Source organism: Melozone crissalis, unplaced genomic scaffold (assembly GCF_028551555.1).
Source record: "Melozone crissalis strain CALT ecotype California unplaced genomic scaffold, PUWL_Pcris_2 ptg000139l_1, whole genome shotgun sequence".
In the NCBI taxonomy this organism is placed as follows: domain Eukaryota; kingdom Metazoa; phylum Chordata; class Aves; order Passeriformes; family Passerellidae; genus Melozone; species Melozone crissalis.
Genome location: NW_026535912.1, coordinates 673348 through 744730, shown reverse-complemented (window position 1 = coordinate 744730; position 71383 = coordinate 673348).

Sequence of the window (71383 nt, the reverse complement as noted above, 5' to 3'; positions counted from 1 at the left end):
CAAGGGTGGAACAGGTCGTGGAGATCATCAATCCAACCTGTGCCCTGACACCGCCTTGTCTCCCCTGAGCCTCCTCTCCTCCAGGATAAACAACCCCAGTTCCCTCCGCCACTCCTCACAGGACTTGTGCTCCAGACCCCTCCCCAGCCTTGTTGCCCTGCTCTGGACACGCTCCAGCCCCTCCATGTCCTTCCTAAATTGGGGGCCCCAGAACTGCAAACAGCACTTGAGGCGCTGCCCAAGCAGTGCTGAGCACAGGGGAAGAATCCCTGCCCTGCTCCTGCTGGCCACACCATTCCTGAGCCAGGCCAGGAGCCATTGGCCTGCTTGGCCACCTGGCCACACTGCTGCCTCATGTCCAGCCTGCTGTCCATCAGTGCCCCTAGGTCCCTTTCTGCCTGGCTGCTCTCCAGCCACTCTGTCCCCAGCCTGTAGAGCTGCAGGGGTTGTTGTGGCCAGAGTGCAGGACCCGGCACTTGGACTTGTTAAATCTCACCTTGTTGGATTTGAGCCCTGGATCCAGCCTGTCCAGGTCCCTGTGCAGAGCCCTCCTACCCTCCAGCAGATCCACACTCACACTCAGCTTGGTGTCATCTGCAAATTTGCTGATGCTGGACTCAGTGCCCTCATGCAGATCATCAGTGCAGACATTGAAATCCACACTGGCTGGCTCTGACCCCTCGGCCATCCTGTGGGTGCCCTGTGATGGCACTCAGAGTGATCTGTTCCATAACCTTGCCGGGCACCCAGGTCAGGCTGACAGGCCTGGAGTTCCCCAGATCCTCCTTCCAGCCCTTCTTGAGGATGGGCTCACATTGGCACCTCCAGTGCTCTGGGACCTCCCTGCTGAGCCAACACTGATGGTAAATGATGGAGAGCAGCTTGGGAAGCTCATCCACAGCTCCCTCATCCCCCTGGGATGGATCCCATCCAATCCCATACACCTGTGAGAATCTGAGAGGCTCAGCAGGTCACCAACTGATTCCTCCTGCATTACAGGGGCTGTTCTGCTTCCTGTGCCCCTCTACCAGCTCAGGAGAACAATTGTCCTGAGGACAGCCTGTCCTAATATCAAAAATTGAGAGAAACAAGATGTTAAGTAGCTCTGCCTTCTCCTTATCTTTAGTTACTATTCCCCACTGCATCCAATAAAGAGTAGAGGTTCTCCTTATCCCATATTGTGCTATTAATTTAATTGTGGAAACATTGTCTATTTTTTTTCATGGAAGTGGTCAGGTTAAACTCTAATTGAGCTTTCACCTCTTAACTTTTTTTCTGCGCGACTTTACAACATCCTTAAACATTTCCTAAGCTGCTTGACCTTCTGTCCAAAGTTGATGCACCTCTTGTTACCCTTGAGTTCCCACAAAATCTCTGTGCCCAGCCAGGCCAGTCATTTTCCTCACTAGCTCATCTTTTGCCACACTGGGACAGGCTGCTCCTTCCCCCTTACGATTACTTTCTTGAAATGTGTCCATCCTTTCTGGACCCCTTTGTTTTTAAGGGCTGTGTCTCTTAAAAAAATCAGGACCCAATTTTGTACTCCCCAAATCAGCATCCTGTATAGGCCAAAGTCTGCCCTTCCTAATTCCAGTGCAGAAGTTTTGTTGCTGCCCCTCCTTCTTTCAGAGAGCATTGAAAACTTGATTATTTCATGGTCACTGTGCCCCAGGCAGCCTCCAGGCCCCACATCTGCCACCAGACCTTCTTTGTTTGTGAACAGCAGGAGACAGAGCTTTCCCTGGCAGTGAGAGTGTTACCAAAAATTCAGTAAAATAGAAAACTCCTTAACACCAATGCAGCATTAGAAACAGCATTATTTATTCAGGGGGATGCACGGGGGACAGCTCCTCCCAAAGCTCTGCAGGCTGAGTAAAGGAAAGTTTCTGTTTATATTCTGTATTTTGCATACATATTCATTAATTGTCCCAGACTAAATATACATCTGATAATCATTTTCCCCAAATCATTAATGTATTTCCCCTCCCCTGTTCTCCTCGGTGTCTCTCTGGTGGTCCTTGGTGGTCGTGGACCCCGATGTTCCAGTGGCCCTGGCTGAGCTGGCAGGACACTGAGGCTGCTGAACTTCCAGTTCCCCTTCTCACACAATGGGCACTGTGTGGTTTCCACAGGCCTGGGGTGGTGGAGAACAAGCTCCAGGTGTCAGCTCAGCTGGTGGAGACAATTGATCATCTGATAACATGAGGTCACAGAGTGGGCTGTGACATCACAGAGCAGACTGTGACATCCCAGAGGGGCTGTGTGACATTAGATAATGGTCTGTGACATCACAGAGAAGGTTGCGACATCACAGGGCAGAGGTCTGACATCACAGTGCAGACAATGACATCACAGACTCTGGTATGACATCAGAGAGCAGCTCTGTGACATCAGAGAGGGGTCGGTGACATCACAGAGCAGGCTGTAACGTCACAGAGGGGCTGTGTGACATCCAAGCAGGGCTGTGTCCGGTCACTGGGTTGGTCACTCCGCCCCAGCTCCCCCTCACAGTTTCTCCCAACAAGTCCAATGCTGTCCATGTCCAGCAGGGTCCCTGTCCCCCAGGGATCCCCCCGGCCCATCTGGAGCCACAGCCTCCACCAAAGGATGTTCCACAGGATCCACCCCAGAGCCTGACAGGGGACAAGGGGCCAGGGCTGTGTGACCAGGACTTCAAGGACATGGATTATCCAGGTCACTGTGGCCTGGTTTTGGTTTCCCAGGGCAGGAAAGATGTCTGGCAGCTGGAGCAGGGTCTGGGAAGGGCCTCCAAGGTGGGGCTGAGCCCTTGGGCTGTGAGCAGAGGCTGAGGGAGCTGGGCTTGTCCAGCCCGGAGCAGGGGAGTGTGAGGGGCTCCTCATCCCAGCCTGGCAGTGCCAGCAAGGAGGGGATGGAGAACACAGAGCCAGGCTCTTCACCGGGGGCTGGGGGGAGACAAAAGCCAATGGGTGAAAGGGGAAAGAGAGGAGATCAGCCAGGACAGGAGGAGGTGAAATGAGTCAGGCTGGTTTCAGCATTTCCTCAACATCCAAAGCAGCCTGACCTCCCTTCTTCATCTACCACTGACAGCTTTGCAAATCAGGAATTGTTGGAGCTGTTTTGCACCCACTCCAGGACGAGCATCCTGATACAAGGACTTAATTGTGTTTATATCTATCACAAAACCACGTTTGTCTAAAATTAATTTTAGCACGGAAATCTCCTGTGGATGGTGGACTCATCAGACACTGATGGGACATTGCACATAGCTCAGGGAGCAGTGTGATTGGTATGAAATTGTGTCCTGTTCAACCATGGTCCTTGGGCCATGAAGAGAAACTTTCTGTGCCTCTGAGTCTCACCAGTTCCTGACCCCAAAGGACACAAATCTGATGAATTGTGGTTCTCACACCAGTGGTCACACCTGCACCTCTCTCCATAGCCAGAGCAGAGCTGCCTTGTTCCAAAAATTCCCCGGCAATGCAGGGATAAAGGAAATTGGACAGGCCGTGGGGATCAGGGGCAGGGCACAGCCAGGGATTTGGAGTGGTTGTGAGCCCAGGGCAGGACCTGGCCCTTGGCCTTGGTGAACCTCATCCAATTGTCCTGGGCCCACGGATGGCTCCAGCCTGTCCAGGTCCCTCTGCAGAGCTTCCTGACCTCCAGCACAGCCACACTGCCACCCAGCTTGGGCTCACCTGGGAACTGACTGAGGGTGCCCTCGATGGCCTCATCCAGATCAGCAATAAAGAGATTGAACTGTCCTGGCCCCAAATTTGAGCCCTGGGAACACCCCTGGATTTGACTCTATTCCTCAGCTGCTCTGAGTGCCAGGGGTTGGATGACGGAAATGGTGGTGTGATAAATAAATATGATTCGTGCTAACAATTGTAAACATACTGGAATTTTAGAAAAAAGCAATAGAGGAAAAAGATGTGTAATTAGTGTCACAAAACAGATGTTTTCAGATGTTCATGAAAAAATAGGATACAGGATGTAGTTTGAGATAAGTAAAATCTCAAAACAGAATAGGCATCGAGATAATTAGAGAATCGGCCTTGAAATGGACAAAATTTAAATGATTCCAGGTATTTTTGAAATAATAAGGCTTTTTTTTTTTGAAATGTAATTCTGGCTGATATAATACAAGAATTGTGTTATAGAAGGGGCACATGTGCAACCTGTGGGGTTTTTCAAAGGACAATGACAGTGAGGAGAAGCCTTTGTTGGATGTGATCACCAAAGAGCCAAAGGACCCCTTAGCAACAAGCGGAGCATATGCTGAGAAGTATAGTGATGTAGATTTCAAGAATCAAAAATAGGAGGAGATTTATGGGAAAATATTTATAAATATGTCTAGCATCCTGTATATAAGTTGTGTTTGGATTCCTGTGTTTTTTCTACAGGAGACAAGGTGAGAAAAACCCTCCCATTTCCTCGATCGATCAGTTTTGCACATGCTTTATCTGAACCACTGCCAAATTTTTTGTATCTGCTTGATTATATTTGATATTATTTTATATAAAATTACTACGCAATTTAAATACATGCTAAATTCAATTTTGTTGTTGATTGAATTAAACATATAGAACTTCATTCATAACAGTGGGGAAGGGGTAGAGGCAAAGTGTTATTGATAGTCAGCCATAAGTGTCTTGATTTTCATACCTATTCAGACTGCATGAGAAGGTGATTGTGGTCAATATCAATTGGACATTGCTGATATCACTCTATAAACAGGAAAAGAAAACTTAACAGGAGAAAACAATTCTCTCTTCATTGTTTTAAATACAGTATATTCACTTTGAATGCACTTCTGAAATGTGCCTAATTAACCACAGAATAATGGAAAACCTGAATTATTCCCAGGGGCTTTTCTTGTTACAGTGATTTGAACAAATGTTTATGAGCTTTCCTCACTGAATTCGTGAACTGAAGAGCTCAAGAAAGAAGAGGCCTCTGGAGTAGGAAAATTCATCAGCAACCCCCAAGTGGCTGAGGATCCATCCCCATCAGGGCAGCAATGAACAGAAATGGGCACAGCTTTGTGCCTGTCCCAGCTTTGGGATGGGCCCTGGGCCTGGAGCAGGAGCAGCTCTTGAGGGCCCCAAGGCCGGGGCTCTTGTGCTGCCCTGGGCAGATGGGATGGCAGCAGGGGCTGCAGAGCCCTCAGCACCTGAGCCCGAGGGGAGCAGGGCACACAGGGAGCCTCCTTTGGCCTTGGCCAAGCACCTTCCCCCATGGCTGTGGCTGAGTCCTGTGGCAGCTGCAGCTGCTGCTGTGCCCTTGCCAGGGGCTGAGGCCGTGGGGCAGTGCCCAGAGCAGCCTGGCCTGAGCAGAGCTGTGGGGCCAGAGCCGGCTGGGCTGGGCTGGGGAGAGGCCCTTGGTGCTGCCCAGAGCTCAGGGCAGCTGGCTGAGCTTTCAGGGAGCTGGGCTGGGCTCCGAGAGCCTGGCCCAGAAACCATCAGTGTCCATCTCAGCCTGGCTGAGCGTGCAGGGGCAGGACTCAGGCCAGGCCTTGTGGGGCAGGGCCAGCGCCTGTGCAAGGCATTGCAAACAGGCAAGTGGCCCAGAGAGGAGGCTGCTCTGTGCCCTTGGTGGCATGGACAGAGCAGGGAGGGGGCCCAGGACATTTGTCAGTGCCAGCCTCTGTGCCCAGCCCTTGGCAGCCCTGGCTGCTGAGCCCAGCTTTGGCCTGGGCTGAGTTTGGCTGTGGCCCAGCTCCATCCTCCTGCGGGGCTCAGGGCCTGTTCCCAGCCATGGCCAGCTCTCTGGGCTGCAGGAACACTCCAGAGCCCAAAGAGCCTCCATGACTGTGCTGGAGACCAAGGCTGCCGCAGGAAAATGCAGGGCTGCTGTGGGATGGGGAGGGCATTGAATTCCAGCACACACCTCAGCTCTCTGATGATCCCGGCACCATGCTGGGCCCCGTTTCAGACTGGAGCAGAGCAGATGTTGATAGGACAGGAGCCCTGCGGGGCTGTCAGGGACCTGCAGCTTGCAAGGTGCTCTTCTCTCCCTCAGGTGCTCTCTGGAGAGATTCAATCCCAGCTGGGCACCTCAGGGCACAAGTGGCACTGGCTGTTCATGGGCACACAGCTGATGTCTGCCTGTAATAGGGCACCAGTGTTAATACCTGTTTGTTTCATAATATACAAGCAAATCTTTTTCAGCTAGGTAATTTGAGTACTTTTAAGAAATGTCAATGTTTTCCCACCAGGAACAGGAATTCCCTGGAGGTATACTGATGGCAGAAGGAGAACAAATACTGATCTTCCCATCTTCTTGTGTCACCAATATTCAGTCTATTATTTAATCTCCCTTTTCCACAGGTGTTTCCAGCCCTCCTGTTTAAATGGCCATGTCTAAGGACATCTCTTCACTAGACCATCTGGGTCTATGTACTTCCCATTCATCCCAGATTTCCTCCTCTAGATGCTCTCTGGTCATTCAAGTGCCTCTCAACTGACTATTTTCATGCTTTGAGCTTCAGCTGGTTGCCTAGTTTTCTGAAGTTGAAGTAAATAACACATTAGTCAACATCTTAATTGTGCTTATATCCATTACAGAATTACATTTTCTTTTGTTATTGTCTGTAACTGTTCCTGTCTGGAAATCCCTGGGGGATAGTGGACATGTCAAATGCTGCTGGGACATCCCAGAGAGCTGAGGGAAGAGCTGTGATGGTTATTAAACGGTTCAAATGTTCAAGTTCTATTTGTTGGCAAGAAACCTTTCGGTGCCTCTGAGTGTCACCAGGACCTGAGGCCAAAGGACACAAACCTGATGAGTTTTTGGTTCCCACTGCAGGGGTTGCACTTGGACCTTGGCTCTGCACAAGAGACCTCTTCATCCCCTTTCTCTCTTTTCCTCCCTCTGGGCATGGAGGGAGCTCCTGATTTCAACCTGTGACTCGTGTGTGCAAAGAGCAAATCTGGGCAGAATTGGGGCAGAGAGGGTCTGGGGGCCTTGGGATATGTGCTGGGCACTGAAGGTGTTTTCCATTGCTCTGAGACTGTCTGCTGTGGAAAGTGGATTTAATATCCATCAGAGGGATGACTTTTGCATTTGATGGAGCTGTGCCTTCCCTTGGCTTTGTTGGCTGAAAAGAAATGAACATCCCTCTGTGTCTCAGGCAGCTCCTTCTCCAAGGAAAGCAGGTGGGAGTTGGAGCCAAGGAGCTGAAAGCTGCAGGTGCAGCCTGGGCTGGAGAGAGCTCAGATTTGCACAAGGCTGCTCTGAGTGCCAGGGCTTGGGTGGAGGAAATGGTGGGGTGGGGGTAGGGACAGAGTCTGATTGATTGTCAGCCATGAAGGGTCTTGATTTTCATATCTATTCAAACTGCATGAGGAGGTACTTGGATTCAGTGTCAATTGGAGACTGCACATATCAATTTATGAACAGGGAAAAAACCTCAACAGGACTTAAAAATATGGTTTCTCACTGTCTTTTTAAATAGGATATATTCAGTTTGAATACACTTCTAAAATCTGTCTAATTAACCACAAAAGATTTGAACACTTAAGTCAAATGACTCCCAGAGGCTTGGCTTGTTAAGGTGTTCTGCATGTTAATGAGCCCTGGGACACTGAATTCCTGCACTGAAGAGCTGAAGGCTGAACAAGCCTCTGGAGCAGGAAAATTCAGCAGCAGCCTCCAAGGTGCTGAGGATGTCAGCAGCCCCCACTGAGGCCATCCCTGCCCAGAGACCGTGGGGGAATGGGCAGACAAGGAGAGCATCCCTGGGGCTGGGACAGCACAACTCAGAGGCACCAGCCACTCCAGCTGGGAAATGGAGTGTGGAATATGGCTGGGAAAGCCCTGCCTGGGCTGTGCCAAGCAGGACAGGCAAGCCCTGACTCCCATTCCCCAAACAACTCTCTCAATGGGACATTTACAAGGAATTACAGCTGTTTTTGTCCTCTGAGTTGGATGCACTGGAGAAACAACAGAAGAGTTCCTTAGAAGCTCAAAACATTTAAACAGCCTTTTCTGGAAACTTTAAAAAATCAGAGAAACTTTGGCAAAAGGTTTATTATGGCTTCGTAGTGGTTTTGATTTGTTAATTTAAGTTTTTTCTAATCTTGAGATTTCTTAATTGATGGATTTATGAGTGTGGTGGGTTTTAGTGTCAGTTTATTATTTATTTATTTTTTGTTGTGAGATAGGATTATGAGAAAGGTAAAGTAGGCTAAAACTTTGAAAAGGGCATAAAAGAAAATTTTTACTAAATGTAAATACAAGTACAAAGGCAGTAAGAATTAAAGTAAACGCTTTGGAACACTTTTTCTTTTCTTTGCAACTTTCTTTTTTTACTGACAATGTAAAGAAAGTGAACTTAAAATTTCTAGTTAGTTTATTATTTCTAGAATACTCTCTTTTTAGTTTACTTTGGGAGAGAAGTTTTCTTGTTAAGGTTATGGAAATTTTTTTTACAAAAGAAAAACAGGGTTTTTGGGGTTTTAATTTTGTCATGGATTACAGTTGTCTGGGGAACTTTGTTATTGTGAGGCAGGTTTTATTGCTACAAGGTTTTTGACAGCTCGCTTATGGGCCATGTCGACTTATGGGGTATTGTTTTAAAGATTAATTGTTTAAAAGTAAAAGTTTTTATTATTTACTTTTAAAATTATTTTTATCTCTGGGGATAGAGATCCTCTCTTGGGGATAGTGCATTGCTTTTTTTCTGTTTATAATTTTGAAGAAATTACAGTTATTTTACATTTGTTTAATCTAGCATGGAGGTTTTTACTTTATATTAATTTGTGTATTTTGATTTTTTTTTAGTTTTCTGTGTTATAATGGAAAACAATTTTTTCATTGTAGTTTATAGGAGGATTTTAGTGTTAAGAATAAAGTATTTTTTCTTTTTTTATTTGCAATTTCATTTCTTCTTTAGTGATTTTGATGGGTTTATGTTGTTTTTTTTGTATGCTTGTATTTAGTTTTCTAGTTTTACTTGAGGGAAGATTGAAGAATTGAAAGGGTTAACACCTGACCTGCTAGTAACTTGTGGTTGGATTGTGTTAGGACTGGTTTTATGGTGGGTTTTTGGGGTTTTTAGTGTTTAAATTTTTAGTTGTGGGGTTATTTTGTATAGGTTGTAGGTTGTAGGGGTTTTTAGTTTTAGGTTTTTTTGCGGGGAGGGGACTTAAAGGTAAGATTTTAATAGCTGTGGCTAGCTTTGTTCTGGTCGGGGTTTTGAAGCCTCTTTTGTTTTCCTCTTTGGTAGTTGTTGGGGTTTGGTTTGGTTAGAATGGGGCCGATGGATGAGGGCAGCCTGGGGAGGGGGGAAGGGGCTTGACCCATGGCAGGGTTGCTTGGTTTGGTTTGATTTGGTTTGGTTTGGTTTGGTTTGGTTTGGTTTGGTTGAGATGGGGGCTGGGGCCAGGGCCTGCTGCTTCTTTGTTGACTGGAAAAGAAAGAGGAGATTCCTGGGTTTTTTCATCTTTAACATTTGTGTTTCACAGATGTGTGTTCAGTATCTTAGTGGTTTAACAGATGGTCAGTTACACAAACAGTTTTGTATTATTTTTAAAATTCTTCTCATGTCAAACTACAACAGACATTCAACCAACAAAAAACACTTCTCAAAGCATTGACTTGGCGCTTTCAACCGCACAAACTCTAAGCCTGTTTAATTTAATGTTAATCAAAATTTGCAGGAAAACAGAAGAAGACACAGAAAGAAAGACAAAAAATATACAGAGAAGCACACACACGGCTACAAACTCCTGGATTCCAGCACTGTTCAGATGGAAATTCCAACAGGAGATAGGATGTGTGCTTGCCTTGTGGTCAGCCTTCAATACCCCTTGGTCTTCCTGGGCCCTTCCCCCAGGTGGGACTTGGACTCAGGAGCTGGGCTGGGGGCTCCAGAGGTGGCTGTGGAGCATTGCCTGTGCTGTGCCAGGGACTGGCAGATACTACTGGGCTGGGATAGAGGCTCTGGGGGTATTGGGGTTCCAGGACAGGGCAGGGCTGGGGTTCCAGGGCAGGGCAAGGCTGGACCTACCTCTTTCTCTCTCACATATGACATGTTTCTGGGCAACAATCTCCTCCAGTCTGTCACAACAGGCAATGTTGGAGGTGAAATCCCAATTGTGGCCATGGGCACCTGGCTGAGAAGGACAGTTCTTCTCCACAGGAAGGAAAGCACAGAGCCCCAGTGTTTGGAAGGCAGGTGAGAGCCGCACTAGTCCAAGGCCAGCCAGACTTGTTAGGAATGGCAGATTTTGTCTGGGAGCAGATATAGGGAATTATGGAGGTGGAAGCCCAATCTCGCCATCGGCACCTGGAGATGCAGGACAGTTCTTTCTCATAGGAAGGAAAGCACAGAGCCTTCCCCAGGGTTTTAGGGAAAGATGAGAGCTGACCCTTGTGAAACCATTGCCAGCCAGACTTGTCCTGGCAATATTCCTATGGGAAAAACCCTGGATATAAGGAAATTTGGAGGTGAAATCCCAATTCTGACCATGACTGCCTGGAGGAGAAGGAGAGTTCTTTTTAATGGCAAGAAGAGCATGGAGTCCCAGTGTTTCAGTAGCAGATGAGAAGAGATGTTTACCATGCCAAGGTCAGTTGGACCAGTCAGGTGACCCCTGGGAGGCCAAACCAGCCAGACCTGTTCTGAGTTCCCTTGGTTTTGTGGGGCCCACAGTGTCACAATGGTGCCTTGATTACAAGAAGACCTGCAGTGTCACACTGGCCCCTTGGTTTGATGGGGTACCACAGTGTCACAGTGGCCCATGGTTCCATACAGCCCTGCAGTGTCACAATGGTCCCAACAATTCCATGAGGCCTTGCAGTGTCACAATGGTCTCTGTTGTTCCCCAGGCCCCACAATGTCACGTGACTCCTCTGTTCCATGAGCCCTGCAATGTCACAATTGACCTTTGGACGGATCCTGGGGGTTTGCAGTGTCACAATGGTCTCCTTTGGCTCCACAGTGTCACAATGGACCATTGATGACTGGAGGCCCCTCTATGTCACAATGGACCTTTGGTTCCATGCAGCCCTGCAGTGTCACAAAGGCCTCTTGGTTTCATGAGGCCCCACAGTATCACAATGGTCCTCTTGGATCTGTAGGGATCCCCAGAGTCACAGTGGTTTCACTGGTTCCATGAGGCTTCACAGTGTTACAATGCTTTGTTTATTCCATGGATCGTCATAGCACCACAATGGTCTCACTGGTTCCATGAGTCCCCTCAGAGTCACAATGGTCTCCTTGGTTCCATGACACCCCAAAGTGTCACAATTGTCTCCATGGTTCCATAAGGCTCAAAAATGTCACAGTGGTCTCCCTGATTCCATGAAACCCCCAGAGTGTCACAATGGTCCCTTGGTCTCACAGGGCCCCACAGTGTCACAATGGTCCCTTGGTCTCACAGGCCCCCACAGTGTCACAATGGTCCCTTGGTTCCATGGGCCCTGTGTTTCTGCATTCCCCCCTCCCCTTCTCAGACCACCCTGCCAGCTGAGATATGCTCCTTGGGGCTCGGCCTTGGCCAACAGGAGATTTGCACAAGGGCTCAGCTCCTCTGCAGCTCATCACAAACACTGTCTGCTCCAGGCACTGCTGCTGCCCAACCAGCTCCTGGTTCCTTTAGCAGCAGCCCTGGGAACTGTTTTTGTCCCCTCAGTGGCACAACATCCCTGTTCTCACACTGCTAAAGAAAGCTGTTGGTGCCAAGTGCAGCCAGGATGAACCATTGCTGGGACTGAAGCCCCTCTCTTGGGGCCCTGCAAACAGCGCTCCAAAAGGAGTCCTTGGAGCTCTCCTGGGCCAGCGACTCCCTCTGAGTGGAGCCTCTCCCAGCTGGGAACTCTCCCGTTTGCTGCACTCGGGGATCCTGAACAACCACAGAGCCTGGGCCGATCCCCCAACTCCTCCAGCCTCAGCCCTTTGCCCTTTGCTGGGAGATGCCAAAGGATCCACAGTGAGCATTGCCTGCTCTCAGGGAAATTTCTCACAGGTGCCTTGCACTGACTCTTTGTGTGTGTGTGCACACAGGAGTGCCTGTGCTGGGGAAATGTGGCAGAAATGCTGCTCTCTGAGGGGTTGGAGTGCCTTGGATAGCTGAGTCAGTCAGGCCTGTAAGTGAAGTTTAAGTCACGAAGGTCTAAGTGAAGTTAAATGCTGCTGAGAGCTGTTATTTTGCTAAATTGTTATGTTTATTATAAGTTATAAGCTAAGTTGAATATAATTAAATGTTATTCCTCTGTTAAATAGCAAAGTCATAGATTATAAGTAAAGTTACATACTGTTAAGTGCTGTTCTTTTGCTAAATTGGGAGGTTTAAGGTATCAGTTAAGGTTAAGGTGTAAGTTCAGTCCTGTTAAGTTTTAGCTCTGTTAAGCTTTTAGGCCACATTACTTTTATCCTTGCCCTCAGTGTCCTTGTGTCACACACAGACAGGGAAAGTTCTGAGTTAATTTCTGGTTTGATAGCCTGGATTCTGTTTGGTTTTGTTGTTGCTTTGTTTCCCTGGTGTGCCTGAAGTGTCCAGTCAGGAGCAGAATGACTCTTGCCAAGGAACTTTGTGCTGCTGTCCCTTAATATTAAATCTGGTTTTTGCTGATCCCTTGCTGGGAATTTTTTCAGTGCTCTCAGCCCCTCATTCGTAACAGGGTGAAGGAGCCCTGGCCCAGGCTCTGGCCCTGGACGACACAGGGACACTGCCGGGGGGTCCCAGTCCCCCTGTGCCACCCCCAGGGCCCCGGCCCCCCGTCCCCGTGTCAGGCTCTGGGGTCGATCTCGTGGAACATCCTCTGGGGGAGGCTGCGGGGCTGGGGGCGGGGGGATCCGGGGGGACAGGGGACCCCGCTGTGCACGAGCAGGGTTGGACTGCTCTGGGGGGAACTGTGAGGGGGGCCAGGGCAGAGTGACCTCCCCAGTGACCTCACACTGCCCCTGTGATGTCACACAGCATCCTGTGATGTCACAGAAACAGGGGATGTCGTAAATCTGCACTGTGATGTCTCAGAAGACTCTGTGATGTCACAAAGTCACACTTTCATATCACTGTCTGTTCTGTGATGTCACAGCCTGCTCTGTGATGTTACACAGCCACCCAGTGATGTCGCAACCCACTCTCTGATGTCACAGAGACACCCTGTATGATGGCACAATCTGCTCTATGGCCTCACACCCTATTATATGATGTCACAGCCAGCTCTGTGATGTCATTACCCTCTCAGTGATGTCAAACCGTTCTATGATGGCATACTGCCACTCTGTGTTGTCACAGCCCAATCTGTGACCTCACACAGCCCACTCTGTGCTGTCACACAGCCCCTTGCTGACATCACCGCTGCTCTGTGCCTCTATGACACAGCCACAGAGGTGCTGCTATGACACAGCCCCCTCTGGGACATCCCACAGCCCCAGCCAGTGCTGAGCCCCTGTGAGCTCTGTCTGTGCCCTGCTGGTGTCCCTGAGGGGCCCTGGCAGTGCCCCAGCCCTGCTGGGCTGTGCACAGGAGCTGCTTCTGGCCAGAGCTGTCTCTCTGCAGCGCTGCCCTTGCCAGGAGCTGCCTCTGGGCCAGGAGCCCGGCCCAGCTCAGCAGCACAGACACAGCACAGGGACTTTAATGACCCTCTGAGGCTTTGGTGCTCTTTGGATCAGACTCAGTCCCTCACCTCTGAGTGTGCTCAAAGAACTTCACAGGGACTCAAAAAGAGGGTGAAACACTGAAATTGCTCATACTTTAAATAGATCTTTCTGAGGGACAGGACTGAGAAAGTGTCCCCAGGTTCCAGGTAGCGCAGAGCACTGGTGGCAGTGATGACAGGTGAGGACAAACAAGGGAAAGGTGTCTCTGGTGCTGAGCAAACCTGTGCCTCCATCCCTGCAGGCTGTCGGCATCCCCTGGCTGCCCCACCTGGCTGGGACCTTCCTTTGCTGACAGCTCTGCCTCCTGCCTGCCTCTGCCTGCCCACACAAAGCCTTGGGCTGCTCCAGGCTCCTTCTGGGGGATGTGCTGCACCATAGCCCTGCCCCTCCAGGGAAATTCCTTTCTCCTGGTGTTTAGTCTGGACCTTTCTAACTGCACTTGGTGCTATTATGTCTTCTTCAGGCTCATTCCTACTATGAAGAAAAGCTCCAGCCACTCTAAAACCACCCTTCCATCCCTCCATGGCTACTCCTGTTCTGTCCTCAGTCTCCACACCACTGAGCCCAGAGCCATCAGCCTCTACCAGCTGGTTTTGCGATGAGGCCTCCAAACCCCATCTTGGGAGACTTTTGTGTCTTCTCCAAGGTCTGTGAAAATGGAAAAATAGTGGTCAAAGGTATTTTCTCCCAAATGTTTCCTTGACAGAACAAGGGTCAATATCTCTAAACTAAACAAGGGTGGATTTACATTTGTTAGAAGGAGGAAATATTTTACAGCTATGAGAGTGGCACAAAACTGCAGCTCTTTTTCCAGAGAAGTGGATTCCCCATCACAGGAATTGTCCAAGAGCAGGACAATTTGTGCAACCTGACCCAGTGAAACCCTCTCATCCCCAGGGACAGAATTCCTGTTCTCTGTGTTCTCTGATGTGCTGGGTGCCCTCACAGCGCTTCTGGCCAGAATGTCTGCTGAGGGCAGCCAGGCTGCTGCAGGGGCAGTGACCTCACAGCCATCACCATGGCAGCCCTGTCCCCTGGGCCTGGCTCTGCCCTTTCCTCTGCCCCTGCCTTGGCTCTGCTGCCAGGAAGAGTTTTGTCATTCATATCTTGTCCCCAAGGTGCTGGGGCCAATGGCTTCCTAGTCCTGGAGCAGAAGTGGCTTTTCAGAGCCCAGCCAGGAATGAGCCCTGAGGCAGCAGCTCTGCAGTGGTGGCCATCAGGCCGGGCTGCCAAGGGAGGCTTCTGGCCATGGCCTGCAAGCAGCTGCTGCTGCCAAGGTGCCTTTGGTGCCTCAGGATCTCCCTGACACAGCTCCCAGCACGGCACTCTGCCCTTGTGCCTGAGGACTTCCCTGTGCTGGGGATGGCCTGGGGCTTTTCCTGAAGCGGGACCTGCCCTGCTCATGGCACAGGAAAGGCAGTTCCTGCTGGAGCAGGAGGCTCTGCCTGCAATGGGCTCCAACAACTCCAGCAAGGCCCTGTTTGCAAAGCCCCCATTGGGAAATGAAGGAGGCGGGTTACTCTGCTTTTGGGGTGAATAATGCTGAAACCAACCTGACTCCTCCACCCCACAGTTCAACATTCTCAGAAGGAGCTGAAGATGTGGCAGAGCTGGAAAAATCCCCAAAGAAAGTGTCCTGGGTTGACTATATGATGCTTTTATCCCCAATCGTCTCATTCTGTTTATGTTGAATAATAATAAGTTTTGTACCTTTAAGAGTGTTACAGAGAGTGAAGGGGGGGAGAGAAGAAGCGCGCAGTTTGTTTTCAGACACTGCACTCCTCCTCCACATTCCTGCTCCTGACTGTGTTGTCTGCGGACAGACAGCAGGACAGAGCTCTTCTTTTGTTTTTTACTTAGTGTTAGCTAGCTGAGGCAAAGAAGTTCCCTGGACTTTTTTTTTCCTTGTTCTTTGGACCTCTTGAAACTGCTCTGGACTGAACACCCAGGAGAGCACCGGCAGCTGCAGCTGTGGCCCACTGGGCCGGGCCTGGCCTGGCACAATTCCAGCACCGGAGGGACCGATCAGAGACTGAGTGAGCTGCTGCTTGAACCCGGGGTTTTCTCAGTTTGTCATCTCTTTTAGAGTGGCAAGGGGTCTCATTGTTTTGACACTGTTTTGATCTTATTGTTTAATAAAGAGGTTTTTTTCCACCTTTCTCCAAGGAGGTATTTTTTCCTCCCGGACCAGTTGGGGGGGAGGGGCTGATTGAATCTGCTTTTCCCACAGGAGCTCCTTTGGGGGATTCTTCCCCAAATTTGCTCTAAACCTGAACAAATACATGCATTGGCACCCAACGCGCGGCTGGAAAAGGTGGAAAAAAACCCTATTAATTGTGTGTTTCTTGTTGTTAAAGCAGTTAGTAGCCATGCTGCTTGGACCCCTGATGTCTGTGGTTGTGAATGCCTTATTGTGGCTCTGGGCTCTAGACCTTTTTGAGGTTTCAATACCTTTCTGGTCACTAGGATTATTGTCCTTAACAAGTAATTTTTACGGTAGAGGGGTACGGATTGGAATGGCTGTTGTGCTGGCCTTGGTGATAATGATTTAAAAGCGTTTAGAAAGATACTGGCCTCTGTTTACCAAATGTATGGTTTATGGTTTCTTCATCCTACCCTGCATCCCAATTCCAGTAGTAGGTTTTGGGAATTTATTAGTAACTACACTCAGTCTGTTAGAGGAGGAGCCAAGAATGAGACTTTCCAGCCTTCCCTTTCCTTCTTCTCCTTTGGATTGGTTATGCCACTTTTTGAGAATGTTTAGTTTCCCCTGAATGTTAAAGAGACCATCTTTCTGGTATTTAATCTGGTAAGCTTCCTCTATATGGTCTGCAGCTTCTCTAGAATGAGGGCTGAGATATCCAGAGGAGCTGGTGAGACCCCTGGCCCAGAAGCAGATGCAGGCGTGAAAAATCCTGAGTGGTGCAGACAGTGGGAAAATATAGGCCAAACCCTGAAGGAATTTTCTGATCCTGTAGACTGGGATTTTCCACGGGAACAAATTCAGAAAGCAGCAGAGGTGGGGAAATACCTAAAAGAGAAGTGCCATGACGATTCTAAGGAGAAAAGGCTTATTGCAATAAGCTGGGCTCTGCTCTATGCTTATCGCACTTTGTTAGATAGTGTAGGGCAGCAGACAGAGGCAGGGGGGCAGGGAGATAAATCAGCTATCCCAGTCACTCAAGCTGTAGCCAACAGCCCAGGCTTGAAGCCAGCAGCCAAACCAGATAGTGAGCCTAAGCCAGCATCTAAACGCATGGCTGTTGCTACCTGTACGAGAAGTGGGAAATGCATGGAAAAAACTAATCGACCAGTGGATGATGATGATGATGGTGATATAGGAGAAGGAACCTCAATGCCTCCTGACATAAAATCAGGAGTCAAAGCAGCAGGTGCAAGATCAGACGCAAATATTGAGTCTTATTCCCTGAAGGACCTTCGTGGCCTAAGGAAGGATTACACCCGATGACCCAATGAATCCATAATTAGTTGGCTGGTCCGTCTCTGGGATGCTGCAGGCGAGGCTACAATTCTGGATGGCACTGAAGTGAAACATTTGGGATCCCTGTCACAGGATCCTGTCATAGACCAAGGAATGATGAGCAGGGCTAACTCTCACAGCCTCTGGGAATGGGTCCTAAGAAGTGTAGCACAAAGATATCTGTGCGCAGACGATCTCTATATGCAGCAAACCCAGTGGAAAACCATAGAACAAGGGATTCAACGCTTGAGGGAAATGGCAGTAGCTGAGATTGTCTTCTCAGATGATGGAAACTTTGTAAATCCAGACTTGGTACCATGCACATCTGTGATGTGGAGAAAACTTGTACGACTTGGGCCATGAGAATATGCTTCTGCTTTAGCCATAATGAAGCAGGATGATGGTGAGGAGACTGTGCTGGATATGGCAAAGAAGCTCCGAGCATATGCAGACACTGTGAATGGCCCAACACATGCCAGAATTGCAGCAGTGGAAACACGTCTGCAAAAATTAGAGGACAAGATAGAGGACGGTCACAAGAAACTGAGGGAGGAGATTAAAGAGGGCTTTCTCCAAATCTCAGCAGTGCAGATCAGAGGTTCTGGTACCCAACGCAGACGTTCCCCAGATGGCGAGAGAAGGTTTACCCCACGAGCTGAGCTGTGGTTCTACCAGCGTGATTGTGGAGAAGACATGGGGAGATGGCATAGAAAACCTACCGCTGCTCTGGCACAACGGGTGAGACAACTGAAGATTCAGAGAGGAAGTTCCAAAAGGGAAGCAGCTCCAGTGGCCAGTAACCGAACTGTCACATATGACGATAATGACAATATTTTTGATCCCTTTGAAGGAACCTCCAAGACATATGCCCAGGGAAAGAAGGATAACCAGGCTTAGAGGGGCCCTGCCTCTAGCCAGGTAGAGGCTGGGGAAAACTGTGTTTTTTGGACTGTGTGGATTTGTTGGCCTGGCACATCTGAACCACAAGAATACAAAGCTTTGGTTGACACTGGTGCGCAATGCACATTAATCCCATCGAGACATGTGGGGACAGAGTCTGTTTCTGCTGCTGGTGTGACAGGGGGAATCACAGGATTTCACTTTGGTGGAAGCTGAGGTGAGCCTGACTGGAAATGAGTGGAAGAAACACTCTATTGTGACTGGCCCAGAGGCCCCATGTATTTTGGGCATAGACTACCTTTGAAGTGGGTATTTCAAAGACCCAAAGGGACTCAGATGGGCATTTGGAATAGCTGCTGTAGAGACAGAGGGTGTCAAGCAGTTGAACAGCTTGCCTGGACTGTCAGAAAGCCCATCTGCAGTAGGTCTCCTGAAGGTGGAAGAGCAACGAGTGCCAATTGCCACCTCAACAGTGCACCGCCGACAGTACCGAACGAATCGAGATGCTGTGATCCCCATCCACAAAATGATCCCTGAGCTGGAGAGCCAGGGGGTGGTCAGCAAAACCCACTCACCCTTCAACAGTCCCATTGGGCCTGTGCGAAAATCTGAAGGAGAATGGAGATTGACAGTGGACTATCGTGCATTGAATGAGGTGACCCCACCCCTGAGCGCTGCTGTACCGGACATGCTGGAACTCCAGTACGAGCTGAAGTCCAAGGCAGCAAGGTGGTACGCCACTATAGACATTGCCAATGCATTTTTCTCCATTCCCCTGGCAGCAGAATGCAGGCCTCAGTTTGCTTTCACCTGGAGATGCGTGCAGTACACCTGGAAGCGACTGCCCCAGGGGTGGAAGCACAGCCCCACCATCTGCCATGGACTGATCCAGACTGCACTGGAAAAGGGTGAGGCTCCAGAACATCCGCAATATATTGAGGACATCATTGTGTGGGGGAAGACAGCAGCAGAGGTGTTCGAGAAAGGGGAGAAAATCATCCAGATCCTCCTAAAAGCTGGCTTCGCCATCAAGAAGAACAAAGTCAAGGGACCTGCTCAAGAGATCCAGTTTCTGGGAGTGAAGTGGCAAGACGGACGGCGTCAGATTCCCACCGATGTCATCAACAAGATCACAGCAATGTCTCCACCCACCAATAAGAAGGAGACACAGGCTTTCCTAGGCGCCATAGGTTTTTGGAGGATGCGTATTCCCGAATACAGTCAGATTGTGAGCCCTCTCTACCTGGTCACCCATAAGAAGAATGCTTTCCACTGGGGCCCTGAGCAGCAACAAGCCTTTGCACAGATCAAGCAGGAGATTGCTCATGCAGTGGCCCATGGCCCAGTCAGGACTGGACCAGAGGTGAAGAATGTGCTCTACTCTGCAGCCGGGAACCATGGCTTGTCCTGGAGCCTTTGGCAGAAGGTGCCTGGGGAGACTTGAGGCCAACCACTAGGATTTTGGAGTCGTAGCTACAGAGGGTCTGAAGCCAACTATACTCCAACAGAGAAAGAAATCTTGGCTGCCTATGAAGGAGTCCAGGCTGCCTCAGAGGTAATAGGCACTGAAGCACAACTCCTCCTGGTGCCCCGACTATTGGTGCTGGGGGGGATGTTCAAAGCAAAGGTTCCCTCTACGCACCATGCCACCAGTGCTACATGGAGCAAATGGATTGCTGTTATCACACAGCGCACCTGTATTGGAAAACTGAATTGCCCTGGGATTCTGGAGATAATTACAAACTGGCCGGAAGGTGAAAACTTTGGTTTCTCTGATGAAGGGGAACAAGAAGTGACATGGGCTGAAGAAGCTCCACCATACAACCAACTGCCAGCAGAAGATACACGATACGCTCTCTTTACTGCTGGTTCATGCCGCATTGTGGGAATGAACTGGAAGTGGAAAGCAGCCGTATGGAGCCCCACCCGACAGGTGGCAGAGGCCACTGAAGGAGAAGGTGGATCAAGCCAACTTGCTGAACTCAAAGCTGTTCAACTGGCCCTGGACATTGCTGAGAGAGAGAAGTGGCCAAAGCTCTACCTTTATACTGATTCATGGATGGTAGTCAATGCTCTGTGGGGATGGCTGGAGAGGTGGAAAGAGGCTTACTGGCAGCGTAGAGGAAAACCAATTTGGGCTGCTGATGAGTGGAGAGACGTTGCTACCAGGGTAGGGAAACTGCCTGTGAAGGTCCGCCATGTGGATGCCCATGTACCCAAGAGTAGAGCTAATGAGGAGCACCAAAACAATGAGCAAGTAGACCAGGCTGCAAAGATAGGGGTGTCCAAAATAGACCTAGATTGGGAACATAAGGGAGAGTTATTCCTAGCTCGATGGGCCCATGATGCCTCAGGCCATCAGGGCAGAGATGCCACCTATAAATGGGCACGAGACCGAGAGGTGGATTTAACCATGGACAGTATTTCTCAGGTTATCCATGACTGTGAGACGTGTGCTGCCATCAAGCAGGCCAAACGAGTGAAGCCCCTGTGGTACGGTGGGTGGTGGTCCAAGTACAAGTATGGGGAGGCCTGGCAGATTGACTCCATCACACTGCCCCAGACATGCCAGGGCAAGCGCTACGTGCTGACCATGGTGGAAGCCACCACTGGATGGTTGGAAACCTACCCTGTGTCTCATGCTGCGGCCCGGAACACCATCCTGGGCCTTGAAAAACAAGTTCTGTGGAGACATGGTACCCCTGAGAGGATTGAGTCAGACAACGGGACTCATTTCAAGAACAGCCTTATCAACACCTGGGCTAGGGAACATGGCATTGAGTGGGTGTACCATATCCCCTACCATGCACCAGCTGCAGGCAAATTGGATAGGTACAACGGACTGTTAAAAACCACATTGAAAGCATTAGGTGGGGGATCTTTCAGGAACTGGGAGCAGCATCTGGAAAAAGCCACCTGGTTAGTTAACACCTGAGGCTCTACTAACTGAGTGGGCCCTGCCCAATCTGAGCCTTTGCACAGAGAAGATGGAGTCAAAGTCCCAGTGGTACATGTCAGAGGTTTATTAGGGAAGACAGTTTGGATTAATCCTGCCTCAAATACAGACAAACCCATTTGTGGGGTTGTTTTTGCTCAGGGACCAGGTTGCACATGGTGGATAATGCAAAAAGATGGAAGAACACGATGTGTACCTCAGGGAGATCTGATTGTTGGATGAAACCTGTATAAATATCACTGTTTCCTGAATGTTATTACCATTGTCTGTGTATAGTTGTATAATGGATGTATCATGTATGTACTTGTAGAGTTAGAATTTATATTAGTGTTAGCAGTAAGCAGACAACATGGGTATAAGGGGTGGAATGTCCTGGGTTGACTATATGATGCTTTTATCCCCAGTCGTCTCATTCTGTTTATGTTGAATAATAATAAGTTTTGTACCTTTAAGAGTGTTACAGAGAGTGAAGGGGGGGAGAGAAGAAGCGCGCAGTTTGTTTTCAGACACTGCACTCACTCCTCCACATTCCTGCTCCTGACTGTGTTGTCTGCGGACAGACAGCGGGACAGAGCTCTTCTTTTGTTTTTTACTTAGTGTTAGCCAGCTGAGGCAAAGAAGTTCCCTGGACTTTTTTTTTCCTTTTTCTTTGGACCTCTTGAAACTGCTCTGGACTGAACACCCAGGAGAGCACCGGCAGCTGCAGCTGTGGCCCACTGGGCCGGGCCTGGCCTGGCCTGGCACAATTCCAGCACCGGAGGGACCGATCAGAGACTGAATGAGCTGCTGCTTGAACCCGGGGTTTTCTCAGTTTGTCATCTCTTTTAGAGTGGCAAGGGGTCTCATTGTTTTGACACTGTTTTGATCTTATTGTTTAATAAAGAGGTTTTTTTCCACCTTTCTCCAAGGAAGTATTTTTTCCTCCCGGACCAGTTGGGGGGGAGGGGCTGATTGAATCTGCTTTTCCCACCGGAGCTCCTTTGGGGGATTCTTCCCCAAATTTGCTCTAAACCTGGACAGAAAGGAACAACCAAGTGACACCACTGAGAGCTTCTGCAGAGCGTCTGAGCTGGCCCAGCCTGGGCACATCTGACTGAGAGGGCAGCACCTCAGACTAGAAAAGCCCCGTCGCAAATTTTAATGGCAACATCTCCTGACATTTCCCTTCTTGGGGGGTGTGGAAATTCCTCCCTGCAGTGGGGACACCCCTCAAGGTCACTGCTCCAGCCTGAATTGAAGGGATTTGCCCACAGTCATTGGTCTGCAGGAGTAACATCAATCTCTGCATAATTACAGATTTTGCTTTAATGCAGTTCCTTTGAAATAATTTCTTAGTGCTCTATATAATATATTATACATCTTTTACATCCTGGTTAAATGTTTATGATTTAGGCAATTTTCTCTAATCATTACCATAATATATCATACATATTTATATAAAAATATCTGGTTTGCCATCCCTAATCCTGTGGTACAAATTCTACAAAGATTTAATTGCAACTTTATAATTCTTTACACACAAACTCTGTAAAAATCTGGAACTGGGATTGGAAACCGCTGCTCCAAGGCTACTCTCACAGAAGGCATTGAGAAAGCCTGGAGGTCCTTGGGGGTATCTGTGGGTTTGTGGGGGCTATTGGGGCTCCTTTTTGCACCTTGTGACTCAAGAGGAGCTTCTCCAATAAACATTGCCTGAAGCTCCCACTGTGCCCATGACAGGAACCCCTGTGAGTGTCTGGGACATCCCAGCTCTTTGGCAGCCGGGGGACTCCTGGGATGTCACCGTGGAGCCCCCGTGAGTGCCTGTGACAGATCGGCGCCTTTGCAGCCCAAGGTCCCCTGGGATGTCACCATGGAATGGCTGTGACTGCCTCTGTCCACACGGCTCTTTACCATCCCCAGAAAGCCCTGGGAGGTCTCCATGGAGCCCCTGTCTGTGCCTCTGATATTCCAGCTCTGGAACAGCCTGGAGACCCTTGGAAAGTCCCTATGGAACCGCTCTGAGGGCCTGTGACAAATCTGATCCTTAGTAGGCAACCATAACCAGCATCCTATTGCTATGGTCCGTTTCCATGGCAACCATCACCAGCCCCCTGTTGCTATGGTCCGTTTCCATGGCAACCATCACCAGACCCCTGTTGCTAAGGTCAGTTTCCATGCAACCATCACCAGCCCCCTGTTGCTATGCTCAGTCCCTTGGAAGCTCCATGGAGACCCCATGCCAGGGGTGGTTGCCATGGACACCAGCTCAGGCCTGCAGCCACAGCCCGTTGCCATGGCAACCATTGGCAGCCCCCATCCCCAGGCTCATGGGATCCCAGAACCACAGAATTGGTTGAGCTGCGAGGGACCCATCAGGATCCTCCAGTCCAACTGCTGGCCCTGCACAGGACACCCCAACAATGCCAGCCTGGGCCTGGCAGCGCTGTCCAAACGCTGCTGCAACTCAGAGAGCCCTGGAGCTGGGACCCTTCCCTGGGGAGCCTGGGCAGGGCCCCAGCAGCCTCTGGGCAAAAACCTTTTCCTGAGATTCAACCTGAGACTGCCCCGACTCAGCTGCAGCCATACCCTCCGCTCCTGTCCCTGGGCACCAGAAGGAAGAGGTTCCCACAGCCCCAGCCAGGGACCCGCTCCCAAGGCTGTTGCCATGGCCACCAGGGCTGGGACCAGCTGGGATGCTCGGTTTCCATGGGCCGGGGTTCAGGAATGGGATTCCCCAAAATTCTGCTCCTGCTAAAACCGTGCTGCCCTCGCTGAGAATGGAGAGCAGGGAGGAAAAATCCCCACGGCAGAACCTCGTAGAAGAGGCCATTTTGAGCAGCTCCATGGCACAGGAATCCAACAGGGAGGAAAAGCCCCAGAGATTCCACAGGAGGAGAGTCTGCAAACCCAGCCCAAGATGCTCTGAGGAGGAAAGACCCACCCTGAGCCAGGAAGGTGGACAGAGCTTCAGCCAGAGCTCGGGGCTGGTGGCCCATGAGCAGCTTCATGATGGGGAGAAGCCCCACAAGTGCTTGGAGTGTGGGAAGATCTTGAGGCAGGGCAATACCCTGATCAGCCACCGCACACTGGGGAACGGCCCTACGAGCGCTTGGAATGCGGGATGAACTTCAGCCACAGGTCCGACCTGGTTGTCCACCAGAGGTTCCACACTGGGGAGAGGCCCTAAGAGTGTCCCAAGTGTCAGAAGAGGTTTCACACCAGCACCCACCTCCTTGTACATGAGCGGATTCACACAGATGAGAGGCCCTTCTGCTGCCCCAACTGTGGGATGGGCTTCAGGCATAACTCCACCCTCGTCACCCACCGGCGTATCCATGCCGGGGAGAGGCCCTACGAGTGTCCCTAGGGTCAGAAGAGCTTCTCAGACCGCTCGTTCTTTACCCGACACCAACGGAGGCACCGGTAAGGGGAGCCCTGTGAATGCCCCAACTGCAGGAGGAGCTTCATGCACTGCTCCAGCTTCATCCCCCATGGGAGGACCCACATTCCCAGTGATCTGCATTGAGCAGATGGCTGGGTATTCTTTTGTTTTGACCCTAATTTTCTTTGGATTCATCTTCATCCCTTTAAAACAGAGAAAATTGGGGCAAAAATCAATAAATTCATCAAAGGCATCTGAATCCTCACTTTTTACTTGTGTTTCAGGGCAATTTGGGATTCAGGGAAATAATTGCCAGAATTTGGGGGTTTTGGGGGTATTTGGTTTAGTTTTCTCCCTCTCTTGGCACTCAAAGAGACAAGAGGGTTTGATCTGTCAGCTCAATAGCACTGAAACTACTCACTCCCACCCCAAAATTCCAGCCTCTTGGTGTGGAATGGGGTTGGAAATGGATTGGGTAAAGTGGGATGCAAATCAGGAGGGGTGAGATGGGCATTGGGTGGGGCATGATGGGTGGGATGGGGTTTGGGAAGTGGGAAATGGGGGAAATACAGCTTGGGTAGGGGGTCATGATGTCCACGAAGGGTGGGATGGGTTGGGGTTGGGACTGGGGAGGTGGATTGGGGTCTGGAATGAGACAGCCAAAGTTTGGGGATGATGAAGAGAGGAGGAGCCCATTACTGAGAGAGTTTTTGAATAATCCACATTCCTGAAGAGATTTTGGGGTATTTCATGTTTCTGAGGCAGTTCTGAGGCACTCTTCAGCTCTTGGGGGTTTCCTGAGAGCAGCTCCATGGAGCCCCATTGCCAGGGGTGGTTGCCTTGGGCATGAGCACAGAGCTATAGCCAGAGTCTGTTGCCTCAGTGCTGGAGAGCAGAGAAATGATGAACGGCCCCCGACATCTCCAGTGTGTGTTTGGGGGCAGGGAGGGTTCTGCACAGGTGGGGTGGTCACTGCCCCATCCCAGACACTGCAGCCTCTGGCCCAGGCCCAAACTTGCTGCCAAGCCCCTGGTACCCCAAAAACCTCACCTGTGAGAGGAACCAGAGCAGGTCAGGCTGTGACACGGGTGTGACACTGTCACATCCCACGGCCTTGGAGCTCACAGCTACTGAGACCCAAGACTGACTGTGGATCTCTCTCTCCCTCTCTCTTCTCCTGACTTCCTCTTCTCGAAATCTGGATAACTTGAAGTTGGACAGTTTAGAGTTTGCGAAGTCAATGCTTTATGAAGTGCTTTACTGTAATTCAATGCTCCTCTCCCCCTGAGGTACCTCATTCTCTGAAGTTTGCACTAGAAGTTTGTTCTCCACCCTCCTGAGAAGTTTTTCTCCCCTTGGCCATCTGTCCTGCCGGCTGTGCCCCCTGGGCGTGCTGCTCCTCTGCCCTGGCCGGCTGCACTCGCCCATCTCGCTGTGCCCCAGCATTTCTCACCCAGCGTTTCTGTGCCCTCCCTGGGCTCCCTGCACCCAGCGCTGCTGGCTCCTGGCACACAGAGCTAGGGCAGGAGCCCACCCTGCCAAGGGGCTCTGGAGCAGGGCGGGGGCTGCAATGGCTTCTGAGCTCAGCAGCTGCTCCTGGCATGGTTCCATGGAGACCGAGCACAGCAACGCTGCTGAGCATTGTCCCTGCTGAGGGTCACACACTGCCGGAGCACATTCCCTGCCTGCAGGATTCGGGCCTGACCCCAGCACTGCACTGATGGTTCCAGCATTGCTTTCCAACAAAAACAGGGGAAGGCAAACTGTGTGGAGCTCATGGTATTTTAGAGTGTCTAAAACTCACTAAAGCATTGATCATAAAGCGAGATCCATTTGGAACTCATGGCATGGAGAAGAAGTGCAACATGGAAAAGGGGAGCATAGAAATAAACTGAGGAAAACATTTCAGATGATTTCTTTCTATTTTCATTTCACTTCTGGAAAGCTGGTTCAGTTTTCCAGGAACCTTCTCCACAGTCCTGTCTGCTCTTCTCAAAAACCTTTCCTGGACAATGAGGTTGAGCTCCTGTCACAAGATGTGCCACCACCTACAGCTTCTCTTGGCTTTCCACACTGTGCATGCAGCAGGACTCTTGCACCAAAGCAAGACAAAGGTTTGGAGAATTTGACAGCTTGTCCTTTTATTTTCCTGGTGGACTGGGGAGTTGTGCCATTGGTGTGGTTTTCATTGTGACTGTTCCAATCTTGGAAAACAGGAGGTGGTACCAGGACTTGTTGGGGAATGCAACCCTGACTGAATTCAGAGAAAGAATCTCCAAGAGCTGCAGCCAGAAATGGAGAGTTGTGTGATAATCATTCACACATCTCCATAGACACCTGGAAAGTGATCTAGAACATGAAAATCGGTTGTCAGAGGCAGTTTCTTTCTGTTTTCAGTTTAGATGATTCTACATCTCTCATGCTGGTATAAATCAAGAGCACAATCAGTTCATGATAAGCAGCAGAACAAGCTGCACCTCCCAGAGTAGAAGACTGAAAGAATCTGAAAAGGAGAATTGCAGGGAATGACTTGGTGAACCTCGTCTGTAAGAAGGGTAATTTTTCCGAAGAATTTCTAATCAATTTCCTTTTGCTTTTCTCCTTTTTAATATGGCCATTTCCATCCCAGATTCCTCATGAAATGAGAAGCCTGAGCTTGTGGAAGTGCCTGAAACATGCCCTGTTCCTCTGCAGGGACAGTCAGGGTGAAACAGGAAGCAGTTTTGAAATAATGGTGTGATAGATCAGTAAAGCAATGGTTGAGTCACACAATTAAAAGGCAGATAACATGGATATCTTAAGACAAGTTTTATAGATTTATAGTTATGTTTTAGATTTATAGTTATGTTTTATCCCCCTTGTTATCACAGGGTTACCTGGTAGTTGGGGTATTTGGGAGGGTTGGCTTGTTACTATGGCAACACCTGACCTCCAATCAAGATGTAAGGAAGTGACCTCCACTGCTGGACAGCGAAGAAAGAGTTTATTAACAAGATTTTGAGAGGGGCTAAAGGGTTAAAAGGTGAAACATCCATTGTGTGGACACGGAAATGGTGGGAAAAAATCCTTTGCTCGAGGTGCCATAATATTTTCTGTATTCAGTCCTGTGTTGTATTTTTTATAAGGTTTTAATAATCCTTTTAAATTTTTGGAAGTGATCATCATTTCTCACAAATGGGGACTCATCCAGGAAATACAACTGGTGGCCTTAGGAGTTTTCAAAAGGGGCATCCCCTCCCAAAGATTGGGCGGAGTCTATTGGACTGTCCCAGTTCCACCAGTGGTTGCAGGTTGGAAGCCCAAAGACACCAGGAGACTGGATAAATAAAAGTGGGGAAGACGGGGTGAGTACCACCCACATAACTATTTTTGGCCAGATTGTGACACCATTATTCCGGTGTATGAAAGTGAGCTTCGCATTAGTAATATACTGGATCCATCCTGGTCCCTTGAAGCATCAGGATATTGGACGGTAGAAAGGAAAAAGGAACAGCAGGATGCATGGAGGGGGGAGGAAAGCGGGGATCCCATAGACAAGGACCCCATGGCCGGCGGGGCACGTAGGGTTGAAGGGTTTGTGGGGACTTGGGAGCAGGGTTCACCCATCGGGGAAACCATGTTTGTGCCGGGATGGGGACCCACGGTGGGATTCCCATCCAGTGCACACCAAGGGACCTGGTGAGCTCCACATTGCGCGGCGGCTTACATGGTGCTCAGAGCGGGGGCAGCCTCTGGGGCGCAGTCAGTGCTAAAATTTCCAGGGCCAGGTTGAAACTGGGCTGGAAGCAGGGTGACTGCCAAGGGGTTTGCTGCAGGGGGTCACCCAGGAGCCAGTGGAGTAGTTTCTGTGCTGCCGAGCCAAGGGGGTCAGGGCAGTCTGGACAAGCCAAGTTGTGTCAGGGCGGAGCTGCCAAAGCGAGGGGGTCAGGCTGGGCTGGCTGCTGAGCTGAGCCAAATCGGGGCAGGCGGAGACACTGAGGCTGAGCCGAGTCAGGCCAGGAACAGGAACTCCTGAAGTGGAGCGGACTGAGCCTCTGAGTTGAATTGGGGTGAGCACAGCCACCGAAGCTGAACCAAGTTGGGTCAGAAGTTGGATGGAAGCCACTGAGTTGAATTGGAGTGGGTGGAGCCACCAAAACTGAGCCAGGCTGGGCCAGGGCTGGGACTGCAGCAGCTGAGGTGAATTGGGCCAGGGGCAGGCCACAGCCGAGCTGAGCCAGGTGAGACAGAGAGTAGAGTGCGACCGTGGGACCAGAGCTTGGAACCGAGGAGGAGAGGAAGGGCAGGGACCAATCCGGTGATATGGAAGCCCCTGGATCATAAGATTTTTTTAATTTTTACTTGTCAAAAGAGAAGTACAGTTTTTTGGTTTTTATCCCCCTCTTCCCTTTCCTTCTCTTTCATCCTTTCCTTGTTTAGTTTTTTCCTGGCCCCCTTTCCTTTTCCCTTCTGAGAAAGGCAGGCTCTGTCCGGAGGGCCTGTGGTTGGAAAGGTGGGATCTGTCGGAGCAGGGCCTGTGATCACCAGTCAGGATGGGACTATGGGCAAATAGAGAATCCCCAAGGGGAGGAGTAGAAATTGAAGAGGTACCAATAGGTATGCCCCCAGATAGCCCACTGGGAAGGAAGCTAGCCCGGTGGAAATATGACCCAAATACCAGAGATAAGGATCAGCTCAAAGTGATTCACTATTGCATGGTAGGATGGACCAGAAGGGAAATTAGGAGTGATTATGTATACTAGTCGAGATATGGGTCAGATGAAGGGTGGATGTGTCAGGCATTAAACATTCATGTAAGAGCTAAGAAAGCAATCAGGAAGAGAGTGACTACGCTGGCTGCTGGGAGGGGGAGAGTTCACCCTCAAAGGTGAACATGTTTAAGGTTTAAGAAAATAAAGAATGGGACCCATTGGAACACTTACCCCTCCACCTCCAATAGCCCCAGATGCACCTCCCCTACCCTCTGATGGGCCTAGTCAAAACACCAGAAACAGGGTGGCACAATGAGCAGAAAGTAGATCAGGGGATGGGAACCAAGCAGCGGGATTATGTCCTGTGAGGGAAGTACCCCTGTGTGGGGTGCAGGGAGGAATTAGATTTGTAACCGTGCCTCTAAGTTCTTTTGATGTGAGAATGTTCAAGAAATAATAGTAAGGATTACTAGAGGACTTCACTGGATGAGTGGAACAGTTTCTGGGGCCCAATATTTATACATGGGAGGAGATGCAATTGATAATGATTTAGTTGTTTACATCAGAGGAAAGACGGCACAAAGATGATCCAAATGGCTGAGATATGGATTTGGGAAAGGGAGCATGTGAAAGGACCTCCTGGGGACCTGAAAATGCCCATAGTGCACCCCACCTGGGACCAAAACAGCACTGGGGGGAAGAAAGACATGGAGGAATACAGAACACTGATTACAAGAGGTATCAAAGAGGCAGCTCCATGTAATCAAAATGCCCGAAAGGCTTTCTATGAGCAGCAAAGGAGGGAAGAAACCCCGACAGAGTGGCTAGAAAGACTGAGAAGGAATATGAGGCAATATTCAGGGGTTGACCCTGATACAGTGGCTGGACAGATCTTACCAAAGATAAATTTCGTCACTCACATTTGGCCAGATACATGTAGAAAGTTAGAAAAGTTAGATGGTTGGCAAGAAAGGAGGTTAGAGGATCTTTTAAGGGAAGCACAGAAAATGTATGCAAAGAGGGACTAAGAGAAGACCAATACAAAAACCAAGGTAATGGTAACTGCCATTAGGAAAGGAAACCAGCATGTAAAGAACAACCTATGTAAGGGAGTGGGACACCAAATGAGAGAAGATAGACTGGCAGGGAGAGGCAGCACCTTGGGACTGGACACAAAAAGGAGTTTAGAAAACATGGAAACCTAGGACCAGTTTGCTTATACTGTAAAGAGAGTGGGCATGTCAGAAATATTTGCCCCCAGAAGGAAAAGGACCTGAGGGTCGATGAGACTGAGCAAAAAGGAGAAGTGGAAGACTAGGAGTGTCAGGGGCTCTACCTCCTGGGGACAGAATACCATCAGGAGCCCTTGAGAACTTTAAAAATAGATCTCCAGGAGGAAGAATTTGAATTCTTAGTAGACACGGGTGTAGCCATGATATTTTCTGAAAAATCCTTTCCTTAGGATTTTTTCTCCTGAGAAGCTGAGAGGCCTCAGGAACAAAATGTAAACAATGGTTATCTGCTGCTGTGGAATGCAAAGGTGGATCTGTGATTGGTCTCATGTGGTTGTTTCTAATTAATGGCCAATCTCAGTCCAGCTGTCTGAACTGTCTCGGTCAATCACAAGCCTTTGTTATCATTCCTTTTCTATTCTTAGCTAACCTGATGACATCCTTTCTTCTATTATTTTAGTATAGTTTTAATATATATCATAAAATAATAAATGAAGCCTTCTGAAACATGGAGTCAGATCCTCATCTCTTCTCTCATCCTAAGACCCCTGTGAACACTACCACACACGAGGGCTGAAAGAACTTGTGTTTGTAGAATCCAAAAGGGTGCAAAAAGGGCCAAGATACCATGCAAGTAGTAAGTGCTAAAGGGGAAGGGTTCAAAGCCTCAGTTATGAAGCAAATAAAGTTTGAATGAACAAATAAAATAGGAATTGGGGATGTTCTAGTAGATCCAGAAGCAGGGTGAAATTTATTAGGACAGGATTTACAGGTTTAGTTTGACATTGGAGTGCTCCCAGAGAAAGGGAAAATGGTAGTTAAGCTTCTCCAATTAAGGGAAGAAAATGAGGAGAAAATTCATGAGATGGTGTGGGCAAAACTGAAAAACTGAGGTAAATTAAACATCAAACCTATAGCAATAAAAATAGTTAATGAGAACCATCCAGTTCAGGTACAACAATATCCACTCTTCCTGGAGGGGAGACAAGGACTACGGCCGCTGATCCAGGACCTACTTGAGGATGGGATCTTAGAACCATGTATGTCCTCCCATACATGGTTCTAATACATCCATATTACCAGTAAAGAAGTCAGATGGGACTTACAGGCTTGTCAAAGATTTGACAGGAGTGAACAAAAGAACTGTGAATTGATACCCAGCAGTGCCTAATCCCAATACACTACTGAGTAATATCCCCCCAGCACACCAGTGGTTTAGTGTCATAGACCTAAAAGATGCTTTTTGTGTGTGTCCACTGGCAGAGGAAAGTGGGATATATTTACCTTTGAATGAGAGGACCCTGATTCTGGGAGGAAGCAACAGCTTTGGTGGACCAGGTTACCCCAAGGGTTTTCCGAATCCCCAAACCTGTTTGGTCAAGCCTAGGAGAAGTACTACAACTCTTCTCCATTAAACCAGAGATAAAGTTCATACAATATGTAAATTATTTGCTTTTCTCAGGACAGGAAGAAAAAGAAGTTTGGGAATCCACCATAGTGTTGTTAAATTTTCTGGGGGACCAAGGACTTCGGGTATCAAAAGGAAAGCTCGAATTTGTAGATTGAGAAGTAAAATACCTACGACGTGTGACAAGGGAGCTGGCAGCTGAACCCTGAGAGAATTATGGGGATAGTCTCACTCCCATGGCCAAAAACTAAGAGGGAAGTCAGAAGGTTTTTAGGCCTGTTGGGATATTGTAGACTATGGATTGAAGGATGCATGCAGGCCATCCAGTTCTTGTATGAAAAGTTAAATGAAGAAATGAAGAAGAGATTAGGTGGGAAAAAGATGATGAACGAAAGTTTGAAGCTTTGAAGCAAAATTTAGTCAGTGCACCAGCATTGAGTCTTCCTGCCTTAGACAAACCCTTCTATTGTTTCTGGATATAGAAAAAAGTCGTAACACATGGAGTATTAGCCCAGGACTGGAGATAATCCAGGAAACCAGTGGCCAATTTATCAAAATTACTAGCTCTTGTCAGCTGCGGGTGGCCAATCTGCATTCAGGCTGTGGCAATGACTGCCTTACTCATATCAGAAAGCAAAAAATTAACCTTTGGGGGAAAATTGAAAGTATACACCCCTCACTTGCTGTAGGAAGGAGACCAGGACACCAGATGGTTCATCACAGGTCCAGTTTATTAAAGAAAGCATCGAACACTTATACAGCAAATAATAAGCTCATGAATATTCTGTAAGCCAAGCAATCTATTGGTTAAACTATACCATTAACTCATCCACATTCCTTTGGGCCTACGCTCTCTACTTCTCACACCTCGCTGTCCATTTCTTTATCATCCTCCACTAGGCCCAAGGACACATTATCTTTGCAGGTGCAAGATTTGGAATTAACCACTGTCTTGTACTTTTCCATTCTTTAGCCTGCTACTTTCTCAACAGACACTCTGCCTGCAAAAAGGCCTCTGCCCTAGTTAGGACATCTCTACCAAATCAATTCGGCTCTGTCCTCTCTCCTCAAGTCACTCTTTGAATAACTCTCCACACTGACCCCACAGGCTGAGCCCTGCTTTTGTAGCATCCATTCATGGGAAATGGAACCATGTTGCTCTAAGGTCCTCCAAGGGGAAAGAACAAAGCTACAGGACAGAAGAAACCCCATGAGCCATCTGAACAAATGAGGGAAATGCTGAAGGAAATGCAGCAGGCAGGACAAGGTGGGTGCATTCCCTCAGCCTTCACCTGGGGCTCAGCAGCCGAGGGCTCTGGCTGCACATCTGGACACGCTGAGCCCGGCACAGCAGGAAGGGATCCATGGCAGCCTCGCTGCCCCGCTGCTGCTTCCACGCCCTGCAGGGCAGTTTCCCAGCCTGGCCTGGCTGCAGCTTCTCCCCAGCCTCTGCAGGAAAGCATTGGGCATCAGCTGACAGGCAGACCAAACCGCACCACAGGCATGAGATTCCCTGCAATTTCCCATCTCCAGGCAAATCAGAAGGGGCACCTATATGGAGAAGGGAGAGCCCTGCCCTACCCAAAAAGTTGAAAGGGATTTCCTGAATCTTAACCATGTCTTTGAGAGGCATACCCTGCTCCAGTGTGTCCTGAGAGGGCTTGGCCATGTGCCCATGTGCTGGGGGATTTGTCCCAGGGGAAAGACGGTTGGAGGGATAGAAGTAGGTAGAAAGGGAGGGAGAAAGGGCAGGAGGGACGGAGGGGGACAGGGGGATAGCTGTGGCACTGCCTGCTGCAGTTTTCCCCAGGGATTTAGCAAGAGTTGCAGCTGTGGAAGTGAGAGCTCCCAGGGCCCTGGGTTGCTTCAGCCGTCCCACCATGGATGTTGCACAGCGCATGGAAAGAGGGTGCAGAGTGACCAGGAGCCTGCCCAGAGCTCCCCCGGCCCCTGTGCAGTTTGACCTTGCCCATTCACACCTGGCTCCCACGGCCTTACCCGACCCCGTTGCAGTGCCCAATTCCCAAAGCAGAAGGAGATCCCAACACACCCTGAAAAATGTTCTCATCTGTGCTCCGTTCTAGATGAGGGTGCTGGAAAGGCTTCCCCATTAGATTGGTTGAAAAAAGTGTTGAAGCCTTTGGAGCCTCCTTCAGGTATGTTCTCACTGTCCTACACAGTAATAATTGTTGACAACTTCACAGCAACCAGGTTACACAAGCTACTGTGGCTGTTGTGTTACAGATGTGTCTGCAGGGAGGACTTTTCCTGCCTCTCTGCTGATTCCTACCGAGAAGCCTGGCTCCCATCGCAGGGGTGAGTAGTGTTGTCCCTGCTGACCCCACAGGCTGAGCCCTGCTTCTGTGGCATCCATTCCTAGGAAATGGAACTACTTTCCGTTAAGGTCCTCTGAGAGGGAAGAACAAAGCCCCAGGACACAAGAAACCCCATGAGCCGAACAACATCTTGAAACAAATGGTGACAGAACTGCTGAAAGGGAATGGTGAGAGCATTTCCCTCAGCCTTGTCCTGGGGCTCAGCAGCCGAGGGCTCTGGCTGCACATCTGGACACGCCGTGCCCGGAACAGCGGGAAGGGATCCATGGCGGCCTCGCTGCCCCGCTGCTGCTTCCATGCCCTGCAGGGCTGTTTCCCAGGCTGGCCTGGCTGCAGCTTCTCCCCAGCCTCTGCAGGAAGGCATGGGGCATCAGCTGCCGTGCAGCCCAAACTCAGCAGGGATCCCCTGCATTTTCCCGGTCCCCAGTAACATCCTGAGGTGTGGCTGCTTGGAGGAGGGAGGGCCAGAGCTAGCCCCAAAGGCCAGGGGGTATCAGGATTTTACCGATCCTTATCCATGTTTTGGAGAAGTATTGCCTCCTGAAGAGGCCACTTCCTGGATGTGCAATGATTCCATCTGATCCAGCTGTGCCTCTTCCTTTCTCAAGGGATGGACAGAGGGGCTCTATGGAAGGTGGTATTTCCTGCAGGAAGGGAGGCGATGCCAGGCACAGTCACAGGAGGTAATTGCTGTGCCTCTGGGCCTGAGCCCTGCTGAGGCTTGAGCTGCCCTCTCTGCTGCTTGGCACTGCGGGCACAGCCCGGACAAGACGGGCACAGCCCAGAGGAATTGTCCCGAGCAGGCTCAGGGCACTCGGGTACTGAGCTGTCCTGCTGGGCTCCCTCTGTGGGAGACATGTCCCGAAACCTGGGAGCGGCTGCACGGGGTGCCCATGGTGGGGAAAGGGCAGAGGGGGAGAGCAAGGCTCCAGTGTGTCCTGAGAGGGCCTGGCTATGTGCTCGTGTGCTGTGGGAGCTGTTCCATGGGCAGGTGGGCAAGCAGGAGGGAGGTACGGAGGTTGGGAGTGACAGCTGTGGCACTGCATCTTTCCCCAAGCATTTAGTGAGGGTTTCCTGTGTGGGAGGGAGAGAGCCCCAGGGCCCTGGGCTGCTCCAGCTGCCCCTCCAGGCATGTTGCACAGGACCTGCAAAGAGCGTGGAGAGTGACCAGGAGGCACGGGCTCCCACAGCCTTACCCCACCCCCTTGCATTGCCCAATTCCCCATGGCAGAAGGGGATCCCAGCACACCATGGCAATGGTTCGATAGGATCTGTGCTCCCTTCTCGACTAGCACATGACTTGGATTACTTGGAAATGCTGGTGAATGGTGCTTTAAAGACCTTGCCAGATGTTGAAGACAAGGTCTGAATGTACCTTTCCTGACAGAATAATCTGTGTCAGTGGGGCAAGAGCTCACTCATGAGCCAGTTCCCTTAAGTTTCTCTGAAGGTTGATCAGTTCTGGAAACCTTGCCCTGATCCCTTCTGGAGCCCTGAGGGATCCCACAGGATCACTGTCAGTGGGAAGAAGGAGCATTTATCTGTCCATCCTCCTCCCGTGTGCAATGCCACTGTGGCCTTCTGTGTGCTCTGTACAGCCACAGAGAAGAGCAGAGAGGGAAGTGGCTGGGCCCAGGGCTGTGTCCCGGGGCTGACCCTTTCTCAGCTCATTTCCTGCCCCGAGGGAGCCTGAGCTGCTCCTGCTGCCTCTGCCAAGCCCTGGCCCTGCCTGGGGCTGGGTTTGGAGGTGCTGGCAGCTCCAGAGAGTCCTTTCTGCCCCCGACTGCCCCGCAAGGGGCTCCTTCAATCCCAGTGTGGGGCCACTGCAGGCACAAGGTGCCCCTGGCCCTGCTCCTGAGTGGAAGGCAGAGCCAAGGGAGTGCCTTGGAAGGCACCAATCACCCAGGTGCCCTCACTGCCACTCGGGCCTGAAGGAGAATCTTCAGCAGTGCCACTGGACCTGTTGTGTCCTGCCTTTCTTTGCAGCTGAGCCTGTTGGCAAAGGTGATCTGGCTTCCCAGCCCACATTCAGGATTGAGCCTCTGGGAGATGGTGAGGGTAGGCCAAGGCTTTTCCCCTGGGAGAGCTGCCAGCTCAGATCCCAAAGCTCGGCCAGGGGGCATCGCTGCAGGTGCCAGGACAGAGCCATGGCTGTGTGTGCCCTCGCCCTGCACGATCCACTCACAACTTCTGCTCAGCACTGGCAGCTGTTTGGAGGAGGGTGGGCCCTAGCCCAGCTGAAAAAGACCAGATGATTTGTTGATTTTATCCGATTTTGCATAAGCATGACATCCTGAACATGCCATTAAAGAAATGGAGAATTTCTCCATCTGTTGAAGTGTACTTTTTGTTTCTCAAGCGATGGGCCAAAATTCAGGACAGAAGGAGGTGTTTCCCCAATGAAGCAGAGGCCGATTGGGAGCCGCTCCTGCCAGAAGGAAGGCCAAGCCAAACACAGGCATGGGCACAGGCATAGGCTCAGAAGGTAATTGCTGTGCCAGGTTCAGCAGGGCTGAGAAGGGCTCAGCCCTGTGCAGGGCTGAGTGGCTTCAGCTGTTCCCCCAGGGCCTGCCCTTGCACGGCCCAGCAGCAGCCAAAGCTGGAGGCGCCTCTGGAGTCCTTGAGGCCTCTGGAGCTCGTTCAGAGCCCCGGGGAAAGGGGACTCGTGCACTCGTCCCTCCTGCTGCAGCTGCTCTGGGGCTGGCCCTGAGTGCCCAGAGGCCCAAGGCACAGGAGCAGCCCCGAGCGAGAGCCCTGCCGCGAGCCCAGGGCCAGAGCCAGCCTTGGCTCCCGACTGGGCAGGGGCTGCGCTGGGTCCTGACAGGGCCTGACTCTGTACCCTGGGGCTGGGGGAGCTGTCACGGGGCAGGGAGGGCCAGGGCTGGCAGTGGCTGCTCAGGGATGGTTTTGGCCGGCGTCCCTCCAAGCAGCGACTGCCCAAGAAGCTGCACAGCCCCCAGGCTCTCCTCCCGGCCTGCTGGGCTCTGTTGGGTGGCACAGCCTGTGCCAAGGGGCGCCAACGTGCCTGCAGGCCCCAGCTCTGGAGGAAATCAAGAATGTCCTGCCCGCATCCACCGTGCCGCCAGCTCAGCAGTCCAGCACAGCACGGGCTGACGCTCCCCATTGCTCCCACAGGTGCAGCTGGAACCACAGCACATGTTCCTGATGCCCAGAAGGGCCTTGGAAGGGGTTTCTGTCAGGGAAGAGGCTGCTGGCTGGGGTTCCTGGCAGGCCTGCTTGTTTTGGAGACGATCTTCATCTTATGCTCTATCTGAATTTGGACTTGCTGGAAGAGAAAAGGGCGAGTGTTTAGTTCACCTTTCCCTCAAACAGCTTCTTTTGAAAGTCTACTGTACATAGGAAACATTCCCAGTGAGGCTGCAGTGTAGGTGTGGCCAGTCCATGATTGTCCAAAGAACTCTGCTGAGGGTTCTGCTGCTGCCCAGAGCTTTCATTGGCCTCCTAATTGCTGGGCCTTGTCCTGGGGGGCCCGCTGGGGCTGCAGCCAGTGCTGGCTCCCACTGAGGCTGCCTGGCCAAGAGCAGCCCCAGGGGCACAGGGCGGAGGCAAAGCACGGTGGGGAGGAGAAAGAGCAGGGACGACATTGCCCTTGAAAGGCAGAGGCGCTCTGGGGCCCACTCCTGGCCAGGGAGCCTACCCAGAGCCGTGCCCTGCTGGCCGGGGCCTTGAGGGACAGCTGTGCAGCTGGGCCAAGCTGTGCCAGCAGCTCCAGCTGTGCTGGGGAACCTTGCCAGCTCTGGGCCCTGCTGTGCAAGAGGCTCCCTTTGTGCCACTGGCAGCTGGGGCCTCAACACCTCCTCTTTCCACAGTTCCACCTCTGGACAGGAGTTGTAAGATGGTGGCTGCACCTCACACCCAAACAGCAAGAGCAGCTCATCCAGCAGTTAGAAGAGCCTGGGTAGCCCTGTCAAGAGTTCTGAGAAGAAGACTCCAGAACAGCCATTGTCAAGGAAATCTCCTATTCTCCTGGAGATGCCACTGCCACCTCCTCTCCCCATGTATATCCCCAAGCTACTTCCACCTCTTTTTTGATCCTCCTCTGACCCGTCCCGACTTCTTCTATAGACCCCAGGAGCAGCCCAGCACCCTCCAGCCCCTCCTGAGACCAACATGTCCCTTCCTGTGCCCCTGAACCCCCTGGTCCTGCCCTCTAAACAACACTGAAGTTATCCCCGCTCTCTGCCTGTCTGGGTGATGGCCCTTTCTTTAGTTGCACTACAGGGAAGGTGCCGTCACCCCAGTGTCTGGGTGGCAGCAGCAGCAAAACCCAGCGGGCAGCAGCACTGGCTGAGCTCCATGGCCAGGAGCAGCCGTGGATGCCCACGGTGTGGGCAGGCAGGAGCCAGGCAGGGGCTGCTGTGACCAGCAGCGGGGTCCCCAGGGCTGGGGGAGCCCAGGGGGCAGGCAGCAGCATGGGGCTCCTGAGAAAAAGCAACCCCATTTGCTTAGTTTTTCACTTTTCGATATTAGAAATTTGTAGAAATATTTCAAAATATTTTTTCTGTAGACAGACACCCCCAAATATTTCTTCCCAATTCCTATAGTAGTTAAAGATTTTTCTAAGTAGTTTTAGAATCCAAAAATATGACCTAATTTTGTCTTCACTTTTCGTTTTTAAAAATATTTAGAAATATCTCTTGTATAGAGAAATCCCCATATGTTTCATTCCTTTTTCCACAAGACATCTGTATTTTTGAAACTGGTTTTAGAGGTCTGGAAAATATTTTCCCCTTATACAATAAAAAATAAAATTGCATTTCAGTGGTAATCTTTATTTTAGGAAGAAAAAAGACCCCTTCAGCCCGCCAGCCTGCTGCAGAGGCTCTTTTCCCACAGGAGCTTTTTATCTGGTCACAACCAACATACATAAAACCATTTCCCAGATATTTCCTGGGATTTTTGACAAGCTAACGTCTTAGTCTTCTCAGACAAACTTTGAGCACAGTGGGAATGTCTTTAAGTTACCATCTTTGTTTGCTTCTGGTGGAACTCCCTCAGTTCTAGAGCAGGGCCTTCTCTCAGCTTCCTGCTGCACCCGGGCTCTCCTCCCAGCCTGCTGGGCTTGGTTGGGTGGCACAGCCTGTGCCAAGGGGCAGCAAGGTGCCTGCAGGCCCCAGCTCTGGGGGAAACCGAGAATGTCCTGCCCGCATCCACCGTGCTGCCAGCTCAGCAGTGCAGCACAGCACGGGCTGACGCTCCCCATTGCTCCCACAGGTGCAGCTGGAACCACAGCACATGTTCCTGATGCCCAGAAGGGCCTTGGAAGGGGTTTCTGTCAGGGAACAGGCTGCTGGCTGGGGTTCCTGGCAGGCCTGCTTGTTTTGGAGATGATCTTCATCTTACGCTCTGTCCAAATTTGGACTTACTTGAAGACAGTGAGTGTTTAGTTCACCTTTCCCTCAAACAGCTTCTTTTGAAAGTCTACTGTACATAGGAAACATTCCCAGTGAGGCTGCAGTGTAGGTGTGGCCAGTCCATGATTGTCCAAAGAACTCTGCTGAGGGTTCTGCTGCTGCCCAGAGCTTTCATTGGCCTCCTAATTGCTGGGCCTTGTCCTGGGGGGCCCGCTGGGGCTGCAGCCAGTGCTGGCTCCCACTGAGGCTGCCTGGCCAAGAGCAGCCCCAGGGGCACAGGGCGGAGGCAAAGCACGGTGGGGAGGAGAAAGAGCAGGGACGACATTGCCCTTGAAAGGCAGAGGCGCTCTGGGGCCCACTCCTGGCCAGGGAGCCTACCCAGAGCCGTGCCCTGCTGGCCGGGGCCTTGAGGGACAGCTGTGCAGCTGGGCCAAGCTGTGCCAGCAGCTCCAGCTGTGCTGGGGAACCTTGCCAGCTCTGGGCCCTGCTGTGCAAGAGGCTCCCTTTGTGCCACTGGCAGCTGGGGCCTCAACACCTCCTCTTTCCACAGTTCCACCTCTGGACAGGAGTTGTAAGATGGTGGCTGCACCTCACACCCAAACAGCAAGAGCAGCTCATCCAGCAGTTAGAAGAGCCTGGGTAGCCCTGTCAAGAGTTCTGAGAAGAAGACTCCAGAACAGCCATTGTCAAGGAAATCTCCTATTCTCCTGGAGATGCCACTGCCACCTCCTCTCCCCATGTATATCCCCAAGCTACTTCCACCTCTTTTTTGATCCTCCTCTGATCCGTCCCGACTTCTTCTATAGACCCCAGGAGCAGCCCAGCACCCTCCAGCCCCTCCTGAGACCAACATGTCCCTTCCTGTGCCCCTGAACCCCCTGGTCCTGCCCTCTAAACAACACTGAAGTTATCCCCGCTCTCTGCCTGTCTGGGTGATGGCCCTTTCTTTAGTTGCACTACAGGGAAGGTGCCGTCACCCCAGTGTCTGGGTGGCAGCAGCAGCAAAACCCAGCGGGCAGCAGCACTGGCTGAGCTCCATGGCCAGGAGCAGCCGTGGATGCCCACGGTGTGGGCAGGCAGGAGCCAGGCAGGGGCTGCTGTGACCAGCAGCGGGGTCCCCAGGGCTGGGGGAGCCCAGGGGGCAGGCAGCAGCATGGGGCTCCTGAGAAAAAGCAACCCCATTTGCTTAGTTTTTCACTTTTCGATATTAGAAATTTGTAGAAATATTTCAAAATATTTTTTCTGTAGACAGACACCCCCAAATATTTCTTCCCAATTCCTATAGTAGTTAAAGATTTTTCTAAGTAGTTTTAGAATCCAAAAATATGACCTAATTTTGTCTTCACTTTTCGTTTTTAAAAATATTTAGAAATATCTCTTGTATAGAGAAATCCCCATATGTTTCATTCCTTTTTCCACAAGACATCTGTATTTTTGAAACTGGTTTTAGAGGTCTGGAAAATATTTTCCCCTTATACAATAAAAAATAAAATTGCATTTCAGTGGTAATCTTTATTTTAGGAAGAAAAAAGACCCCTTCAGCCCGCCAGCCTGCTGCAGAGGCTCTTTTCCCACAGGAGCTTTTTATCTGGTCACAACCAACATACATAAAACCATTTCCCAGATATTTCCTGGGATTTTTGACAAGCTAACGTCTTAGTCTTCTCAGACAAACTTTGAGCACAGTGGGAATGTCTTTAAGTTACCATCTTTGTTTGCTTCTGGTGGAACTCCCTCAGTTCTAGAGCAGGGCCTTCTCTCAGCTTCCTGCTGCACCCGGGCTCTCCTCCCAGCCTGCTGGGCTTTGTTGGGTGGCACAGCCTGTGCCAAGGGGCAGCAAGGTGCCTGCAGGCCCCAGCTCTGGGGGAAACCGAGAATGTCCTGCCCGCATCCACCGTGCTGCCAGCTCAGCAGTGCAGCACAGCACGGGCTGACGCTCCCCATTGCTCCCACAGGTGCAGCTGGAACCACAGCACATGTTCCTGATGCCCAGAAGGGCCTTGGAAGGGGTTTCTGTCAGGGAACAGGCTGCTGGCTGGGGTTCCTGGCAGGCCTGCTTGTTTTGGAGATGATCTTCATCTTACGCTCTGTCCAAATTTGGACTTACTTGAAGACAGTGAGTGTTTAGTTCACCTTTCCCTCAAACAGCTTCTTTTGAAAGTCTACTGTACATAGGAAACATTCCCAGTGAGGCTGCAGTGTAGGTGTGGCCAGTCCATGATTGTCCAAAGAACTCTGCTGAGGGTTCTGCTGCTGCCCAGAGCTTTCATTGGCCTCCTAATTGCTGGGCCTTGTCCTGGGGGGCCCGCTGGGGCTGCAGCCAGTGCTGGCTCCCACTGAGGCTGCCTGGCCAAGAGCAGCCCCAGGGGCACAGGGCGGAGGCAAAGCACGGTGGGGAGGAGAAAGAGCAGGGACGACATTGCCCTTGAAAGGCAGAGGCGCTCTGGGGCCCACTCCTGGCCAGGGAGCCTACCCAGAGCCGTGCCCTGCTGGCCGGGGCCTTGAGGGACAGCTGTGCAGCTGGGCCAAGCTGTGCCAGCAGCTCCAGCTGTGCTGGGGAACCTTGCCAGCTCTGGGCCCTGCTGTGCAAGAGGCTCCCTTTGTGCCACTGGCAGCTGGGGCCTCAACACCTCCTCTTTCCACAGTTCCACCTCTGGACAGGAGTTGTAAGATGGTGGCTGCACCTCACACCCAAACAGCAAGAGCAGCTCATCCAGCAGTTAGAAGAGCCTGGGTAGCCCTGTCAAGAGTTCTGAGAAGAAGACTCCAGAACAGCCATTGTCAAGGAAATCTCCTATTCTCCTGGAGATGCCACTGCCACCTCCTCTCCCCATGTATATCCCCAAGCTACTTCCACCTCTTTTTTGATCCTCCTCTGACCCGTCCCGACTTCTTCTATAGACCCCAGGAGCAGCCCAGCACCCTCCAGCCCCTCCTGAGACCAACATGTCCCTTCCTGTGCCCCTGAACCCCCTGGTCCTGCCCTCTAAACAACACTGAAGTTATCCCCGCTCTCTGCCTGTCTGGGTGATGGCCCTTTCTTTAGTTGCACTACAGGGAAGGTGCCGTCACCCCAGTGTCTGGGTGGCAGCAGCAGCAAAACCCAGCGGGCAGCAGCACTGGCTGAGCTCCATGGCCAGGAGCAGCCGTGGATGCCCACGGTGTGGGCAGGCAGGAGCCAGGCAGGGGCTGCTGTGACCAGCAGCGGGGTCCCCAGGGCTGGGGGAGCCCAGGGGGCAGGCAGCAGCATGGGGCTCCTGAGAAAAAGCAACCCCATTTGCTTAGTTTTTCACTTTTCGATATTAGAAATTTGTAGAAATATTTCAAAATATTTTTTCTGTAGACAGACACCCCCAAATATTTCTTCCCAATTCCTATAGTAGTTAAAGATTTTTCTAAGTAGTTTTAGAATCCAAAAATATGACCTAATTTTGTCTTCACTTTTCATTTTTAAAAATATTTAGAAATATCTCTTGTATAGAGAAATCCCCATATGTTTCATTCCTTTTTCCACAAGACATCTGTATTTTTGAAACTGGTTTTAGAGGTCTGGAAAATATTTTCCCCTTATACAATAAAAAATAAAATTGCATTTCAGTGGTAATCTTTATTTTAGGAAGAAAAAAGACCCCTTCAGCCCGCCAGCCTGCTGCAGAGGCTCTTTTCCCACAGGAGCTTTTTATCTGGTCACAACCAACATACATAAAACCATTTCCCAGATATTTCCTGGGATTTTTGACAAGCTAACGTCTTAGTCTTCTCAGACAAACTTTGAGCACAGTGGGAATGTCTTTAAGTTACCATCTTTGTTTGCTTCTGGTGGAACTCCCTCAGTTCTAGAGCAGGGCCTTCTCTCAGCTTCCTGCTGCACCCGGGCTCTCCTCCCAGCCTGCTGGGCTTTGTTGGGTGGCACAGCCTGTGCCAAGGGGCAGCAAGGTGCCTGCAGGCCCCAGCTCTGGGGGAAACCGAGAATGTCCTGCCCGCATCCACCGTGCTGCCAGCTCAGCAGTGCAGCACAGCACGGGCTGACGCTCCCCATTGCTCCCACAGGTGCAGCTGGAACCACAGCACATGTTCCTGATGCCCAGAAGGGCCTTGGAAGGGGTTTCTGTCAGGGAACAGGCTGCTGGCTGGGGTTCCTGGCAGGCCTGCTTGTTTTGGAGATGATCTTCATCTTACGCTCTGTCCAAATTTGGACTTACTTGAAGACAGTGAGTGTTTAGTTCACCTTTCTCTCAAACAGCTTCTTTTGAAAGTCTACTGTACATAGGAAACATTCCCAGTGAGGCTGCAGTGTAGGTGTGGCCAGTCCATGATTGTCCAAAGAACTCTGCTGAGGGTTCTGCTGCTGCCCAGAGCTTTCATTGGCCTCCTAATTGCTGGGCCTTGTCCTGGGGGGCCCGCTGGGGCTGCAGCCAGTGCTGGCTCCCACTGAGGCTGCCTGGCCAAGAGCAGCCCCAGGGGCACAGGGCAGAGGCAAAGCACGGTGGGGAGGATAAAGAGCAGGGACGAGATTGCCCTTGAAAGGCAGGGGAAGGGAGAATGTCGCTTATCGGAGGAAGCCCCAAAGAGTGGCTGGAAGGGGTGCCGGCTGATCAAGGACCCCCAAGGAGTGAAGGGAGGGTGTATAGGCTGATGGAGTGTCCCGAGTAGTGGTTGGGGAGAGTGAGGGGTGTCCGTTGGTGGGGAGGAGCGGCTGGAGCGCTTGCACGGTCCGGTGATGGGGAGGCCGGCGGGGCCTGTCAGAGTAGGCTCAGCCCGGCCGGTGGGTACGGCTAACGCCACCCACCCACAGGACCATGGCGCAGTTCCTGTTCGAGGCGGACCTGCGCGGGCTGCTGAAGCTGGACACGCTGATCCCGAATGCGCTGCCTGCGCGATGGCAGCGCAAGGCCAAGGAGAGTGGCCCCGGGCCCAGTCCCATCGGCGTGTCGCCCATGAAGCCGGCCAATTGCTCCCACAGCTCCAGCAAGATGCTGTCCAAGACACCCGGTGAGCGCCGGCCCCCAGCAACAGAGGTTGAGTGCGGGAGCCTCGCCCAGAATGCTTGTCTGTAGCCATGGGGCTCTGGGCTCCCTGCCACGCTGCCCTACTGACTGCTGCTGAGGCAGGAGGAGGTGAGCTGTGCTCCTGACAGCCACCCACCTCCTTGCCAGCATTAGGGGCAGAGCTCTTAGCACTGGGGCTGGCGAGCTGCTGTTTGCCCAGCTGTGCCTTGCTGGCACAGTTGTATGCTAGGATGAGTGTGGGCAGGACTGTTAGCTGACAGCTTTACATCTTGTGAGCGTTTTAGTATCTTCCCCTTATCTCTGGACTCTGGAATTGTTGCACTAGACCCAAGGTGTTGCACCACACTGTCCCTAACCAACTTGGTGGCAGGGAGGAAAATATAAGTTAGTTGTGACTGGGTGGCATGAGACCTCAGAGTCCTACTTGTCTGGTGGGTGTGATGTGGAGGAGTGTTGGGTTTGCTCCCGTGAAAGCTCTAATACAGGCTGTTAAATAGCTGTAAGACAATATTTGCATATGTGAATGCAGGTAAATCTGGATCCAAAATTCAAAGCACCCCCACAAAGGCTGGGGGGGATCGCTACATTCCCAAACGCAGCACTATGCAGATGGAGATGGCAAATTTCCTCCTAACCAAAGAGAATGACCCTGATGAGGATTCCCCTACCAAGAAGGTGAGCATGTTGCTAAGTTACAATTACTTCACAACCGCTACTCCTTCCTTCCCCTTTACTCTATCAAGTGGGCACGTGGGACTGACAAGTCCCAGCCATCACTACTTGCAGCTCTGGGCTTCAGGAGCCTAGGATGAGATTGAAGCTGTAGAGACTGCCATGCACTCTAAGCCTATGCTGCTTCTGGTAGCAAAATTTAGCTTTTGACTAATGAGGCTTTAAAACGTAGCAGGCAACAAAAACACAAAGCTGTGAGCCTATGCAAAGTGAAACTGCTGGTGGTAGCTATTCTAGGACAATGTCTCCACAGGGAACACTTCTGGAATGTTTTACACTGTGTTCTGAAATCTGTTTATGAAGCATTTGGTCGCTTTGTGGCTGTGGCTTTTCCCACTGGCAATGACACTGAGTTTGCCATTGTGTGAAAATGTGAGCAGGACGATGCATGTAAGTCTGAGGGAAAACTGCTTTGACCTGCCTCTGTGTGACTGACCCTTGCAGCACAGTCAAACATCTTCAGATTCTAAGAGAAGGGGACTTAGGTGTCTGTTTAAATTGCAGTGTGGGAATTGTTTTAAATGCATTGCACTGAGGGTGATTTGTCTCTGTAGGAGCAACAGAAAGCCTGGGCAGTGAATCTGAATGGTTTTGATGTAGAAGAGGCAAAGATCCTCCACCTCAGTGGAAAACCACAGAATGCTCCAGAAGGTATGATACAGAGTCGTTGTGAGCTGAATCAGCAGGAGAGATCAGGTTAGGGGAACAGCAACACAGAGGCTCTGTGTGTGGTCACAGGAGAAATCAACTGGTTTCTGAGAGCTGTACAGGCTGGAGTCTCCTTTCTTATGGTTCCTGAGGTCGAGGGAGGGCATAACAGTTACAGTGAATTTATTTAGGAGAGTTGCTATGACTGCCAGTTGGTCACCTGTTACAGGGCTTGCAAGGGTCTTCAGGGTGGAGAGAGAAATGAGAACCTGACCTCATGTTCAGAAGGCTTGATTTATTATTTTATGATATATATTACATTATTACTATACTAAAAGAAATAGAAGGAAAGTTCTCAGAAGCTAGCTAAGCTAAGAATAGAAAAAGAATAAATAAACAAATTTCTGTGTCTCAACAGAGAGTGAGACCCAGCTCTGCTCTGAGTGGTCAGTAAATCCAAACATTCACCCAAGACCAATCACGCATCCACCTGTTGCATTCCACAGCAGCAGATAACCATTGTTTACATTTTGTTGCTGAGGCCACAGCTTCTCAGAAGGGAGAAAAATCCTAAAGAAAGGATTTTTATGAAAAGATGTCGGTGACAGTCACCCGCACTACAGGTTCCAAGCCTTCATGAAGTCTGTAAGAGCATCAAAGTCTCTGCTGTGCATTTTCTAGCTTAAACTGCAACTAAATATAATGGGATTCAAAAACCCAAGTGTTTGTTAAATTTGTTTCCATGAATGAGCAAATTGTAGCTCACCCCTGTTCAGCAGTTCATTCTGCCAGTGATTTTCGTGCACGGCAGAGTTGTGAGTGTTTCTCTTAGGACTTTATTTTCACTCCAAGGGATTCCTAGTTGGGTGAGCAGCACTCAGCTGGGAGGAAACTAACTCAGGTTAACAAACCTGTTCCCCTGCACACAGGCTATCAGAATAACCTGAAAGTGCTCTACAGTCAGAAAATGGCACCTGGATCCAGCAGGAAGAAGAGCAGATATATTCCCTCAAAGCCAGACTGGGTCTTGGATGCACCAGAGATGTTCAATGACTACTGTAAGTAGGCTACAGGGTTGAGTGCTGGGCATCCAGAACATTCTGCATTGGATTGCTGTTCCTAGGACAGTGTGACTGGGCTGTCTGTATTATTTTGTGTACCCAGGCTAGCACAGACCACTTCTGGAGTGTCCCTGTGTGGCCTTACAGGGACAGTGGTCTAGGGCACTGTGTAGGTGCCTTGGAGCAGGGTACCTGGCCCCAGCAGCTGGGCATAGTGACACTCAGAAGGCTGCCCCTCACCTGTACGTGTGTGTGTGCACATGTGCACCCACACCTGCTGTATCAGCACGGGTGAAGGGCAGGGCTCTCTAGCCAAGCATGGTGTGACCTGCATTGCTCTTTCAAATTGTAGATCTGAATCTCGTAGACTGGAGCTCCCAGAACTTCCTTGCAGTGGCTCTGGACAACGCTGTTTATCTGTGGAATTACGGTACTAGGGAGATTATCCCCCTGCTGCAGACGGAGCATCCGTATCCTTACATTTCCTCTGTGTCATGGATTAAAGATGGAGACTATCTTGCTGTTGGCACAAGTAGTGCTGAGGTTCAGGTGAATGCAGGACTAAAACTAGAGGTGTTTTCTAGGGATTGACAGAACTGTGGGGCCTTGGCTGGCAGAGGAAGGATGCCATGCACCTGACTTGTCTTCCCTGGTGTGGGGTGGAACTGCCCAGTGTGCAAGGCAGGGTTTGGTTTGGGGGTTTTCTGATAAGTAGCGTAACCTTCTGTGCTATAGTCATGAGATACACATTTTCTCTGTTCCCTTACTGAGTAAGCTGAGAGAGCCTGTGCAGTGAGGTTCCTAGGGCATAGAAACAGGATTGGGTTTCTTCTGAAGAACTTTTTGCTTTGCCTCTCCAGCTATGGGACGTTGAGCAACAGAAATGTCTCCGAACCATGACCAGCCATTGTGGCTGTGTGGGAACCCTCAGCTGGAAAGCTGCATCCTCTGCAGGTAAAGCAGTGGGTCAAGGGCAGTTTCCAGTTGTTGCAAACTCCTATCCCTCAATCTACGTGTGGCATGGGTTAGGGATGGCAGAGAGAAGTTTGTCCTGGCTTGGGATTCTTATTTAGCCTTATCTGTTGGGGCTGTGAGGAGAAGGCCTCTTTCCTGTATTGCAATTTGTGCTGAAGTTGTAAAGAGCTTGTGTGGGTGTTTCACTCACACCAACAGACCTGTGTTGCTGGTAACACTGGTTGAAACCCAGTGGCAGGTATAGCAGTCTTGCAACAACAAAAATGGATTTGGGTGAAAATGTGCAGCCTGACTCTGTAAGCCTTCTCTTCTCTCTGCAGTGGTGCACGGACTGGGCAGATCCATCACCACGATGTCCGAGTGGCTGAGCATCACGTGGCCACCCTTGCTGGCCACACAGAGGAGGTGTGCGGACTCAAATGGTCTCTGGATGGCCACTACCTGGCCAGTGGTGGCAGTGACAGTCTGGCGAACGTCTGGCCATGCACCCAAGGTGGGGGTGGAGACTTTGCTCCTGTACAGACCTTCACTCAGCACCAGGGCGCTGTCAAGGTGAGCACAGAGCTGCCACGGGCGGATATGTGTGTGCAAGGCAGGGATGCAGCACTGGCTGGGTGCAGGTTGCCTCTTGTATGTTTTAAAATGAACTCTCCTCGCTCAGGCCTGGCGTGGTGCCCATGCCAGATGAATGTTCTAGCCACTGGAGGTGGCACTAGAGACAGACATATCTGCATCTGGAACGTGTGTTCTGGCGCCTGCCTCAGTGCTGTTGATACCCGTTCCCAGGTGAGATATGAACATCAGCTTGGAGACAAACACCTTCTGGCAGCACACCTCCACAGAGCTGCTGGCTCCTCAGGCCCAAAGGCACAGGGAAGGAGGGGGACCATGCTCACCTCCGAGTGGTGAGCATCAGCGCAAGGACCTCGTCTCACCTGTGTTACTGCCTCTGTGCAGGTCTCTTCTATCCTATGGTCAACAAACTACAAGGAGCTCATTTCAGCCCATGGCTTTGCACAGAATGAGCTGATTATATGGAACTATCCAACAATGACCAAGGTTGCAGAGCTGCAAGGTAGGTGGACAGGGCCTGGGTGTGGGGGGGCTGTTAGAGGCTGAAGACAGCTGCACTCCTTGGTTTGAGCCTGCAGCATCACTGATACAGGACAGTATCCGGGGCCATGCTGCTAGGAGTAAAGCATGCCCACGGGGCTGTGCAAGAGATACCACTGATCCAAGTGTGTGCTTGGGGTCTGAAATCACGCTGCCACAGCCACTGGGGGGACAGCTATGCAAGCTGGCAGGGCTCATGGGAGCATACAGGAGTAAATGTGCATGTGCTGATCAGCTCATCCCGGATTGCACATTCCTTCTCCTCCTCAGGTCATACTGATAGAATCTTGAACCTGACCATGAGTCCTGATGGTACAACAGTGGCCTCAGCAGCTGCTAATGAAACAGTGCAGGTCTGGAGCTGTTTTGAGATGGATCCCATAAAGAAGAAGGAGAAAAGAGAAGGCAAACAGTGCCAAAAGTGGGATTCTTCACCAGAGCATCTGCTGAGAGCACGGGATTGTTGTGGGGAGGGGGATATTTGGTTTTACACACTGTACAGTATTTTAAATGTCAATGAACTGCTTAACTTGACTTTTTCTTAATGGAGTCTGATGGAAGAAAAAGCCGTGGCTCCTAAACCCAAGTCCTTCTCCCTGAGGCTGGGGATCTGGGCAAGGAGTGGAGACCTAGGTCTTAAGGGCCAGTTTACAGGCCCCTGAGCTTAGCACAGCCTTGCAGAAGGATGCTGTGCAAGGGCTGTACTTCTGTTTCTGTCCCAGCTAAGACAGATATGTCACCTGCCCCATCTGGATGCTGACTACAAGCATAGCAGCTCCACCACAGGCTCAACTGAAAGCACAGCATGGCTATGGCCTCAGTTTGTGTTGTCCTGGCCTGTCTCACAAGCCCAGAGACACCTTACCATGGCTCTGCAGGCAGATCTCAGTTTGTCTTGTTAGCTACAGGCAGCCATCACTGCCTGCCTATGGTGCTGGAGTAGAATAGCTGTTGGAAAAAAAAGGAGGGAGAGAAATATAGAGCAACAGCTGTAATCACCCCAAAGGCTGGAAAGGGGCTGGCTCTGGCATGAAGCCTGATGCAAAACAAAAGGTTAGCTTACACTGCCACAGCCAGCCTGGATGTCATGCAAGAGCCACGCAAAGCACCACCAACCCTGTGCTCAGCCTTCAGTCACGTATTCTTCCAACAACTCTGATCTCCCTTCCCCTCCTGCTGACAGGAGGCCCTAGTGCCTCACTGAGGCTTCATGCAGGGGAGCCAGCACCAGGGCTCAGCTGACATTTATTGGGGCTTGACTCCCCTACACTTGGAAAAATGCCTTTTTTCCAGGCTGAACTGTGCTGGAGCAAGTTGCAGAAAATATATTTGAGCCCTTACCTGATCAACAACCAGCTCAGCCATGCTGCTTTGCACGGTGGAGCCGCAGTGTCTGAGGTTGTGGGGCTGCACCAGACCCATCAAGCCCGTCCTTCAGCTGCACCAGCATTGCCAGGGGCTGCTGGGGACACTGCACAGCTGATAAGCACCTTGGCCTGTACAAAGCAGCTCCACCAAGCCTGTGCCTCCCATCAGCCCTCAGTGATTAGCTGAGGGTGGATTATTAACTGTTTTCACCTTTCCCTCAGCACAGTGCCACACTGTGCCTAGCACCAGCTCTGCCTCCTGAGCCTTACAGCAGCTGGAACCTTCCAAGGTTCCGACTTGTGCTCTGCCAAGGCCAGTGAGTGTGTAACCACACCCACCACAGCACCCCCCCCCACACACATAAAGCTGATATGGGGGGCACAGTCTCAAAAACAGCCACTGAGCCAGCACCTTCCCAGCAGTGCTGCTGGTGCATCCCCATTTGGCCACTTGGGAAAGATCAGGAGGTCCAAGGATGTGTCTCCCTCAGACACAAATCCTAGGGCCACAGCTGTCTCTAAAGGGGAAGCAGGCAGGAACCCAGATGCAAGGCTGGGCTCTTCCACAGAGCTGTGCTGTTGTTGCAGGAGCCCTGCCCCACACCCCTGCACTTGGTGCTGGGAGTTAGCACAGACTTGCTTTGTGGGGCCACAGCTGATTAGGCCTTCCCTGGTCCCTGACCTGGAAGGAAAGCTTTATATGCCAAAAAGTTCCTGTCATTTTTGCAGTCCCATGTAAGAGCAGCTCAGCTTTCTCACAGACTCTTTCTTTCTCCTTAGCACATGCCCCACACCCAGATGCTGTGCATTACACAGCCCTTAGAAGACCTCTGAGCATTACTAGAGAATAATGATACTGCAGGGTCTTTGACCCCATGCTGGTCTCCTACAGTCCTGGAGTGAGGAGGAGCAGAGGAAGGAAGTGGGCACTGATCCACCAGGCCCAGTAAACACAGCCCTGTAAGGTGTGAATTCAGTTCACAGCATGACAGCATATTAATTACCAAGTGCCATGGCCAGCCCATAGAAGAGCACAGCTAACAGTGTTATGAATCAGAAGCTTGACTAGGCCAATATTCAAGCAGCAATCAATTTATTATTTGATATGGCAAAGTATGAGCAATACAGCGCTGGGTACAGTGGGGGAAGTTTTCCCTCCAACTGCACACTGATAATTGAGGATTACAGGTATTTATAGGGGTACTCATCAGTTTTTTTCAGCAGTTTCTATTTCCAATCTTTTACTCATCAGCAATTTTTGTTCGAAATTATTACATCACAATTCTATACACTACTGTGATTTTAATTTCTCAGGATGTATCTCAAAGGAGTATCCCCAGATGATGACGGTCCAGTTTCCAAAAGAAGAAAGATGAATCTCATCTGGTGGGGTCCAGCTCCCCAGATGTGTGTCCACCTTTTAATTGCAGAGACTCCAAATCTCATAACAGTGATGTCCAGCTTCCCTTTGGTCGAAACCATAAATCCTTGAGGTGATGTTCATCTTTTTTTCTCAAACTGTTTTTCTCTGCTTCAATAAGGTGTGAGATAGGCATATTTCCTTTATATATATTCCAAAGCTACAGTTTCAAGGATACAAGTAATATTCTAAAATTATACTTCAAAAGGTTATTATTGCAGAACTCTTTATGGATTAAATGCAAGCAAAAAGCAACATCTATAACACTTTAATTCAAATGCTCCTAAATCAACTAGGGTTAATTTGCAAACAAAAGATAGGTTCAAAAGTCTTTTTCCATGCTTTATTTTCCTCAGTTATAATTAGAATTCACAGCTCTCCCATTGTTGGGGTCCACACATTTTGCATTCACAAATACACACATCGCCTGTTTGTGCCTGACACGAAACACAGCTTTGCATCTCACAGCCAAGAAAATGCACTCCTTGCTCTTCTGACACAGCTCTCTCTGTTCATGATGTGGGACAGCGAGTGCTGATGATGTGCAGGAGCTGATGCAAGGGACAGGGATGAGGATGCAGCAGGCACAGTGCCAAGCTGACAGAGGGATGATCTCTGGCAGTGGAACTGAAGGAGAAGAGTTTGCAGGCAGCACAGAAAATGGCTCTTTGTTTCACCTCTTCTTTCAGTGCTGCTAAGAATGTAGCCTGGAGCAAGCTGGGAACACCAGAGCCTGGAGCCCTTTCCAGGCAGGGCTGCATCAGACACAAACCAGCAGGGGACTGAGGAGCCCCTGGGGTGGCAGTGAGCAGCCTCGGGCTCTGCTCACTGCTGCTGGCATTTTCTATTGACCCATCTCCAAGGACATCTCTTGAGCTCTGTATTTCTAAGGGTTTCCCCCCTTGTTTTTTTTTGTTGTCTCCTGCACCTTTTTTTCTCCAAATTTTCCTACCCTGTCAGCAGCAGCCCCTGTCCAGAACTGGCTCTAAAATATCAGCAAAGCAGCTAGGAACAACAATGGGTGGAATCCTGCGGCTCAGGAATTCGTATGCCAGAGCCCTGCCTCTGCCTCATGCTTTGTCAGGACCTCCTTCTCTGTGCAAAACAAGGGACTAGTGGAGTCTTTTTGCCAAAGAGCTCCTGAGAAGCAAATGTTGTGCTAGGTTTCTCAGGAGTGTATCCGTTAAGTTCATTGCTGGCAAACAGAAAGTAAGGCCAGGGTAGCAGAGCAGCTGGGAGCTGGTCACTCCCTGCAAAGGGCTGGTGCAGGATGTGGGAACACCACGTTCCAGGATGGGCGAGCAAGGTCAATGTGCTCAAGGTGCTGCCAATGAGGTTTGGGTTCACTTAGAGAGTAGTCAGGAGCAGTGAGCACTGGAAGATCCAGCTGCAGTCCCCATCCATGTCCCTTTCAGTGCTGGCTTTAGGGTGTCTGCAGCCTGGATCCAGAGCGCCCTGGGGGGCTCCTGAGGCTGCCTTTGCACTCAGGGTGAGGATGCCCAGGAGCCCCTGAGGCTGGCAGTGGGCACCAGCACTGGGGCTTGTAGCCTGGCAGGTGTGGCTCCGGGGGCTGTGACATGCCAGGCCATGGGTCACTGTCACTGCCCTCCGCAGCCCTGGCTAGCTCTGTGATGCTCCAGGGACAATGGCAAGAGTGGGGAACTGGCTAGGATAGGGTTTTGCCTGAGCCAGAACCTCTAGGCCAAATGCCAGCAGTAGAGACCCCTGGAGGACCGAGTGAAGGAAGCAAAGGAGGCTCTTCGGCAGTGTAAAGGGCAGCAATTTCATCAGGAGAAATAGGGGGAAGGTTCACAGCTGAGAATTCCCAAAGGAACATATGTTGCAAAAACCCCCACCATCCCTGTGACCGGATTTTTAAAATCTTTCAAAACAGGGAGTGGACACCATACAGTAACCAATAAGCGACTCTTGGGGTGTGGTTTTGAGGGCTACAACAAATCAGAACAAGGGGAGGAGAGAGCGTTGGGATAGGGATTGGATCGAAGGGTGAGGGACAGGGAATTTTCTGGAGCAAAGGGTAGGGTTTGGGCTGATGGATGGGGCAAAGGGGCCGGGTTGTCTTGACAGACAGGGAAAAATCTGGTGAGGAGGGAGGGGATTCCTCGAGGGACACTTGGGTAGGAGGGCATAACATAGGGGAGAAGCTAACTGTAATAACTCGGGGAGCACTTGAACATACCACTATATAACAGAACATTTGGCTCAAAAAACTAACACAGTGCAACACAGAAATTCAGGCTTTCGGCAGCTGAGAGGTGGCACTGTTAGAACCCGCAGCAGCTGGTGAAAGCCATCTCTGTCCTTCAGGTTCTTGCTGTGTGGGAAGGTGCTGCGAGTTGTGGTGGCTGCACTGCCCCTTTGCTGGGAGGATGATCTGTACCAGGGCAGAGCAGAAAGCTGCCATGGTGAGCAGAACATGCTCAGAGCATTACAGTTCCGAGAATGGCACTGCCCCTGAAGCGCAAAAAGCTTGAAAGCATAGAATTCTGTGCAGAACTGTTGCACAAATTTTCTCTTCTAGAACATGCCCATTTTTGTATACTGTAGATGAATACTCTGGGTTTTATAGAATACATGGGGTTTTTTCTTAAGTTTTTTGGGAGAACTCTCAAGTTTATTTCTGTTTGTATTTTACATCCAGCATGCATACAGTTTTTTTTTAATTATTATTATTTTTCTTCAGTAAATACTTAGGGAAAAACACCTAAGCATTTTTTAATCCTTTGGGATATTGTGATTAATATTCTTAGAAAGAAAACCTTGTTGAACAAGTGTGAAAACACAGAGAGAGGGAAAACAGTATAAAAGTCTTTTAGAACAGAGCATGCAATAAGGACTGCAGAACTGAGTAATTCCTCCAAGTGCAGAATTAGCAAGATATATCCCCAAGAGTAACTGCCAAGATACTTCCTTAAACCAAGGGAAATGTGACCTGCAGCCATACGAAGCACAGCCAAAGCGAATGAAAACCTTTGGAAAAGAGGGAATTTTGCCAGTGACATCAGTCTGTCTGCATAACTGAGGGATGCCCATCAATATTGCACTACATTCCTCAATATTTGCAAGGTCTTTTCTCCCAATTTCTGTGAAATGAATAAGCTGCAGTTGTTTACCATTAACTTAAGCTCTTAGGGGAATTACCAAGCACCATGTATGTTTTTCTGTAGCTGAGCAGGTCTTGAGTTTCCCAAATCATCTACAAAGCAGAAGGGAACCACACAGTTACTTGTGCTAATGTTAATGAAGGATTTCATGAAAGCAGGTGAATGAGAGCATTGCATTGTAAAACTTCCACATGCAAGAAAACAGGAGTCCACTTAGAATAAAACATAGAAGGCTAGCATAACATCAGAACAGGATAAAATGAAATTGCTAGACAGGAACTGATGCGTCAGAAATTAGGTGTATCATTTCTGATAGATCTGCATGCATTTGCAAGCTAAAACAGAAAAGGAAGGGCAGAGATAATAAGGAACGAAGATTTTAAAATTGCACTGTGCAGAAGAGACACACAAACCACCAGTGTGAACACAGCTGGGAGATTCAGCTTGGAGATGGATTAGAGTGGAATCCATTCACTGAAGGTCTCTGGTGCACATGAGTGCAAAGACTGAGGAAAAAAGGAGAAAAGTTTAATTTCTGAAAGCTATTTAGATTCCTGGAAGCATTGTCTAGAGATCTAAAAATCTAAAGCCTCAGAGAATCTGAACCTAAACCATCCCCAAATGGATTGATCAGGTATGATGTGCACATCTCTGCTGTTTTCAGAGTCAATGAAATTGTCAGTTAGTGTCTGGAAATTAGGAATGCCCACCCAGATTTTGTCTCCCTTACTTTAAGAACACCTTAATAAGGCACTTCAGGAACTGAACACTGACATTCTCACCCTGCTCTATTTACTTTACATTTAAATACAGGCTGGTAGAAGGAGAAATCGGGCTTTAATTTCTCCCCAAATTACCTGTTGCACTTTCAGGTTAGGAGTAGATGTAAAATTCAGCTAATCACTCTCTCTATGCATGAATATTCCACTAGTGAACTGACATACAGAACATCCTTTTTCTCTTTTGTACCTTCCTAAATGGTGCCCAGTGAACAGGACTCTTGCATAAATCTCACAGAAAATCACCAAAATTGCTGAAATTAACACTCAATTCCCTGATAAAAGCTTCTGAGAAAAGGCTTGAGCGAATCACTGAACAAACTGAAACTTGGAAGAGAAACACACATTTCAGCACTGATCAAGGGGAAAGAAAAAGAAATGCTGTAAAAATTCCAAGTGGAAGGTAAGGAGAAACACAGGAAGCACAGAAAGAACAAGGCCCTGTCAGATGACCTGTGCAAGGTAACTTTGTGCCCCAGCACTGTTAGAGGTCATTCCCTGTCATTGGTGCAAGCAACTGGAGACATAAATGCTGATTGATTGGGGGCCACAGTCTTGATAAGTGCAGAGGTGGTTCAATAACGTGACATGAGGGAGTTCCCTCAGAGCAACTGGGATGCCAGAAAGAAGTGAACAGCTCACCACAGCCTGGCCCGCTCGGCTGCTTTTCCTTCTGACCCCCCTGGGGAGGCTCTGACATTTCCTCTTCCCTGATGGAAGCGCAGCCGCTGCCAAGGGAAACGTCCCCACACTCACTCAGTGTCCCTTTGCTTGCCAGATGTCCCATCTGCTGTCCCTGTCCAGGAGAGCTGCTCTGCTCGGGAGGAGGAGCCCGAGCGAGAGCCTGGGAACATCGGCGGCTGCAATCCCTCCTGATCTAGCGCTGTTTATGGATGTGTAGCTAGATTTGGATAGTTACAAGTATAGGGATATTTACATACATGGGCTGATATTTGTATAGGGATAGTATGTGTGTATATTGTTATATTGATGCGTGTATATTCATCTGTTTACATACTTGTACAGCTCTGTAGCTGTGCATTTCTATTGCTGGGGTTGTATGGATTTTTTTATTGGTCCATTGATATTTGTGTATTTATAGATAGGTTTGTTATATTTGTATTATATTGTCATGTTATATGTCATGAAATATGTAATGCATGTTTACATCTCTGTATTGTTATGCCTATATATGTATTTACTTCTATTTATTATGTATGGAGTTGTATAGTTCTAAAATTCTATTTATTTAGTTCTGGATCTGAGATTCTTTGGAAAGGGATATTGATGTTTCTGTATTTGTATATGGGCTGTATTGTTGTAGTAATATGTAATAAATTTAATTGTTAAACTTCAGTTCAGTAACTTCAATATTTGTGTACAGTGAGTTGTTGCAGAGGGTTGCAATAAAGTAATTTTTTTTTCACTGAAGTTGATATTTGTATATATTTACATAGCACAATTCTCAGAAAAAATTAGATTTTAATCATAAATTGATATTTCTGTGTTTCTATATTGGTAACACAGGTGTTGTAATTTATAATAAATTTCATTTTTAAACATAAGTTATGTTTGTGTATTTGTACATTAGTAGTGCGGGTGTAACTATCTGCAATAAATGCAATCTTTCAACTGCAGTAAGTGTAGATTTGTGCTACCCAAAGCCATGGGCAGGTGTAAATGCTGGAGGATTTTGGCCATGCCAATCTCCGGCCATGCCCAGCACATGCCCCACCTGCACTCAGGCTGGGCAGGGGAAGCGCAGATTTGGGCTGGCAGCAGAGCCCCATGTTGGCTCAGAACTCGCTGCAGAGGCTGCTGAGAAAACTCCGGGGCTCCATGAGCACAGAATCCAAGCAGGAGCCACCCGGGGAGGACAAATCCCTCATCCCACAGGCAGCTCTTTAGGAAAGTGCTCCAAGTGTCCCCCTGAAGCTCATCCCAGAGACCAGAAGCCAGCAGGGATCCTGAGCCAGCTCTGCTGCCTTTGGCAGCACTTTGGCAAATGAGCTGCAGCAAGGGGGAGGCAGCAGCGACTGTGACTGCTGCAGGCCATGGACACAAGTGCTGAGATGCCCCAAAATCCAGAAGGAGGCTGGAGAGCCGGGAATCAACTTGGCATTTCAGTGCCAAGCTCTCACAGGCACTGAAATGATGGAATCCCTTTGTGTGAAGTGACCTGGAAGAACTGACAGGGAGTTGCTGCTAGGATCAGCAGTAGCAGAAAGCAAAAATGTACAAACACTAGGAGATCATCTAATATCCCCCACAAGCAATGGCTTCAAAAATGATCTCATGTATATATTATATTATGTTATATTATATTATGTTATGTTATTATTATATTAATCAAAATATATAATATATAATATGCATGAAATTTAATGCACATGTATTTTTGGACAGTTTTATTTTTTGATATATATTTTCATTTAAGATATCTATTTGAAATAGCCTTTCAGCTTGGGAGAGTGAAGATTTACAACAGTGCAAAACCATCTGCCCACAGAGCAGTCAGCCCCCGGGTGTGTGCATGCACACCCACCCACTGTGCTTGCTCTTCTCAGCACCTCAGGGCTGCTGTTTGTACAGAATTGGGATGAATTTAACTCAACAGAGCCACAAGTGGGGTGTCCAGCTTGTCATGAACACTCATGTGGCAATGAACAACAGAGAGCTCTCAAATCCCATTATCACATGTCGCTTCATTCCTGCTGGGCACTGCAGAACTCTTAAAAGACACAGAAAAGGGGTGGAAAACATTGGCATCATGCTACTGCTGGTGTCCTCCTGGAGGAAAATCTGTCGGGTTTCTTAAGGTGGTAGCTTTCCAAAACCTAAGAATACTGCTCAGTAGTGGTAGCCCAATTCTGAATGGTTTTCTTGACTTGGCAAAGCTGGGGTGTTAACAATGGACTCTGTCCTTGGTCCAAATCACCTGCCCTCACCTGCAGACAAAAGCACCACCACGAGCAGCAGCAGCTACATCTGTCAGTTTTCTCAAAAAGCTGTGTTAAATTTGGGAGAGGAAAGGAAAACACATCAGACACTGTGGATTAATGACAAGACTCTGAGGAGCAGTTCCAAAGCAAAGGGCAGCAGCTTCTCTCTGGGCCACTCCTTGTGCCCCAAGGCAGCCGGGCTGCCCTGGCTGCCCAGGACCCTGCGCCCCGCGGGCTCTGCAGAGCTGCACAGCGGGGAGGCAGCTTCGGGCACCTCAGCCCCTGGGCAGGAGGGGCTGCTTGCTCTGCAGGGCTGCCTGTGGGCAAAAGCAGGGTGCTGGCCTTCTGCTCCTGGCCCCAGCCTGGCCTTGCAGGGCTAATCCTGTTCCCTGTCTCAAATGTGCTAAGGACAGACTTGTTTGTTTGCAGCTCTGCACAGGTGTGATTTGCACCACAAAATACTGAAGGACGAAGGCCTGAACAACAGACCCTGACTGAAGCCTCAACAACAGGACCTGAGCCAAAGCTGCTCTCTAGATGACCTTCCCAACCCAATGTTCTATCTATCTGCTCCTTAACCAAGTGTTATTATCTAAAGGATTGTTGCATCCATTCACTGGTGAAACACATCTTCACCTTTCTGCATGAGGAAAATGGACAAGGCCACACCTGGCCTTGGTTCCTCCTTGAGCCCTGGGCAGGCCTGGGGAGAAAACCAAGAGGAGAATGACACCAGCTGTGCCCCCAGCAGAAGCTCTGGCACATTGCTCGTCCAGCACTGTCAGAGCCGGGCTACTCTCACAGCGCTCTCGGGAGCCTCGTGGCCGCCAAAGGTGGAGGCACCGCAGGATTTCCCAGTTCCCGGCCGTGGCTCTGCAGGGCTGGGCTGGGACAGCTTCCCCCAGCTGATGTGCAGCTCTGGATGAAGGGGAAACCATTGGGCTACCTGGTGATGGATCTTCCTGAATCACCAGAGGCACCCTTTTGTAATAATGCTGAGGTGCATTGCTTAGCTTATCCTTTCCTGACTCTTGTTTGCACTTTTGCATTACAGTAAATTACACTGTTCCTTCAGCTGGTGTCTGTGTCTGCATCTCTGACCCTCCCCACCACCAAAACAAACACACAGCCAGTTTAGCATGAGACCTGCCTCTCTGCCAGCCTGTCTCTTGACAAACACCCCTGAGACCTACCTCCACAAATGAAATTCCCACTTTGCAACTTCCTTTTCTGCAGGCAGGTGAGAAATGAGCCACTCCCAGCTCTGGACACCTCCAGAAACCAGCTGCTTTCAGCAGTCACAGCCCTGAAATATCAACCTCCTTCCTTAACCTGCCACTGGCAGCTCCCACCAAGAGGCCTTTTGTCCAAGGATACCCACAGAAGAGCTGGAGAAGGGAGCAGTTTGAAACACAACTGCTTCAGAGTTTAAACCTGCCTTTACCAAATGAGCACACACCAACCTGTCCCAAAGGGAAAGCAGGCAGGAGAGAGAAGCTCCACTGCCACAACAGCAAACTCTGTGCTTCCTTCTGTTCCAGCTGGAGAGTGGAGGGCATGGGCTGCAGCTCACTTTGGGAAGGAGCCCTGGGAATTGGACTGATCTGGGAGGGCAGCAAAAGGAATCCCCCAAAAAGTAGGAAAAGATTCTCTGGAAGGAATAGATGATGACAACATTTCTGCAGAAAAGCAAAAAAAGAATAACTGAAGCATTTCAAGAAGTGCCCAGACTGTAATTTGTTTGCCAATATGACAACCCCAAAGTCTCTGTGGCGTGTCAGGAAGCTCAGGAATGAACCTGCAAGGCTTGGATAAACATCATTGGTGTACGTCCTCCAGAGCACGAGCAGCTCCCCAACAAGACTTCAAGACTAAGGGACAAAGCTTCCCCCTTCAGCTCTCCACAGCAGCTCTAGGGAGTCTCTCCCCACTGCAAGATCTCCTTTGTCAGTCTACAGTGGCAGAACTTGGCTGCAGGAGGCATTTGCATTGGAGCTCTCCCCAGATAGGGGGAAGAAAAAGAAGAGGTGATTCCTGAGGAAAGAAAAAGGCAAGTCTGTTTGGGAAGACACCAGTATGAATTCACTACAACTCAAGGCCAGAAATCTCTTGAAGAAAGCAACATCCATCCATGGGGCAGCACGTTGGCTTGGATATCAATGCTGACAAAATTGCTGCCCCTTCCTGCTGCTGTAGCTGACTCCGAATCACGAGAAATGTGCCAACACTGCCAAAGACAGGCAGACACAGTGACATAAAACCAGCTAGTCTGCTGAAAAGGAGTCCAAATGAATGTTTTCTAATCACCCTTTTTCATCCTTTCCACAGCCAAGACAGAGCAATGTCCCTCCTCTCTGTCCCCGATGGTGACCCAGGCACGGCATGCAGCGTGGGGATAACCTGCTGTGCCGTGCCGTGCCGTGCTGTGCTGTGCCAAGCAGCTCCGGCTCTGCCGCGCGCGTCCCCGCCAAGTCCGGCCCGCGCCGGGGGGCGCTGGGCGCGCGCGGGCCCGAGCGCAGCGCCCCCCTCAGGCCGCGCGCCGCCGGCGCAGCCGCGGCCGTTGCGCTGCGGGCGTTGTGGCCACAGTCGGCAGTCGACGCCATGGCGGAGCTGCCGCTGCCCGCCGGGCTCAGCGCCCGCACCTTCCCCGCCAAGCTCTGGCGCCTGGTGAACAGCCCCCGCGTCCGCTCCGTGCGCTGGGACAGCCGCGCCCAGGGGCTGCTCATCGACCGCTCCCTCTTGGAGCGGGAGCTGCTCAGCTCGGGCCGCGCCCACAGGGGCCGTGGCCATGGGCCGGCCCCGGTGCCGCACACATTCAGGGCCACGCAGTTCCGCAGCTTCGTGCGGCAGCTCTACCGCTACGGCTTCCGCAAGGTGCCGGGCTGGCTCGGCTCGGCTGCGCCGGGCGATGCCGGGGCCTGGCTCCACTACAGCAACCCCTGCTTTCGCCGCGACCGCCCCGACCTCCTGCTCCGCATCAAGCGGCGGAGCGAGGCCAACAGGCAGCAGCCGGCGGCGGGCCGGGATGGCCGCAGGCGCCCGCCCCGCTGCTCCCAGCAGCTCCCCGGGGCGCGGCCGCTGCCGGACGGGCGGCACAGGCGCGCTCGCTTCACGCCGCTGCCCAGGGAGCGGCCGCCGCTGCCGGCCGGGCGCCCGCCCAGCGGCTTCCTCCTGCTGCACAGGGAGCGGCCGCTGCCGGACGGGCGGGAGCTGCGCAGCCCCCGGCCCGGCCGCCTCCAGCAGCACCCCGGGGAGCGGCCGCTGCTCGCCCGGCGCCCGCCCTGCAGCTTCCACCTGCTGCACAGGGAGCGGCCGCTGCCGGCCCGGCGGGAGGGGCCGAGCCGCTTCCAGGAGCTCTACGGGGAGCGGCCGCTGCCCGCCGAGCGGGAGGTGCTCGGCATCCCGCCCTGCCACTTGCTCGGGCTCCACGGGGAGCGGCCGCTGCCGCTCGGGCGGGAGGGGCCCCGCAGCCGCTTCCAGGAGCTCCACAGGGAGCAGCTGCCTCCGGCCGAGCGGGAGGTGCTCGCCATCCAGCCCAGCAGCTTCCAGCAGCTCCACAGGGAGCAGCAGCCCCCAGCCTACGACGCACAAGGTACGAAAAGAGTTGTAACCTTGTTTTTCCAAAAGGTCCTGAAAAGTGACCGTTTGAAGTAGTTTGCCTCAAGGCTCTGTCATTCTCGGCCAGAAGTTGTCGAGCCTACTAGGAAGGGGCACCTAGGAGGCCAAAAGATTCTTTGCCTGGTTTTGCTGTGTGCTTCCCGTGATGTTTGATCCACAGCAGCACTAGAGCTCTGTGTCCCACAGCCACGTTGTGGAGCCTGACCAATGTGTTTGGATTCTTGCAGCCACCCTGGGCACTTCAGGGCCCAGTGCTCCGCCCAGCAGTGCAGCTTGTGCAGCATGGACGGCCTCCAGCTCAGCACAGAATGCACCTGCGGAGGAGGAATGGCCACCAGCAGATCTGGGCCTTGCTGTAGAGAAAATGATTCGGGAGATCAGGAGGTCCCTGTCTGAAAGATCTCCCTCTGCGCAGGTAATTCCATTGGATGGGGATAAAAGGGGGTGGACTGAGAGCTTTTGAACCTTGTTACATGGTTGACAAGCAAAGGCTTCTTTAATTGAACTTATATCATTATTATTTAGTTATTGAATTATTCTTGGTAAAGAAAGATTTCTAAAAGAGGAGATGAAGAAGAAATGAAGAAGAGGTTTTACTTGCTGGGAAAGAGGACAAGAGTGTTTGGAGAAGTGGCACTGAAGGCCAAGTGTCCCGTGCAGGGAGGGGCATGCCAGAGGTGCCTCTATTGCAGCTGCAGCAGATGTGGGCTGAGCCTCTTTTGGGTGGGAAGGCCAAGGCAAAGCAAGGGCTGGGCTGCAGCTGCTGCTGCTGTGTGAGCCCTGCCGTGCATGTAGGTGCTCCCAGAGCCGTGGCTGGGGCTGGGCTGCAGCTGCAGCTCTCTGTCCTTTGCAGATTATTACACTGTTGGCCAAAGAATGTCTGTCTTTCTGTTGATGTGCTGACCCATTGCCTGCAGTACAGTTGTGATGATGACTCAAGGGGGGGAGTGGGATTTTTTGGATTTACCAATACCTTATTCTCAAGTGACGACTTTTGTCTTCTGTAAAGTCACACATAGCAGTTTAGAGAAGCATTTTATTCCATAATAAAAGGAAACATTGCAGGCTCAGAACCATCTTTAGAATCTTTAGGGTTCTGATGGATGGACTATGGCAGAAGAGATGAATATTCTGAAACTGGTCATAGGGAGAATATCTTTGTGTCCAAAGGTAATTTGCTTCATTGTGGCCATTTGCTTCCTCAGTGGAACAGAAACACTACTTGGTTGTCTGGCTTTTCCTGTCTTTTGGGTTGGTTTTTTTCCCTACCATAACGATATACAGCTTTTTGCCACTGATCACAAATGTGATCCTGGAAATAGCCTGGGTGCATCAATGTTTGCCTGGATGACACACGCAGGGCAGCAGCAGAGGGCTCAGAGAAGCAGCACCTTGTGATGGGTTGTGTGAGCAGTTGGCTGGGGGTGCTGAGACTGCCAGGCAGAAATGTGTGCTTTGCCTGTGGGTTTGCAGCACACAGCCCTGGGCAGGGCTGGCAGCTGTGCTGGCAGCAAGGAGAGCCCCTGGCTTTGTGCTGGCTGATTTCTCACAGCTCTGGGATAAGGCAGGGTCAGAGCATGGGGGCACGTCCCCTCACTTGGTGTCTTCTGGTTCTCTGTGTTCATGTTTTGTCTCAAAGGTCATTTTGTAAGAGCTTCAGTTTCACCTTGGCCCCCTGAATCCTGAGTTTAAAAGGCTTGTCATGTGAACTATGTGGACAGTGTTCCCTCCTCTGTGCTCCATGTCCTTTGGGAGTGGAGAAGGAGAGTTATTGTATCCCTGATACGATTCCAGCAGAATAGTGAGTGATCTTTGGGTTCCTTTCTTTCTGTTTTTCTGCTCAGGACAATGTTGGTGTTGCCCCTGATTCTTCAGGAGGGGAGCCTGTGAACAGAGCTGCAGCAGAGGAAGCTACATCTGACACCAAGAGCTGCAGGAACAGTTCCCAGGAGCCCAAGGAGCCTGGTAAGGACAGAGCCTACACTGGTTTAGAGAGGGGTGAGATGGCTGCTCTGAGCAGGGTTGGTGCTTCCTGGTGCCTTTAGTTCAAATCCTGCGCTGGCACAACCTCCCTGAGCCCTGCCCTCCATGCTTCTCCAGAGGCTCTGACACTGAGTCCTCTGCTGGGGCAGAGAGCAGGGAATAAACCTGACCTTGTGCGAGTTGTGTCACCATGCCGGGTGTCCCAGTTTTTGCTGAAGTTGGTGGATAAATTTACTGCAAGGTGCCAGGGGAGGCCAGGCTGAGCGACTCTTGAAGGAACAGGGGAAAAAAAGAGCAAAAAGTCAGGGTAGAAGTCCAAATCACTGACTGAATGTAGCACCAGTCTGCTGGTATTGGTCCTGACCCACAAGAAAAACAAGGAGCACAGCATCAGAGGCCAACCAATTGAAAAATCACAGTAACTCCAGTATCAGAAGGAAAAGCTTGAATGACCCCTGATTAGGGAGGCCTAAGAGGAGAGAAGGAGCACTGTGGATCCATTCCTTAGCCAAGCTGGTGCAGCCTGCAGACCTGTTAGGGAGCTCTGTCCCTCCCAGCCCTTCCTGCCAGAGCTGATGGTCGAGTTGGAGCAGCTGCTGCTCACTGCAGAGGGCAGTTTGTAGATGCCAGGTAATGGAGCTGGTTCATGACTCAGCTCCCAGCACCTTCAGCTTCAGCCATTTCAGGGAGGACTGAGGTCTCTCTGTCAGCTCAGAGAAAGAACAAGGCCGGGCTTCCTTGTGGCAGCAGGGACTGTCTGTGTTTCGAGCTCTCCTGGGTGCCCTTTGCACTGTGGGGCTGAGACTTTATCGAGATACTTCAGTGTTTTGAAGCACACTTTTGAACACTTGGAATGGTCCCATTCTTTTAAGGGCACATTGCTTCAAATTGCCAAGTGAGAGTCTGCCTTTCAGGTCATCTTTGACAGCCCCTGGTAGAAGGACAATTGCTGCCCAAGGGAAAGGTGCAGAAGGGCCAATATTGACTGAGTGTTCCCTTTGCTTCCCAGATGCCATCTGACCAACATCTCCAGGAGGGCTGGAAGAGACAGGGGAGAGCCTGTGACCATCAGGCAGGTAGAACTCCTCTGTTTGTAGATATATTTATAGATTTATATGGTTATTTATTAGTGGTTATAATTCCATTTATAGATGATAGTGTTCTATTTATGTAGACATATATTGATAGATCGGTATAGTTAAATGTGGATATGTATATAGTTATAGATGGGATATAATTATATTTTATTATATATATACATTTATAGATGTATATTTACATCTATAAATGTGTAGACATTTATAGATTTTCAGAGTTAGAATTTTATATGTGTAGAGTAAAATATTTATATTTTTTATATATATATATATATATATATATGAAGTTAGATTTATAAATGTGTATAGTTATATAGTAAGAGGAATAGGAATGTTTAGATGGAGAGATTGATGGAAGGATTGCTGTTTGTGTAGGCCTAGGCTGCATTTGTACCTCTTTTTCCCCTCGGCTGCCTTTTTCACCTCTTGCTTTTCCCCCGGTGCCCCCTGTGTCCCCTGTCCCTGTGCTGGGTCCGAGCTGGCGGCCGGGCCGGGCGGAGCAGCACTTCCAGCCCCGGCTGTCCCTGGAGCGGTGGGAGCTGCCGCTGGCCCCAGGCACTGTCCCTGAGGAGCTGCTGAAGGACGGTGAGACTGAGGGGGCTCAGGGGGCTGAGGGGGCCGTGGCGCTGAAGGGACGGTGACCCTGAGCTGCTGCTGGGGCTGAGGGCTGTGGGGCAGCCGCAGGCCATGGTGGCACCGAGGTGACAGGGAAGTGGCACAGGCTGGCAGGGTGGTGGGTCTCAGGGGACGGTATGGCTCAGAAGGGACTGAGGGGCGTGAGAGGACTGTGAGGGGCTGAAGAAACTGAAGGTGGCTGGGGCTTCACCGAGAGCATGATGGGGTTGAGGGGATAGAGGGGGCCAGCAGGGAGCACAGAGGGCTCCGGGGCTGCAGCTCTGCCAGGCCTTGGAAGCAATTCCAGAGGCTCTGCTTTTGCCACAGCTGCCATGAAGACCTTGAGGACAGCCGGAGACTGACGGGAGCCAGCAGGGAGGAGCTGAAGGCCAGCAGCAAGAGCAGTGAACGGGGCCCAGCTGCTGCCAGCCTGGAGAGAGCCCGGCTGAGGCCACAGGCCCGGGGAGGCAGGTGGGGCTGAGGCTGCCGTGGGCTGTGGCTGTGGGCACTGCCCGGCGGGGCAGGAGCGGGCCCTGCCCGTGCTGGGGCTGCTCAGCGCAGCTGCCCCGGCTGGCACAGAGCCTGTCCTTGGGCAAGGCAGCTGTGCCGGCAGGGCCCGGGAGCTGTTCCGGCTCTGCCGGGCTGCGGGACAGTCCCGCCGCGGCTGCGCTCACCACAGCCTGGCTGCTCGGCTGCTTTCTCTTTCTGACCCCCTGGGGAGGCTCTGACATTTCCTCTGCCCTGATGGAAGTGCAGCTGCTGCCAAGGGAAACGGTCCCCACACTCACTGAGTGTTCCCTTTGCTTCCCAGATGTTCCATCTGCTGTCCCTGTCCAGGGGAGCTGCTCTGCACGGGAGGAGGAGACCAAGCGAGAGGCTTTGAAGATGGGGCAGCTGGGATCCCTCTGCTTTGAGTTCCGTGTAGACATGTCTAGAATTGCATTATCCATTTGGATAGACATGTCTATCCATCTCTAGACGTGTCTGTTACGTATAAATGTCTAGAGATGGATTATCATTTGGATATGCACATTTGTGGGTTCCCATTTGTATAGGACTATTTCTGTATGTGTGCTGTTTAGGGATGTATACTCTGTGTATATGTACGTGTATATATACGTATTTGTTTGTAATTACATCTATGTGTATATTTCTATCTAAGTATACAAGGATGTTGTTATGTCTGTGTTTAGTTCTGTTTCCTATATATACAGTTGTGTTGCTATTTATTCGTTTGTAGTTATATGTAATAAATTAAGTTGTTAAACGCCTAATTGATCTTTGTGTATAGTGAGTTGTTGTGGAGTTTGGCAATAAATTTAGTTTTGTTAACTGAAGTTAGTATTTGTATATTTTTACACAGACTGGTTGTAATAATCTAATAAATTCCTGGTTTTAACCTAAATTGAGATTTGTATAGTTCTGTATTGTCAGCGTGGGTGTAGCAATTTGTAATAAACAACATTTTTCAGCTGAAATTGATTCTTGCGTATTTGTGGATCAGCAGTGTGGCTGTAGCAATCTGCAAGAAATGCCATTTGTCAGTCGTGATGGGTGTTCTGTGATTTGTGCTAAATTGGTGTAATTTACTGAATAGTAAAAGAGGCAAAGAGAAACAAAGAGAAAAGAAAGGAGGAGAAGGAAGTGTGCATGGGTGGTGGGGGGACAGGGAGAGGGTGGCAGGGGTTATGTGTGACAGCTTTATCACCCATCCAAGGGTCCCACCATGTCTCGCTGCTCTCCTCCATCTGGTCTCCTTGGTGGTGAGGGTCCCACACCACACTGCCACACATCCTGACGAGTGAGGGATTCCCTGGATTAACGCACGCTTTGAGAGGTGGAATGCCCAGGTGCCTCCCTTGTGGGGGGCCAGCTGGACACTGTCCCTTGCTGCCCTGAGGGTCTGTGGCATCGTGCTGCAGTGCTCTGGTGCAGGGTCTGGGCACCCCTTTGGGGGCCCTTTGATGGGGCACATCACCCCCTCTCTTGTGGACAAGCTTTCCCCCTGTGAAGGGCCCCACAGCTGGGCTCTGCCCAGCAGAGGATGGGCGGCCACTGCCTCTCACCAGAGGCTTTCCAGCACTCACCCAAAGCCTCTCTGCCCCCAGCTTTGGTGCCAGGGTCTGTGTGAACCTGGCAGCTGATAGCCCTGGGGCTGTCATCTCCACCCTGAAAGCATTGGCTTGTGCTTCCTGAATGCCCCTGAGCTGTTACTTTGTCTCCTCTTCATCAGAGAACCCTGTAGGGCCTCTCAGAGCCCAATTCAGGATGTGGTGGTCATCTCTGCAGCTTTTGTAACAAAGCTCTGCTGTAGTAGGTCAAAGTCTTTCATAAAAATGTTTAAAGCATAAACTATTGTATTTCAGTGTCTGACACCGGGGAGGACAAATCCACCCCCCATCCCACAAGCAGCTCTTTAGGAAGTGCTCCAAGTGTCCCCCTGAAGCTCATCCCAGAGACCAGAAGCCAACAGGGATCCTGAGCCAGCTCTGCTGCCTTTGGCAGCACTTTGGCAAATGAGCTGCAGCAAGGGGGAAGGCACCAGTGACTGTGACTGCTGCAGGCTGGGGATGAAGGAAGGGCCATGGACACAAGTGCTGAGATGCTCCAAAATCGAGGACAACTGGGAAGCAAGAAGGTCTCACAAGCACTGATATGATGGAAGCCCTTTGTGTGAAGTTCCCTGAAGGAACTGTCAGGGGACTTGCTGCTAGGATCAGCAGTAGCAGAAGGCAGCAGGATCTGCTCCTTTTCCTGGCTCTGTTTCAGGACACAGGCTCTGATGGCCCCTGCTCCCACAAAGCCCTTGCCCATGGAGGCTGTAGGGCAAAAGCAATCCCACTGCAAAGAGAGGCTTTGCAGTTCAAGTCCACTTGTGTTTAGGGAATGGAGTTTAGGGAAGGAATGACTCCCGTGCCAAAGCACTGGCAGGTAACCGGGACTCTGAGAGGCAGAGCCATTAGAGGGAAAGAGAGATCAGGCACTCTCATGCCTGAAACTCCTTCAGCTCTCTTCTTTAAATAAGAAAGCTGAGGAGAGGCAAATGCAGTCCTTCGAAAAAATATTGTGTCAAACAAGTCCTGAGGGAAGAAAACCTAGGTAACAAGTTGGCCTTGTTTTCATAGCCTGTGTCTTCTGCAGAGGAGACTGGGATGTACAGCTTTCAGGAACACAAGGCATTGCATGGAACTGTGCATGTGCTCAGCAACTCAACCCTACCGGTGCACTTGGTAAGGACACAAACAGCAAGTGGATCTATGTATCCACCCATTACAAAAGTGTTGTTAGCAGTAGGATCGAGGTGTCCACTCCCTGGGGAAACCTTTCAGCATTTAGAATCTTGACAAGGCCATGTCTGGCCCTGCCTGGAGGTGCTGGATCTAAGCCAGCTCTCTTGGTTCTTAGGCAGGCTCATGGAGAAAAACCAAGAGGAGAATGACACCAGCTGTGCCCCCAGCAGAAGCTCTGGCACATTGCTCGTCCAGCACTGTCAGAGCCGGGCTACTCTCACAGCGCTCTCGGGAGCCTCGTGGCCGCCAAAGGTGGAGGCACCGCAGGATTTCCCAGTTCCCGGCCGTGGCTCTGCAGGGCTGGGCTGGGACAGCTTCCCCCAGCTGATGTGCAGCTCTGGATGAAGGGGAAACCATTGGGCTACCTGGTGATGGATCTTCCTGAATCACCAGAGGCACCCTTTTGTAATAATGCTGAGGTGCATTGCTTAGCTTATCCTTTCCTGACTCTTGTTTGCACTTTTGCATTACAGTAAATTACATTGTTCCTTCAGCTGGTGTCTGTGTCTGCATCTCTGACCCTCCCCACCACCAAAACAAACCCACAGCCAGTTTAGCATGAGACCTGCCTCTCTGCCAGCCTGTCTCTTGACAAACACCCCTGAGACCTACCTCCACAAATGAAATTCCCACTTTGCAACTTCCTTTTCTGCAGGCAGGTGAGAAATGAGCCACTCCCAGCTCTGGACACCTCCAGAAACCAGCTGCTTTCAGCAGTCACAGCCCTGAAATATCAACCTCCTTCCTTAACCTGCCACTGGCAGCTCCCACCAAGAGGCCTTTTGTCCAAGGATACCCACAGAAGAGCTGGAGAAGGGAGCAGTTTGAAACACAACTGCTTCAGAGTTTAAACCTGCCTTTACCAAATGAGCACACACCAACCTGTCCCAAAGGGAAAGCAGGCAGGAGAGAGAAGCTCCACTGCCACAACAGCAAACTCTGTGCTTCCTTCTGTTCCAGCTGGAGAGTGGAGGGCATGGGCTGCAGCTCACTTTGGGAAGGAGCCCTGGGAATTGGACTGATCTGGGAGGGCAGCAAAAGGAATCCCCCAAAAAGTAGGAAAAGATTCTCTGGAAGGAATAGATGGTGACAACATTTCTGCAGAAAAGCAAAAAAAGAATAACTGAAGCATTTCAAGAAGCGCCCAGACTGTAATTTGTTTGCCAATATGACAACCCCAAAGTCTCGGTGGTGTGTCAGGAAGCTCAGGAATGAACCTACAAGGCTTGGATAAACATCATAAGTGTCTGTCCCCCTGAGCACGAGCAGCTCCCCAACAAGACTTCAAGACTAAGGGACAAAGCTTCCCCCTTCAGCTCTCCACAGCAGCTCTAGGGAGTCTCTCCCCACTGCAAGATCTCCTTTGTCAGTCTACAGTGGCAGAACTTGGCTGCAGGAGGCATTTGCATTGGAGCTCTCCCCAGATAGGGGGAAGAAAAAGAAGAGGTGATTCCTGAGGAAAGAAAAAAGCAAGTCTGTTTGGGAAGACACCAGTATGAATTCACTACAACTCAAGGCCAGAAATCTCTTGAAGAAAGCAACATCCATCCATGGGGCAGCACTTTGGCTTTGATATCAATGCTGACAAAATTGCTGCCCCTTCCTGCTGCTGTAGCTGACTCCGAATCACGAGAAATGTGCCAATTCTGCCAAAGACAGGGAGACATGGTGAGATGAAACCAGCTAGTCTGCTGAAAAGGAGTCCAAATGAATGTTTTCTAACTCTCCCTTTTCCTCCTTTCTGCAGCCAAGAGCAATGTCCTTCCTCTCTGCCCCCGATGGTGACCCAGGCACGGCATGCAGCGTGGGGACAGAGCCTGTCACTGCTCCCAGTGCCCTGCCCTGCCCTTCCGTGCCTGCCTTGCCCTTCCCTGTCCTGCTGGATCCTGCTGTGCTGTGCCGAGCCGAGCCGAGCCCGGCCAGCAGTCACGCATTTGGGGAATGACCCTCCCCTGTGCCGCCCGCTGGCGTAATGAACGTACCACTTTGTAACTTTGACTAGTTAGAGAGTCTTTGTTCCTGATTTTCAGTTTTAACAATTCAGGGAGCTTTTGTTTTCCCTGAAAGAAGTACAGTTGCTGCCAAGGGAAACACACCCAAAGACCAATAGTGACCCAGCCTTCCCTTTGCTTCCCTTTTCCTTCCCTCACTGCTACACAGCGCTCTCATACCAGGACCTCAGTGCTGCCTCACCTGAGGATTCAGAGCTGCCTCCAGGCCCTTCCAGGCTAAGTGCAGGTGCTCAGGACTCTGAGGTTTTCCTGGCTTCTTG